Below are 61,107 nucleotides of genomic sequence, written 5' to 3'. Positions count from 1 at the left end.
GGAGTTGATGGAACTTTCTAGTTGCCCCATGGGATAGGAAGGTAACTGGGGCCTCTCTGCTCCGTCCTGTCAACCTTACCTTGTAAAAGAACTGGAGAATTAGATTCAAATAAAATTGGAATGTCAGCATTCTTCGTAGTTGGGCTGTCAGCCATGTATTCATGGTGGCATTCAGTCCGGAAAGTAGAAATCTTACTCTGCGCCATATTAATTTTGTTTTAGGACTGCATGTTCTGAGTTTTTTGTTTCAGTGCAAAATAATTTTTTGTTTTTCTTGAGTTCTTGAGTTATGTTACAATATGTGCCCAGTGAGAATACGGATTTCCCTCATGCGCGCAAGTGGAGTGTTCTTGTAAAAAAAAAAAACAAAAAACAAAACAAAAAAAACCTTTGCCTTAACAGAAATGGCCGGAAGGGAAGAGCATCCCCAGGTTTCCAAAAGTTCTAGTTTTTCCACTTTTCTTTCGCAAAGGCCTCCATTAGTGCCTGTTTTTGATGACCGAAAGAAATGTGAAGAGGTTATTTGCTGTTAGGAAAATAAGACCTTGCTGTGTTAACGTAGGGCTTTCATAAAAGCTAGGTGGTGTCGTGGGAATTTTGGGAAAGCAGGAGATACTTGTACAATACCCTTTTCATTCTTTTTATCTGTGGAGTGGTGTTAGAAAAATTGGAGTGTAATTTTTTGTGAGTAATCTGTTATCCAGAGTGTATATTAGAAGGATTTACCAAGATTGAAAGAGAAACCCCACCGAGGGATCTGATATGTACAGCAATCAGAAAGTTAAAAGTTCTTAATTGTTAAGTGTCCTAGTTTTCATGTTTGTAAAGATGAATCTAGACTGATTCTAAGGTGTCTAAACAGTTTTGTGTGTGTGTGTGTTTTCTCCCCCCTCCCATGTCCGGCTTCCTAAGGTCATAATTTAACTTTGATCCATGGTAGCCTATTTGGACAGTCCCCAAAGGAAGATACTCTTTTTCAGAGTTCAAGTTAATGAACAAGATCAATATTACCAACTGGGTGTTGACTTCCTTACATAAAACTGAAAGCTGTAGGTCAGAAAACTATAGAGTTCTGTGGTCCTTCCCTTTCTTTCATTCCCATATATCCAATAAACCACAAAGTCTTGATTTCTTTTTCTCTTTCTTTCTTTCTTTCTTTCTTTTTCTTTCATTTCTTTCTTTCACTCTTGCTTGCTTGCTTTTTTTAAAGAAAAACCTTCCTGTCTTTTTCCACCTCTACCTCTTCCGTTCTCAAGCACTTTCATTTGAATAATCCCCAGAGTTTGTTCACTGGTTATTAGCTTTCATTTTCATCTTCTCCATTTCATTCTTTGCACTGTCCTCTGATTGTCCTGCTCCTGAGTCACCATCGTCTTTGTTCATTAGCTTAGCATATAAAGCCTTTCATACTCTTGTCTCCTGCCTGCATTCTGGTCTCTTCTACCTTTGCACATGCTTTTCTCTCTACCTACAATGGTGGTTTTTTTTTTTTTTTTTTTTTTTGGATAGCAGGGAAAATCCTCTTTACTGTTGAAAACCAAGTATAGACCTCCACTGCACTACAGAATTAATTACTAATTTTTCTGTACTACACTTAGAAGTTTTAGGTACTATAACTCCCTTGTGGTTTGGGACTTTATGAAATAATTCTCATATTTGTGTTCCTTACCATCTGAATGATTATTGAGATTAGAGATTATTTTATACTTGGTTGGACATATTCAGAATATGTTTTTGCACGGAACTGATAAGGGTAGCAGTATGAGTTCAGAACTTTATTACAATGTAAGAGGAGCAGAAAAAGGAGAAATGAGTAAATTCAATCTTATGCTTTTTTTTTTCAAAGCTAGAATGGTGGTTGCTGAGATTACCTTGGTTTTAATGTGCTACATTACTCTTGTCATGAATTGGAGATTTTTTTTGTTTTTGTTTTTTTCCCCCCACTTCAGATAAAGAATAAAACATATTTTTAAAAACTTCCCACCAATATCACAATGTAAGTTTTTGGCTTAGCTATTTTATTTTATTTTATTTTATTTTATTTTATTTATTTTATTTATTTTAATATGGAATTTATTGTCAAATTGGTTTCCATACAACACCCAGGGCTCATCCCAACAGGTGCCCTCCTCAGTGCCCATCACCCACCCATCCCTCCCTCCCACCCCCATCAACGCTCAGTTTATTCTCAGTTTTTAAGAGTCTCTTATGGTTTGGCTCTCTCCCTCTCTGACTTTTTTTTTTTCCTTTCCCTTTCCCCTTGGTCTTCTGTTAAGTTTCTCAGGATCCACATGAGTGAAAACATATGGATCTTTCTGTGTATGACTTATTTCACTTAGCATAACACTCTCCAGTTCCATCCATGTTGCTACAAAAGGCCATATTTAATTCTTTCTCATTGCCAAGTAGTATTCCGTTGTGTATATAAACCATAATTTCTTTATCCATTCATCAGTTGATGGACATTTAAGCTCTTTCCATAATTTGGCTATTGTTGAAAGTGCTGCATAAACATTGGGGTACAAGTGCCCCTATGCATCAGCACTCCTGTATCCCTTGGGTAAATTCCTAGCAGTGCTATTGCTGGGTCATAGGGTAGATCTATTTTTAATTTTTTGAGGAACCTCCACACTGTTTTCCAGAGTGGCTGCACCAGTTTGCATTCCCACCAACAGTGCAAGAGGGTTCCTGTTCTCCACATCCTCTCCAGCATCTATAGTCTCCTGATTTGTTCATTTTGGCCACTCTGACTGGTGTGAGGTGATATCTCAGTGTGGTTTTGATGTGTATTTCCCTGATAAGGAGTGACATTGAGCATCTTTTCACGTGCCTGTTGGCCATCTGGATGTCTTCTTTAGAGAAGTGTCTATTCATGTTTTCTGCCCATTTCTTTTTTTAAAAAATTATTTTGAGTGTTTATTTATTTTTGAGAGAGAGTGAGAGACAGAGCATGAGTGGAGGAGGGGCAGAGAGAGAGGGAGACACAGAATCCAAAGCAGGCTCCAGGCTCTGAGCGGTCAGCACAGAGCCCGACCAGGGCTCGAACTCATGAGCCGTGAGATTATGACCTGAGCCGAAGTCAGACGCTCAACTGACTGAGCCCCCCAGGCGCCCCTCTGCCCATTTCTTCACTGGATTATTTGGTTTTTGGGTGTGGAGTTTGGTGAGTTCTTTATAGATTTTGGATGCTAGCCCTTTGTCTGATGTGTCATTTGCAAATATCTTTTTCCATTCTGTTGGTTGCCTTTTAGTTTTGTTGATTGTTTCCTTTGCAGTGCAGAAGCTTTTTATCTTCATGAGGTCGCAATAGTTCATTTTTGCTTTTAATTCCCTTGCCTTTGGAGATGTGTCAAGTAAGAAATTGCTGCGGCTGAGGTCAGAGAGGTTTTTTCCTGCTTTCTCTTCTAGGGTTTTGATGGTTTCCTGTCTCACATTCAGATCCTTTATCCATTTTGAGTTTATTTTTGTGAATGGTGTAAGAAATTGGATTAGTTTCATTCTTCTGCATGTTGCTGTCCCATTGTCCCAGCACCATTTGTTAAAGAGACTGTCTTTTTTCCATCGGATATTCTTTCCTGCTTTGTCAAAGATTAGCTGGCCATACTTTTGTGGGTCTAGTTCCGGGGTTTCTATTCTATTCCATTGGTCTATGTGTCTGTTTTTGTCTTGATGATTCTGTCTTGATGATTACAGCTTTGTAGTAGAGGCTAAAGTCTGGGCTTGTGATGCCTCCCGCTTTGGTCTTCTTCTTCAATATTACTTTGGCTATTCAGGGTCTTTTGTGGTTCCATACAAATTTTAGGATTGCTTCAAGAAGAATGCTGGTGCAATTTTGATTGGGATTGCATTGAATGTGTAGATAGCTTTGGGTAGTATTGACATTTTAACAATATTTATTCTTCCGATCCATGAGCACGGAATGTTTTTCCATTTCTTTGTATCTTCTTCAATTTCCTTCATAAGCTTTCTATAGTTTTCAGCACACACATCTTTTACTTCTTTGGTTAGGTTTATTCCTAGGTATTTTATGATTCTTGATGCAGTTGTGAATGGGATCAGTTTTTTTATTTGTCTTTCTGTTGCTTCATTATTAGTGTATAAGAATGCAACTGATTTCTGTACATTAATTTTGTATCCTGGGACTTTGCTGAATTCATGTATCAGTTCTAGCAGACTTTTGGTGGAGTCTGTCGGGTTTTCCGTGTATAATATCATGTCATCTGCAAAAAGTGAAAGCTTGAATTCATCTTTGCCAATTTTGATGCCTTTGATTTCCTTTTGTTGTCTGATTGCTGATGCTAGCACTTCCAACAGTATGTTAAACAACAGTGGTGAGAGTGGGCATCCCTGTCGTGTTCCTGATCTCAGGGAAAAAGCTCTCAGTTTTTCCCCATAGAGGATGATATTAGCTGTGGGCTTTTCTTAAATGGCTTTTATGATGTTTAAGTATGTTCCTTCTATCCCGACTTTCTCGAGGGTTTTATTAAGAAAGGATGCTGAATTTTGTCAAATGCTTTTTCTGCATCCATTGACAGGATCATATGGTTCTTTTCTTTTATTAATGTGATGTATTAAATTGATTGATTTGCGAGTGTTGAACCAGCCCTGTAGCTCAGGAATGAATCCCACTTGATCATGGTGAATAATTCTTTTTATATGCTGTTTAATTCAATTTGCTAGTATCTTATTGAGAATTTTTGCATCCATATTCATCAAGGATATTGGCCTGTAGTTCTCTTTTTTTGCTGGGTCTCTGTTTCGTTTAGGAATCAATGCCGCTTCATAGAATGAGTCTGAAAGTTTTCCTTCCCTTTCTATTTTTTGGAAAAGCTTGAGAAGGCTAGGTATTATCTCTGCTTTAAATGTCTGGTAGAATTCCCCAGGGAAGCCATCTGGTCCTGGACTCTTATTTGTTGGGAGATTTTTGATAACTGATTCAATTTCTTCGCTGGTTATGGGTCTGTTCAAGTTTTCTGTTTCTTCCTGTTTGAGTTTTGGAAGTGCGTGGGTGCTTAGGAATTTGTCCATTTCTTCCAGGTTGTCCAGTTTGTCGGCATATAATTTTTCATAGTATTCCCTAGTAATTGCTTGTATTTCTGAGGGATTGGTTGTAATAATTCCATTTTCACTCATGATTTTATCTATTTGGGTCATCTCCCTTTTATTTTTTCAGATTGGCTTAGCTATTTTAAAGAGCAGTTTATTATTAACTTAGTATTTATAGTGTGAATCGTGACTGACTGTGTATTGTAACACAGTAGTTCTCAGATACTTTTGGCCTAGGACCCTTTACATTCTCGTGGGTTGAATACTCCAAAAAGCTTTTGTTTATGTGGGTTTATATTATTAATTAAAAAAAAAATCAACACTTTTGGTTTCAGCTCTGACATGCAAAGAGTTTGGAATTCATCACAACTGTCTTTATCATAAGAGAATAGCTGTTTCAACTGAAAATCAATGACTTTTAAAAAATCTACCAGATAATTGAGGTCACAGGGCAAACAAAGAGCCACTCTGAAAACTGGAGAGGTAAATGCAGAAAATCACACTTGAGATTTGCTTATCAGGGACAGAATCTTCTGGAGGCAGTAACTTGTAGGAACACTTAAATGGTCATTAATAAATTGCTGGAAGCCAAGTGTGGACTAGCTAGCTAGGAGATGGAAACTCCTGAGAGCCCACATTTAGGAGGTCCCATACTTTTATGGGTTTTACTTCCAGGAACCCCACCATATTTACACAGTGAAGATTGGAGAAGAATCCCATCAGGCTTTCTGCAGTGGGGAGGGGAAAGTAACCATCTGGAAATACAGCCCACAGTATTCCTTAAAAAAAAAAAAAAAAAAAAAAAAAAAATTTATGTTTATTTATTTTTGAGAGAGAGAGACAGTACATAAGTGGGGGAGGGTCACAGAGAGAGGGAGACACAGAATCTGAAGCAGACTCCAGGCTCCAAGCTGTCAACACAGAGCCTGACTCAAACCTATGAACAGTGAGATTATGACCTGAGCTGAAGTCAGAGGCTTAACTGACCTAGTCACCCAGATGCTCCAGCCCACAGTGTTCTTAACAAAGGTGTACCCTCAGGGGAAACCACCAGAGTCTTTTGTGACCTGGGGATGAGCAATTAGACTACGCTGACCCCTTTAGCCTTCCAGTCAGCAAGTAGGGGCAGGGGGAAAAAAAAAAGACATTTTTGATGGTGACAGGCTAGGGACTCAGGTATGCTAAAAATAGATTTAGTCATAAGATTCTGGAATGCCTTCCTTCCCCAGTGCCTTACCAATATTAATAGGGCTTCAGTGTAAAAACAGATGACAGTTGAAAGAGTAGGATGCACACTATTTTAAAAGAGTTTCTAGGGAAACCAAAGACGGGGGTGGAGGAACAAAAGCAAGAATACTGGAGGAAATTGAAGCCTCCGACACCTATAGTTACAGCAAACGTTAAACATAGCCTAACTTAACCAGATTAACATAAAACTCCACACTAACAACCTGATTACTTCAGTTCCTATACATTTCTCCAGATACATTATGTCTGGTTTTCAGCAAAACATAATGCATGCTAAAAGGCAAGAAAAACTTAGGCTGAAAAGACAAAGCAAGCATTAGAACCAGACACAGACACAGATTTGGGAATTAATCAGGGAATTAACTGGCATAGTAGCATGTACTGCTAGAAGAGGATTTCAGTTTGGAAGATCCTTCCTATTTAGGGCAAAACCTGACTCTTTTCATGGCAGTTGCCAGAACCATAGCAAGGTCCTCAGCTGAGCAGGAGTCTGAGGGTAAAGATGAAGATCCTGGGAGCAGAGCAGGAGCTGTGGAAGAGGTCTGGAGATGCAACCTGGGCCAAGTAAGGGGGTGCTCACAGGCTTATCCCAGTAGCCTGGAACCTGGGCTGCTTTCTGCCACAGATGTGCAATTTACAAGTAGCAGGGCGTTTGCAACCACCTGCCCCAGGCGAGAGCCACAGGATGGGCACTTGGCAAAGTAAGGGGTCTAGGTGAAAGTCCTTGTGGGTGTGAATGATGAAGAATTTGCCAGGAAAACAAACCCTGTAACCTGGATCACATCACAAAGTTCAATTCCTGGATTCTGCATACAGCCACCGCCTACTTTTTGCCATCTGGAACACACGGCCCCTCCCACCACTCTGAGTACCTTTTTTTTTCTTTCTTTTATTAGGAGAGAGTGCACAGGCATGCTCACAAGAGGGGCAGAGGAAGAGGGAGAGAGCCTGCCATGGGGCTTGACACTGGGCTTGATCCCATGATCTTGAGATCATGACCTGAGCCAAAATCAAGAGCCAGACACTGAACTGACTGAGCCACCCACCTGCCCCACTCTCAGTACTCCTGACCGATCACTACATGTGAATTGCCAATGAGCACTTAGGATGAAAATATTAACAATAACCAGGCCCTTCCCTAAATGAAATGCAACCGGTTTGCATATCTTTCAGCTCCGAGCCAAAATCAAAGCCTCTGGGTGATAGGTTTAGTGGGCACTGTGAATGGGGCACACATCATTTCAGAGGGTTGCAGAAAGGTTGAGTGGGTAGAAGGGCATTGGACCTGGGAGGAGGGGGCTGGAGGGATAGATCACAGAACCAGGCCTTAGTTCCTGCCCTGCCAGTGACTTGCTAGGGGACCTAAGGGAGTCACTTCTGCTCTCTGTGCTTCAGTTTCCTCATCTGTCCAAGTCTTAGTCATTGTCTTCTGGCCATCTCCAGTGAAGATCAGAAAAATACTGCTAAAACATATTGGAAGTAATAAGGTCAGTAGCTTAATGTTGCTGACTAATAAGTAATGAGTAAAATATTATATTTTAATGTTTATTTATTTATTTTGAGAGAGTGGGAGAGGGACAGAGAGGGAAAGAGAATCCCAAGCAGACTCCACACTGTCAGTGCAGAGCCCAACATGGGGCTCGATCTCATGAAAGTGGGGTCATGACTTGAGCCAAAATCAAGAGTTGGACGCCCAATTGATTGAGCCACCCAGGAGCCCCTAAAATATTCTGAACAATAAATGAAATAATAATGCTCATGGTTTACTGTTTTGTCCGAATTTATTGCTCTGTCTGAATTTAGAGGTTTAGATCAGGCAAGTTGTTATCAGATTGACAAAATTCATATTTGGGTCATTGCCCATGAAATGTGTCAGCACCTAGTGGACTCGAAGCCCTCTGTTTGATATTGGGGATCCTGAGTTTCTGCCCGGTGAAACATACCTTGATACAAGGCAAATTTTCAATGTACAGACTCCTCAAACGGCAACCAAGTAACCACAGGAATAAAAGGAAACCAAGAAATGAAGTGGCCATCTCTGTAGGGAAGGTCTACATAACTTGTCTATTTAATCATGACTAAGCTCATTCGAGAACATGTCCCTCAGAATAGTTGCTGCTTCGATGGAGGGCATAGAAAAGAAGCTTGGAAAAAAACATTTTTGTGAGATAAAAATCAGAAAAACACCCCACAGTTAATTCAACTCCAGAGTATTGGGTTCAGTGAGAGTGAACATAGTAGGTTCCTGTACTCAAGACAAATGTCTGTTCAGAGTTAAAACAGGAACTGGAAATCCTTATGGCAAATGAAACTCAAATTAAAATTTTTATGTTTATTTTTGAGAGAGCATGAGCAGCGGAGGGGCAGACACACAATCCAAGCAGGCTCCAGGCTCTGAGTGGTCAGCACAGAGCCTGACGTGGGGCTCGAACTCACGAGCTATGAGCTCATGACCTAAACTGAAGTCGGATGCTTAACTGAGCCACCTAGCGCCCCTGGAATTCAAATTTTTAGAGAGGTACAAGCACGTGTCATGGATACAGAGGAAAACGAGCAATTAACATGGGAGACAGATGGGACGCAGTGAAGAATTTACCGAGGATGTTGCATCGAGTAAAGCCCTGCAGGGTTAGTATTACGGCAGATAGAGGAGGAAAGGGACTGGGAGAGCCATCTAGTCAAGGCTCAGTGGCATGAACATGCATGGCGTATGGGGAAATGCAGTGGGAGATGAAGCTGGAAAGATAGACTGTGTGGAAAGGTGGACAGGGCCCCATCTAAGATAACACGTGAAGTGCCTGGGACACAAGATTTAAGGAGGCATTCACTTTCAGAGGCAGACAAGTGCAGGATTGGCACAGTGACTATGGCCATTAAGTAGAGGATCGATTTCACCATCTCCCATATAAGCATTGCCAACAATAGCTAAACAGAGCACAAATGTCCATTGACTGATCAAAAGATAAAGAAGATATGGTGTGTGTAAAGAATGAAATCTTGCCATTTGCAGCAATGTGGCTGGAGGTAGAATGTGAAATAAGTCAACCAGAGAAAGACAAATAACATGATTTAGCTTGTGGAATTTAAGAAACAAAACAGGTGAATGTGTGGTTGGGTGGGATGGGGGGGGGCCCCCCAGAAGAAAGGGAAACAAACTACAAGAGACTCCTGATAATAGAGAACAAACAGGGTTGATGGAGGGAGGTGGGTGAGAGATAGACTAGATGGGTGATGGGTATTAAAGAGGGCACTTGTGATGAGCACTGGATGTTGTGTGTAAGTGATGAGTCACTGAATTCTACTTCTGAAACCAATATTGTACTGTATGTTAACTAACTAAAATACAAAAATAAAAACAACAAAACCCCAAATCTTCCATATGAGGGACTTCTGCTTCTGGGAAGATGGAGTAGGTGTACTTTTATGCTTTCTACCAAGTGTGACTAAAAATCCTGGACGTTATGTATAAAACAAACACAAGGCCTTGACAGGTGGAGAGAAGAAAACAGACAAGTTAGGAAACTTGAAATCCAAGGAACATGGTGGTGAGCTCTCTGGGTTTTGTTACTGCCTCATATTTCCAGACTTGGAGATGAAGAAGCAGCAACCTGGGAACACCAATGGGTGCAGACAAAAACAAACACAAAAAACAAAAAAAAAATACAAAAACAAACAACAAGCCAACAAACCAAAAAAGCAAAACCCTGTTGTCTCTAGCCAAAGGACCAAAAAAAAAAAAAAAAAGGGAGTGGGGGAGCCTGACAAGACAGGGAGCCTGTATTCCAGCCAGATATCCCAGAAAAAAACTGTGGCTCACCCCCACCCCCCCTCCCCAGTAAAGACTTAGGCTAGACTTTCACTCTCACCAGGCTATAAAGTATTGTCTCAAATCACCCCTTCCTGCCAGACTAGTGTCAGAGAACACTGGGTGATAACACCCCCATCGTGGAGATCTTGGGAAGTGTGAACTTTTCGTTTTGACCCAGTGATAATGAGGCACCATTCCGCTTAATTGCTGGGGTAGTATCAGAGAAGGCTTACTGGAAATTCCGGACTTTCACCTCCTGAATAAGACCACCTCCACTGCGGTATCAGTGGAGACCAAAACATGAGGGGATTTTTCTGTGGTCTTCACAGATCTAGTTGATCTCCTTGAGGTAAAATTCATGAAAGTGGCTCCCCTCCCAGATGAAACTTGGGACCCCAAGAATTTGTTTCTTCCATGCTGGTCCTCATTCAGCCTCCAGCAATTTATCAATTACCATTTAAAAATTCCTATCAGTTGCTGACTCTAGCAGTGGCTTCTGCTTCTGAGAAGCTGTGATTCTCTATATTCACCAGTCTCTTCAGTTTTGGGGTGTCTATTTGCCCTGTGACTTCAATTCACTGGTTGACCTAGGAAGACATTATGATTATCAATTTGTTCAGCTTTTTTCTTATTTTGAGGATGGCAACTCCCAAGCTTTTTACATGTTGTGGTGGAACAGGAATTTCTGTGTTGATTTTTATTCATCCTTTTTTTTTTTTTTTTCTGTTCCTCAGACTGGATATTCTCAATTGACCTATCTTTGAGCTCACTGATTATTTCTTCTGCCTCCTCAGATCTGCTGTTAAGCTCTTTTCATGAATTTTTCTCAGTTACACTTTCCAACTCCGAAATTTCTGTTTGACTCTTTACTAATTTCTCTCTTTGTTGATACTCTCCATCACAGTCATTATTGTCATACTTTAGTTCTTTAGACATGGATTCCTTTGAAAATATTTAAAATAGTTGATTTATTTATTTATTTAAAAAAATTTTTTTTTCAACGTTTATTTATTTTTGGGACAGAGAGAGACAGAGCATGAACGGGGGAGGGGCAGAGAGAGAGGGAGACACAGAATCGGAAACAGGCTGCAGGCTCTGAGCCATCAGCCCATAGCCTGACGCGGGGCTCAAACCCACGGACCGCGAGATCGTGACCTGGCTGAAGTCAGACGCTTAACCGACCGCGCCACCCAGGCGCCCCTAAAATAGTTGATTTAAAACCTGTGTCTAGTAGGGCCAATGTCTGGGCTTCCTAAGGAAAGTTTTTTATTAATTACTTCACTTTTATCAGCCATACTTTTGTTTTTTCTTTCCTTCCTTCCTCCCTTCCTTTTTCTTTCTTTTCTTTTTTTCTTCTATCTCTTTTTTTTTTTTTTTTGCATGTCTTGTAGTCTCAATGAAAACTAGACATTTAAAATAATATAACATGGCAACTCTGGAAATCTGATTCTCCCTGCTATCCAGAGTTTGTTTTTGTTTGGTGACTTCTCAACAAATTCTATAAAATCTGTAATCTTTGTTGTATGTGGACACTGAAGTCTCTGTTGATTAGCTTAGTGATCAGCTAATGATTGGACAAAGATTACCTTAAATGCCTGGAACCAATTAAATCCACTAGTCTTTCATGAGGGGCTCTGTGTGCATGTTGGGGCATGCCTTTGACAATCAGCCAAGCAATTGAAAACTCTGCCATAGCCTTCACTTTTTGCTTGGAAAAAGCCTCAAGGTCAGTCAGAGGTGAATGCTTAGGGCCATCTCATGTCTTTCTTGAGTATGCTCACAGCCTTAGACATGCACACAACCCTATACCTGTGCATGGCTTAGAGTCCCAGGAATATATCAGAGCTTTTCAAAACTCCTATGGACATCTAATTTACCAACTTTTCCTTTAAGCTGTTTGGCTACTCTGTGATTTGCCCCGGATGTTATCCACCTACCTCAGGCAGCCAGGAAATTAAAACTATTGTCTGTAATTGTTTTTGCCAAAATCCCCTTAGAAGAAGACTTTTTGCACTGGGTGAACTCTTACGTTATGTCAAATAACAGACAGATAGCTTTGAAAGTGAGGATTTTCAGGTAACCAGCACACAGGTCAAATAATGACAGTTCTTTGGGAATAAGGCTTTGATAGAGCTTTACCTCTATTTTCCCTTTGGTGGCTGCATTGGAGCCTGGGCAGTTATTTTCAAGGTTGCCATGGAGCTGGAGAGTGAAGGATGGAACAATGCCGTAAACCTTGCTGTTTATACTAAGATTCAGTTCTTCTTAAATAAATGTTTCCTGAGCTGCACCAAGCTTTTAATTTTCAGAGTCTGAAAAAGTCAGTTTTTCTGCTAGATTCCTCATTGCTTTCAGAGAGGAAAGAATTTTCAGAGGTCTTATGCCACTGCGTTTGTTGATAACTCCCCTGCTGTTTGTGATTCCACCCAGGGTTTGGACAAAGCAACAAGGAATAACCCTTCATAGTTAAAATAGTTTCCTCATTTAATTGAATGAGCTTTGTTAGGTGTGAGTACTTCAAAATAATAGAATCCTGATTTATAACAGGCATCCTATTCAAATTACTTTTTGAAATCTTTTTGCCTTAGCCAAGAAGTATAATGTCCCAAAGTCTGTTAACCTATATCTGAGTCCTGTAGAATGACTACAACTATTATTCTATTGTGTTGCCACAACATAAAGTCTACCCAGTCTTCTATAATTGAACTTTTAAATATATGAGTATTTTTAGATATTAGACTCTCCACACTACCACACTACTGTCATTTTACTTTATTGAAATCCCAGATTTGCTTTTGATTAATGGTCAAGCCCTAAAAGGTTCTCTGAGGGAAGAAAACTTAAAAAGGTGAGACTGAGAGTAAATTATTTAGAATAGGATTTGGTCATTCGTCTTGCTGTTGGTCCTAACATATATCTGAACATGGAATGGAATTCAGAACTCTCTGAAAGGGAGTTGGTGTCTGAAGTGTTGATGTCACACAGCCCATGTATGGCCTGACAGGCATAGAAGTTGGAGCTGGACATTGGCTGTGCATTCTGCCAGCTCTCGTGGAGACTATGCATCTAAAAATAAGCTCTTCAAACTTCGTATCTTAATTACTCCTAACGGGATAATTAGAACTTTCTTTCTCAAATTAAAAGTTTGAGAAATTCCTGATAAGATGTACTGTTCCCTAAAGTTTATATTAATTGTAATTTTGTTTTACTGCCGGTGTTCATCGAGCATGGAAGAGTTAGAAAATAGTAAGTATGGGGGCGCCTGGGTGGCTCAGTCGGTTAAGCATCCAACTTCGCTCAGGTCATGATCTCGTGGTCTGTGAGTTTGAGCCCCGAGTCGGGCTCTGTGCTGACAGCTCAGAGCCTGGAGCCTGCTTTGGATTCTGTGTCCCCGCCTCTCTCTGCCACTCCCCCACTCATGCTCTGTCTCATTCTGTCTCTCAAAAGTAAATAAATGTTTAAAAAAATTTTTTTTAAAGAAAAAAATAGTAAGTATGTTTTGGCAGTTGGATTGTTTATTCTTCAGTCCTTCTTCACTTTCCCCCAGTTTCAGGGAATAAGGTTAAACAAATTGCGTATTCCAGAAAAACTGGATTTCCTGGGAGGATTTAGAAGGAAAAATGGCAGTTGTCAGTGGAAGAATAGAAAACTGTTTTCCTGAAACATGTATCACTTACAAAATGGATTTGTATATGATCAGCATTGTTGAACATAACCTTTTTAAAAAGTCATCCCCTTAATCGTTCCCATAGATTTTTTAGCTTGATATTGAGTGAGGACTTAATTCTGAATCTGAAAATGAATATATCTCAGGAAATCCAGGTATTTGGGACTAAAACCATTTGTATAGCTGCGCATTACTTCCTGTGAAAGGAAGAATGGGACTCTTCCACGTTCTTCTTTCTTTCTGGATTTTGTATTTCAGTCTCCTCTCTTCAAACATAAACCCTTTCCCCCTCTCTGGGCCAGCGTAGGGTCCTAGGCTTTCTGGGAAGACTCATTTTGCATAAGGATCCATGGTTTGGGTTTCATTCTTTTTCCACTAGAGGAAGCTGCTGAGGTCGCTAGGTGGGTGTGTGGGGAGGGAGGCCACATTCACTGCTTGCCTTCACTTCTCTGCCTAGATAAGTCTACTAAAGTCAACACAATAATTATGTTCAGCATTGCTGGCGGTATCCTGGTGGCCATGCTTGTGCTGATGGCTGTTGTCATCTGTCTTTACTACAAAGTAGCCAACGCATTGAAGTGAGTGATGTGGGTAAGAATGAAAAATACCCCCTCAAATAGGATACCTGGGGCTCTCTGCTTGAGCAAGGTCATTCCTTGCCCTGTGGCCCCACCCTGGGTGGGGCCAGGAAGGGCAAGTGGGTTGGAAAAGGCAAAGGCAGGTGAGTGTAGAACCTTGGTTTTTTTCCCCTTCTGGCTTAGGGCTGTGAGCTCATAAGTAGAATGTTCTCGGCTGGGTGGCTGGGTGCTGCTTTGCTTCACCTACCCTCACTGAGTTCCCTCTTCCCGATCACGCTCTGCACTTGATGGGCCTGTAGCGGTCCGCTGGGGGATCCACGCTTGTAGTTCACTCTCCCTTATTTGCTGCAACCTGATTTTACATTTCTAACAATCCTAGGAGAGGAGGGGGTTAGACAGGAACTTGGGACAGGGCCAGAGAACTCTAGTTTGGGGCTGGTGTCATGTATTTAATTGGCTCCAGCCCTAAACTTCCCAGGTACCCCCGATAATTGTGACAAATGGATGGAAAAGAAAAATTCTAATCCTACACTTTACGTATGTCTTTTCTTAAGATGTTCAAAGGCACCTCTTTGTTTGGCCTTAAAAAATTCACCCCTGGACAAGGTCGCGGCCGCAGCCATCACTGCTGGGTCTTATCCCAACCTCCAGTGCTGTGACGAATGTAGCTTGTATGCCGACTTTGATTCCCTGCCACCATGCTTCTGTGATGTAAACGAGGGACTCTGACTTGGGTGGGCACAAAAATCTTCATGCGCAGTCTTTCTTTCTTAGTAGAATGTTTTATTATTCAAGTCAAGTTTTATAATGTTTACATTATGTATTATGTAACATATTTATGTAGTTTTGAATAAATGCAATATTGAAAATAATTCTTTGCCTCTGGTGTTTGTTGTTGTTTGTTATAAATGCACTTAGGGACCCCTGGGTGGCTCAGTTGGTTAAGGTCCGACTTCAGCTCAGGTCATGATCTCACACTTCCTGAGTTCGAGCCCTGCATTCAGCTCTGTGCTGACAGCTCAGAGCCTGGAGCCTGCTTCGGATTCCGTGTCTTTCTCTCCCTCTGCCCTCCCCTGCTTGTGCTATCTCTCAAAAGTAAATAAACATTAAAAAAAAATAATAATAAATGCACTTAAATTTGTGTACTAGCCACTTGGTGACTTGGGGCAACTATCTTGTAGTATTATATTGCAATATAAAGAGAAGTTATCTCCAATGCCCAGAAGAAAAATATATATTGATCTTAGAGCGTTTCCAGTTTCCGACTCAGCAGAAATTCCCAGCTGGAGGAGCTCATTTGGCTCTTCTCCTCCCGAGAGTTTCACCCACTCTCATCTTGCTCCTCTCCTGCACAGTTCTGTCACGCTGTCCTGAAGGAAGACAACTGTCATCTTGGAGAGAGTGGGAACAAAGCGATGGGACATGTCTGGGTTTAGGTTAGCTTATCTGTGTAATGATGGGGTGGAGCCCAATGGCACCTAAAAGACATTTCAGAAAACCCGAGATTCTCCCTCTGGCATTCTCCAAGCAAATCTTCAGAAGCAGATTCCCTCCCTTCCAGATCCCTTTAACACGGAGTCTTGCTAATTCAGCTGGCAGTGCCTGTAACTGCTGAGCGGAACCCCCAGCTGAGTTGGAGAGGCCAGGATTCTCTTGGTCTCAGCAGTAGGACATACTCCTCTCCACTCCTGTTCATCAGCTCCCCTCTGTTCCTGATCTTTCCCCTGTCTAGACCCCTTTTTACTCACAGACTGTCCATCTGAAACTACATTTTGTACTTGTTAACAAAACCCTGGCTTTGGGAGCAGAGCACTCTCTCCAGAGGGCTTGGCTGATGAGGCCATTTCCGCACTCCAGTGGCGGAGTGTTTGCCAGAAGGGATGTGGGAGCTGAGGCTGCTCTCATTGGAATGGCCATGAAAATCCCTGCAGGCTTCAGGATGAGTTTCAGGAGGCACATTCAAGGCTGCATCTTCCCTGTATCTTGCCCTGAGACTTCCCATCTGGAAATGACCTGTCCCTCTTGAGTTCCTGAAGCACTTTCTCTGCCTCTGTCTGGCGTCTCCTGTTCAGGCCTGGTGTTTGGTGTTCACTTGCACTTCGATTTTCTCGTCGCTGGCAAGCTCCTGAGCCCATCCCATTTCCTTCTGAACCTCACCCAACGGGCAGCGCAGTGCCCAGAACCCTGGAGGCCCTGTGCAAGCACGTTCTGTACAGGAATTCCTTGGGAATACATCTGAAGTTCAGGCATCTCAGGGTCCACGAAGGAGGCAGGATGGGGCAAGGGCTCCTGGGACACCCGTCTGGTAGGCAGTAGGGACAGAGCGTACCCTGTGGGCTTCAGAGCTAGATACACTCGGTTCAAATCCAACTCTGCCTTTCAATAGCCATGGGCCATTGGGGAAGTTTCTTAACCTCTCTGAGCCTCGGTTTCCGTGATGTCAATTGAGGGCTTGCAGAGGTGATAGTGAGGATTAAGCAAAATAAGGTATACCAACCCCACAGGCCCTGGAATCCTGGGATCTCATGGTATTGCCAGTGGCCTGAACTGCTCGTCTCCTGATTGCTGACCCAGGGCTCCTTCCCCTCTGTCAGCCCCCTCTCAGAAGAGTGACCATGGAGCTCTCACACCCAGTGGTGTTGGTTCAGGGAGCTAGGAGATCACGTCCATAGGAGACAGGGGGATGGTGTTAGTAAGAAAGTAGGGGTAGGAGTGGGGATCTGTGCACAGCAGAGGGTAAGGGGTCCTTAGTGATCAGAAAGGTACCTACCCTATACTGATGCCCCCTGCTCTCACATCAGGATATCCAGTCCCTACCTGGTATGTGGCTGGCCCCAGAATTCTCTGAGCTGACAGGAACTGAGTGGGGCTGTGCCAGGGACCTTGGTGAGTGTCCAAGCTCCTTACTGAGCACAACTTGGTAATGTCACAGGTGCTGGCCTTGCTGCTGTGGCACTGGTATGAAGCCAGATGCCTGGTCCAGGGGCCTAACTAGGAATGGAACCCCTGGGTCACAGTCTAGTCCTGTGCCCTGCCCAGGAACCCCAGTGTCCTAGAGCCAAGCAAGGGTCTCTGGGCTGCAGGACAGTGAGAACAACATGGAAAGTTGAGAGCACCTGGGAAGGGTTTCAAGCTATAAGTTCAGTCTGTATCCACCATAACCTCCACAGAACTGCTGGTCATCGTTTTCCTGCTCAAAAAAGTTTCATCTGAACTTAGAATCAAATCCAAATGCCTCATCTGACCTACACATCCTTCATTATTGGACCATTACCTGCCTCACCTTAACTTACATTCTACTCCCCTCCCCTTTACTCACCTCTGCCACACTGGCCTGCCTTCCCTATTATGTAGACATGCCCAACTGATTCCCGCCCCGGGGCCTTTGCACTTGCCCATTGTTTTGCCTAAAATGCATCCCTTAAGCCCACATGACACATAAGTGCCTCTGTCTTTCTGTGTTTGCTCACATTTCATCTTTCTCAATTGCACCCCAATATCGCATCCTCCCTGCACTCTATCCCATCACCCTGTTTCATTACGTTCATAGTACCTCTCACTATTTGTAATTTACTTTGTTTGTTGTCTGTCTCCTCCACTTAGAGAATAAGTTCCATGAGGGCAGGGACTGCGTTTCTCACGTTCAATTATGAATCCCCAGGTCCTAGAGCAGTAGCCAACAAATAATTGTTGAGTAAATGAATGAATGAAAACAGGGAAGACCCATATACAAGCTCCTTGTGAGCACAACTTCCTGATGTCACAGGCACTGGCCTTGCCACTGCAGCACCCATCTCACCTTGGACAACAGGATTCCTTTCTGTCATTTGTAAAACAGTGCCAAGGGGACTTTAATTCACCTGCTTCAGCCTCTCTGGACATAACGGTTTGAGTTCCTGAAGCCAAACCTGCACCTGTACTTTCTTTTTGCTCCCCACCCTGTACCAGCTCTTTCTCTCCCTCTGTGTCAGCACCCCGGCAGGTGTCAGAGTGACCTAGCTGGACCCACACTTTGCCCAGGTGCCACCCACCTCCCCCAGCTGATCCTTTGACTTCAATTGGAGGAGAAGAGTGGTGAAGGCTTACGATACCAGCAGTGCTACCTGCTTCATGATCTGAACAAATAACAGGGCGAAGGCTCAACTCTAACTCGGTGCCGTGATGAATTACTCAGTGCCTGCTGCGGGCCGGGGGCTGGAGATCCCCTGCGAGGAAGTTTTTAGCTGGGAACTTTCTGTAAGCTTTCCAGGAATGAGCCAGAGAGGGAACACTCAAGTTGGGGATTGCTGATAATACACCAGTCACACAGCTGCTCCATTCCCACATAAATTTAGTCCTTGGCTGGTCACACTGACACATTTCCCTGAAGGTGGCCAGAGGGCTCATGAAGCCAGCCGGTTATGAAACACCGAGAAGTATAAAAGCCTGCTAGCCCTCTGGGCTGTTTTTCCCCTGATAGAGATGGAGGCTGTGAGCAGGCTTGTCCCCTTGGCCCTTTTCATCGTGCCGTGTTTGGCAGAGTTCAACTGGACCCAGTCTGAAGGTAAGAAACTTGAACCAGTTCTTTTTTTCCCTAACAAAATAGGGAGACTTCCTTCCAAGAGGCCTCTGCCCAAAGTTTTGAAGTTTTAATTATCTAATGGCCGTGTTACAGAGAACACTTATTCATATGCTCTTGATGTGATTTCGAATTGGTACTAAGTTTTTTTTCAAGCCCATGTGACTATACGTAAAAATATTTTTTAAAAAATCACAAAGAATTTTACCAGGTAATTTTACTACTGAGAAGTAAATACCTCGGAAATAATTATAAAAGTGCACACACACACACACACAAACCACACGGCGCATTTACCCAATTGTAAAAAGCAATGTGAATGTCCCTCATTCATTCTGTAAGTTGTAGATCCACACAAAGGTACGTACTTCGGCAGTTTCTTACAAGTAAGACTGAGCTAGAAGAAAGGTGCCCAGGATCTACCTTAAGAGAGAGAGAGAGAGAGAAAAAAAACTACCTGAAATTTGTGTAATATGATGTTATGTTTAAAATACATACACTTGAGCATTTTTAAAATTTTTTTTTTCAACGTTTATTTATTTTTGGGACAGAGAGAGACAGAGCATGAACGGGGGAGGGGCAGAGAGAGAGGGAGACACAGAATCGGAAACAGGCTCCAGGCTCTGAGCCATCAGCCCAGAGCCCGACGCGGGGCTCGAACTCGCGGACCGTGACATTGTGACCTGGCTGACGTCGGACGCTTAACCGACTGCGCCACCCAGGCACCCCACTTGAGCATTTTTAAAGATCAGGAAGTAGGAAAGGAAAGGTTCTGAAGTATTTACAAGAAGTTTTTAATGGTCATTTTTTTCCTGGATGGGTGGGATTATACACTTTTTTTCTTGGCTTTCTGATTTTTTTTTACTAATAAACATAATAGTAGTTATTGTTGGGGGAAAAAGAAATAAGAGACTACTGTTATAAGGACATAGCTCATCGGTCATAGATAAAAAGAAAATGAGAAGCTCTTGGTTTCTGAGTGGAGTTTTGAACCCTTAGTTGGGTTCCATTCTGAAGTATTTGATTTTTTTATTCACATTCTGTTAGAGTTGCCGCTGCAGCTCCTCCCTTCCTTTCTCCTCTTCCTTCTCTTTAGTAACAGCTTTATTAGGATATAAGCCACATACCATAAAATCCACTCTTCTAAAATGTAAAATTTACCGATTTCTAGTATAGGCACAGAATTGTGCCACTATGACTACTTTCTAATTTGAGAACATTTTCATCACCTCAGAAAGAAACTCTGCACCCATTGGCTGTTTTTTCCAGTGCTCTCAGCCCAAGACAACCACCAGTCTACTTTCTGTCTCTATAATAGATTTCCCCAATCTGGACATTTCCTATCAATGAAACCCTACAATGTATGTGGTCTTTCACACAGCTTAATATATACGAGGTTCATCCACGCTGTACCGTGGGCCAGCGCTTCATCCTTTTTATTGCTGAGTGATCCTGCGTAGTATGGATGGACCAGATTTTATTTGTTCATCATTTGATGGACATTTGAGTTGTTTCCCCTTGTTGGTTATTTTGGCTAGCGCGGCTGTATGCATTAGTGTACGTATGTGTTCATTCCTTTTGGAGACATGCCTAGGAGTGGAATTGTTGCGTTATGGGAACTCCCTGTTTCATCTTTTGAGGACTTGTCGGGCCGTTTTCCCAGCAGCCATCCCATTAGCTTTGCAGGAGGTTCCAATTTTTCCATATCCTTGTCAAATTCTCGTTTTCTGTTTTCGACTCTAGTTTTGTTTCACATTCTAAACGGTGTGAAGTGGTATCTCACTGTGGTTTTCATTTGCATTTTCCCCGATGACTAATGATGTTGAGGATGCCTTCATGTGGTTATTGGCCTTTATGTCTTCTTTGGAGAAATATCTACTTTGGTCCTTTGTCTTTTATCGGGTTGTCTTTTAATGATTGAGTTGTAGGAGTTCTTTGTATATTGTAGATATAAAGCTTATTTTTAAAACCATCTTTCTGCATGCCCTAATATATTCTTTATTTTTTATGCACCACTTATAGAGGAATCATAAATATTTTCTCTCCAAGGACTCTAAGAGGGGGAAATCAGTTGCTGGTGGCTTACTTTGGAATGAGTTAAATACCATTCACAATCACTTGCATGCTTGTATGGATAGTACATGTGGGAGGTAGATTCCCAACCCCTCGAGGAGAAGGGCAGGGGCTGCTGACTTTTCTCAGTGCCAACTGTGGTCTCTACCAGGCAAATCTAGCTGCCGGGCCACCGTGGGAGGCACCAGCCAATCGGATGCCCATAGAGCCCTAATCCTGCAACTCAATCCCAATGAGGACTGCACCTGGACACTAGAAAAACCAGAAAACAAAAGCATCAGAATCATTTTTTCCCACTTCCAGTAAGTAGAGGCTTTGCTTTCTAATGAGGGTGGTTGAACTCTGGCCATACCAAGGAGTCTGTGTCGAAAAAAAATCAGCTGCTCTTAGAGGTAGTGGTAACTCCCATGACCATGGTGATGGTCATAGTGGCTGACAGTCACTGACTGATGACTGGGCCCCTGGCTGTGGTCACAGAGGTCCTGTGAGGTCAGTATGAGTATCCCAGGCACAGGGAGATTGAAAACTTGTCTCAGGTCACATAGTGAGTGGAATGACCATAGTTAGTATCCAGCTAGTCTAGTTCCAGGTTCCAGGTCCTGAAACACTAAACTCATGGTTTCAAAGTATGCATTATAATCAGCAGGGGAGCTTCCAGAAAGTCAGATTCCCAGGCTGCACCTCATATAAATCGGGGTGGGGGGGGAAGGGCAGGCAACCAGGCAGCAGTGTTTTTTTTATTTTAAATTTTTTATTTTGAAATAAATATACACCCACAAGTGTTTTCTAGAAGTGCCCAGGTTATGGCAGTGCGAGGCCAAGCTGAGGACGGGGCGCTGTCCTACCAGACTCTCTCAGGGCTTCGTGAGAACTTCCCCAGTTAATCAGTCGTCTCAACAGCCCTCTGGGATGGATGCGATCTAATCCCCACTCGGCGGGTAAGAAATCCCAGAGAAGTCACTTCACGTGGCCAGAGTCACGGACCGATACAGGCAGCAGAGGGACCGGATCCCGGCACCCTTGCTCCAGCGCCCCTACGCTCCCCCTCTGCCCGTGGTTCTAAACCGGAGAGTCTCAGAAGCGTGGGAGGGTTTTGCAAAAGCGCGGCTGTGGGACCCTGGGCCCAGATTCTGACCCGGACGGGGGTGGCCGGGGCCCGAGAACGTGCACGGGTAACAACTTCCCAGGTGCTGCTGGTGCGGTCAAGGTGCCACACTTTTGAGACTCGTGGCCCTTCACCAGGGAAGTTGGAATTCACTTCTGTTTGGCCCTGAAGGAAAAAAAGAAGGGGCGCTTCCGTATTTTCCAGAATTCAAGGGCTATTAATTAAGAATCACATACATTATCCCTGATGTGTCGAGAAAGAGGAGACGGCAGCAGGGCAAGAGGGAGGGAGGGGAGACGAACATTTCCCATCTTAGACACTTCTGTGTGCCGGGCCTGTGCCGGTGCTCCCTGTTCAGATGATTATAAACCTCCCACAGGATAAGACGAAGGCTGTGATATCCCCATTTGCAGAAGGGAGAGTGAGGTGAAATCCTGAATAGCTCAGCCAAAGTTTCGCAGCAGGGAAGGGGCTACGGTGGAAGAATTCAGGTTTGTCTACCCTCGCGGTGTTCCCTCTAAGCCATCTTGCAACTGTGTCAGGATTCGGGGGCCATCCGGAGAGACCCTGTCAGCATGGGCAGAGGACAACGAATCATCCGGGTCTGCCCTGTCCAGTGCAGGGCACGGACCGTCCTTATGGATGAAGACCGGGGGGTGTGAGGGAAGGAAGGGGCGTCTCGGGAGATGCTACATGTCCCTTAACGTGAGCGAGGCGGCCGTGGAGGAAGAGTCGCTTCCCGTTTCTACGGCCTTGGGTTCCAAATGTCAAAGGGGATGAATTCTAAATAAGAAGATCCCACCCCACGGTTCGCACCGGGGCACGAGGAACAGGAGAGATGGAGACGGGAAGGAAAGGAGTCCTGGACCCGAGTCCCACCTCCCCCCTGACTGTACAGGATCACTGGCAAAGCAGTTGTGCTTCCTGAGGCCTTTACAGACTGATGGTGTGCGGGTTGATGTTGGGGTGCGGGGAAAGGGAGCCGGTCCCGGTATGCAAACCGCCATGCCGAGGTGAATGACTGACTCCACGCCGAACCCCCTGGCCTGGTGGTTCGTCTCCAACCACACATGTGTTCTGTTCACAGGCTGGATCCCAGTGGAGGGTGTAAAAATGAAAACATTAAAGTTTTTGATGGAAACTCTACCAAGGGGTCTCTGCTCGGGAAAGTCTGCAGTAAACATGACTACGTTCCTGTTTTTGAGTCATCATCCGATATGTTAACGGTTCAAATAGTCACCGATTCTGTAAGAATGCAAAGAACTGTCTTCATCTTCTACTACTACTTCTCACCCGGCACCTGTAAGTAAGGACACGTATACGTCCTCTGCACCTGCGAGCACAGAAGGTCACACACTCTCCTGCGTGGGTTGTTGTAACCTTGAGTCTGAGTCTGTGCCCTGAGAGCTCGCTGTGTGCGAGAGCAGCGGTTCTCTAGCCTGTGTGCGAAAGAATCACCTGGAGAGCTTGTGAAATCAGATTCTGATTCGCTGGTTCTGGCATGGAGCCCATGACTTTGCCTTTCTAACCAGCTCCCACGCGAGGCAGATGGACGGGGCTGATCAGATGGCTACGTATTGAGGTGTACTGTGTGACAGACTGAAGCAGACTCTCCAAGTTCACCTGTTTTAAAAAAAAATTTTTAATGTTTGTTTATTTTTGAGAGAGAGAGAGAGAGAGAGAGAGAGACAGAGTGCGAGTGGGGGAGGGGCAGAGAGAAGGAGGCACAGAATCTGAAGCAGGCTCCAGGCTCTGAGCTGTCAGCACAGAGCTCGACGCAGGGCTCGAACCCACAAACTGTGTGATCATGATCTGAGCCAAAGTCGGATGGTCAACTGACTGAGCCACCCAGGTGCTCCCAGCCTGTTTTATAATAACCTGAGATCCTTTGAAATGCCTGTTCAGGGACTGCTTCTCCCTCTGGTCTGAACACAACATCTTTGGAGCTATAGAATCTACATGTTTAGCACGTCTTCCAGGTGATTCTTTTTTTTTAATTAAAAAAAATATTTATTTATTTATTTTTGAGAGAGTGCATGAGTGAGCAGGGGAGGAGCAGAGAGAAAGGGAGAGACAAAATCCCAGGCAGGCTCAATGTGGTCAGTGCAGAGCCCTACGTGGGGCCTGAACTCACAAATCGTGAGATCATGACCTAGGCTGAAATCAAGAGTCCGATGCTTCACCAACTGAGCCACCTAGGTGCCCCTTCCAGGTAATTCTTGATAAAGAAGGTCATCCAGGGAGCACATGCTGAGAATCTCTTATCTCACATCTGAATCTAAGACTGTCAGGCAGTCTGACGCTACAAATACATGGTTCTGCATTCACAGCACCCAGATTCCGCTGCAACCCAAAGCAGAATGCCAAGAAACTCTGCAAGTGGGTTCAGGAGCAAAGCTCCACTCTGGTTTGCTTTCCAAGGCCCAGAGTTGAGTATGTCACCCTCCTCTTAAACTGCTGAATCCTTGGTGTGGGCGGATCTCCAGAGTGGAGCAGTCAGGGCTCTCTGAAGCCAGACCGGGGCCACCTTTTCGGGCCTTACCTCTAGCCACTACCTGACCTGCATCCTAGGCTTCAGCTGGCCTACACCATTTTACACCCCCCTAGAAGGAGCCTTCGGTGTTGGCTGTCTGTGTTTCACTTGTCTGGCTGCTTGCTTACTGGGGAGGGGAGGGGAGGGGAGGGACCGAGGGTGTCTTCATGAAGGCTGCATCCGAGCTGAGCTGTGAACCACAGTGTAGGGTAGGGAGAGGCGGGTAGCGGGGGAGGAGGGCTCCCGTCTGCTGGCACCAACAGTCTGAGGAGCCACGGGAGGGAAGGACAGTGGGGAACAGTAGGTCAGGCGGAGGTGGCTGATGAGGCTGGAAAGCTAGGCTGGGGCCAAGTGAGGAAGAGCCTCAGATGTTAGTCCTGAGTGTGACATCATTTTCCGTGGCTAAGACCTTAGTGGAGGGTCTCTAAAGCTGGGACAGATCTTACAGTGTCACTCTGCCCTGCACCAGTGACCAGAAAATCCAGTGCAAAAGAAAGATGAAAATCTCAGTCTGCTGCCAATTCAAAAGAGGGCAATAGAATAAAATTCGGAGGGTCTGGGTGGGGATTGCTTATTGAGCTCAACGCACAGCACAGAAACTAAATGAAGTCTCTCAGTGAAGTCTCTCCCGTGATTTATACTCTTGGTCACCCTCACATCCCTTTCAGCTATTCCAAACTGTGGTGGTTACTTGGATGCCTCCGAAGGATCCTTTACCAGCCCCAATTACCCAAATCCACATCCTGCACTGGCTTACTGCGTGTGGCACATCCAAGTGGAGAAAGGTTACAAGATAAAATTACACTTCAAAGACATTTTGTAAGTACTGTGGTCCATTTCTCCTGTTGGAGAAAGGCAGCAAGCCCCCCCTGGCAAATGGGGAACCTGGGGAAGGGAAAAGATCATGTGGACCCCCTCCTAGATGAGCATTATTCAAAGAATGGGTATATAAAGAAAATACCAGTAAGCGTCTGACTTCAGCTCAAGTCATGATCTCATGGTTTGTGGTTTCAAGCCCCGCATTGGGCTCTGGGCTGACAGCTCAGAGCCTGGAGCCTGCTTCAGATTCTGTGTCTCCCTTTCCCTCTGTCCCTCCCCACTCGTGCTCTGTCTCTTGGTCTCAAAAATAAATAAAACATTAAAGACAATTAAAAAAAAGAAAGCACCAATATTATTGCATTGAAGTAAATGGACTCTTTTTCTGAAGATTCTGAGGTCACACCAGGGATGGGCAAAGCCCCAGGTTTGTCATCATAAGCCTGAGATCCCACCGTAAGGAAAACTCTTGAATCACTTAGGACTGAGACTGTTGAGAATTGAATTTTCACCAGAGGCCCTACTTCTCTAGCATAGAAGTGGACGAATACTGCAGATTTGACTTCATTGCCGTTTATGATGGCTCCTCAACCACCTCTGGCCTGCTTGGACAAGTGTGTGGCTACGTGAAGCCCACCTTTGAATCCTCGTCGAACTCGCTGACTGTTGTGCTATCTACAGATTACGCCAACTCCTACCGAGGCTTCACTGCTTCCTACACTTCAGTTTACGCGGGAAACGTCAACACTAGTAAGTCATACCCCTTAGCTGTTTTGAGCTCTCTGAGGACGGTGCCCGTAGAAACTGCCCTTTAATTCTTAGCCTACCTGTGGCTCCCCTGCTTGCAAGCCTGTCATACATACTTTGGAACATCTTCGTGATCGGAAGCTGGAGGATCAGTTCTGTGCATTGCCTCGTACAAGAGGAAGGGAATGATTTTATTAACTTGAGAAAGATTTCTGTAGAAAATAGCGACTGTTTTCCTTATTGCCTTCTGTAAAGGCACAATTAAAAATAATAGAGTCACAGATTCAAGTTGCAAAAAAGGTCACGGTGAACGTCATAAGAGGTGGGTCAACTACTCTGCTGTCTCAGGCTTCTGATTATGGTTTAGAGCAAAATGGCTTTGAGTTTTTATTTTTTAATTTAATTTAATTAATTAATTTATTCATTCATTTATTCATTCATTTATTCATTCATTCATAATTTTATTTATTTTATTATTCTATTTTTTATATGTAATTTATTGTCAAACTGGTTTCCATACAACACCCAGTGCTCATCCCAACAGGTGCCTTCCTCGATGCCCATCACCCACTTTCCCCTCTCCCCCGGCTTTGAGTTTTTTAATATACTTCTGTGCGCATAGCTTTTCAAGATCCAAAGTTCAAGGTTGACATAAACATAATCATCCCTGTTTTGTTTTTGTTTTTGTTTTTTCTGAACAGCATCCTTAACTTGCTCCTCAGACAAGATGAGAGTTATCATTAGTAAATCCTACCTGGGATTATTAAAATATAGCGAGAATAACTTACAACTAAATGACCCAACTTGCAGACCAAAGATATCAAATGTGGTGGAATTTTCTATTCCTCTGAATGGATGCGGTACAGTCAAAAAGGTAAAGCGAGACACTGAGCTGGCTTTTGTCACACGCCAGAGATGTGTTACATAACGCCGTGGTACTTGCTGGTGACTTTAACGAACAACTCCCAAACCTTAGCAGCTTCATGTGTGGTAAGCTTGTGGGGACATATAAGTGCACTCACTCATTTACACACCAATGCCAAATTGCCACATTCATTATCAGGGTAACTGGAGGGTGGTTATCTTTTCCAAAAGGTGAAGAACTCTGACGACTCGCTGCAGAAAGTTCGAGCATCTAGATACTGCAGGTGTAAGAGTCTACCAATAATACTTGTACAGAAAATGTCTACATCTCATATTCAGCAAACACCTAGCTGTATTTTTATGATCTTCTTCTTTCCTCTGTAAAGAGAGAAGATAAAAATATTATGCTTTGTTTTAAACATGAAGGACACAAGTTTTGTTCTACCTTTTCTAGAACTTGAAGATCTCAAACATTTGCAACCTGTAGGTCCCTTTAGGATGTACTCCCTAAACTTTTCACTCAGGTCATGAAACAACGATGCCATTGAAAAGAATGGGAGCTACTCCGGGGAATCAATAAGGATGGAAGTAAATCGTTATTTTTTGCTCCACGTGAACAGCTGGACAATTATCTGCGCATCCCTAGGGAAAGCAGTCCGGGGAAACCCTACTGCAGGACTTCTGTCCGCATACACTTGGGAAACCGCCCAGGGAGCCGCACTAACTTAATGCTACTTACGAAAGGCAATACATTATAGGGTCTCGAGTCTTTCTAGGGCTGGAAATTTGTGTTCAAAATTGTTTTTAACGTAAAAAGTTTTGTCTGATTCCATATTCCGGTCTCTCTAAGCCAAGCTCTGTCTCTCGTCTCACGTGTTTTCTTCCTACCCAGCATGTTTCTTAAAGAAAGCACATTTGAGCCTTAGGGTATTCCAACATGCAAGCTGCTGACTTGCAATTTAAGATGATTGTGTGCCTACCCACACATGCCATGCATATCTATGTTCTAAAATATTATTGGACTTAAAATACAACATTTGAATTCCATCTTGGTCTGCAGGTAGAAGATCATTCAATTACTTACACCAACATAATCACTCTCATTCCGTCCTCCGCATCGGAAGTGATCACCCGCCAGAAACATCTCCAGATTGTTCTGAAGTGTGAAATGGAACGTAATTCTACTGTGGAGATGATGTACATAACAGAAGATGACATAATACAAAATCAAATTGTGCTGGGCAAATATAACACAAGCATGGCTCTTTTTGAATCCAATTCATTTGAAAAGCCTCTGCTGGAGTCACCATATTATGTGGATTTGAACCAAACTCTTTTTGTTCAAGTCAGCGTCCACACCTCGGATCCAGATTTGGTGGTTTTTCTTGATACCTGTATTGCCTCTCCCACGTCTGACTTTGCATCCCCAACCTATGACCTCATCAAGAGTGGGTATGTACTGATGGGTGATATGCTTTTCTGAGGATTAATAATGACTCGAATGAAGTAGTATTTTTTGTGTATGGTTGTACAATTCCTGTATGCCTGCTGTATAATTGTTTTCTATACTGCTGCCATGGAGTTTAGTAAATTTAATTGTTTTACAAAATACAGTTAGTGTATACTAGTGACAAATACTTTAAGTTAGAGCATTTCTACAGCCACAGCCCATATCCACTAGAATTTTAAGTATGTTTCCCAAATATTTGCTGGTAGAAACATATATTTTTTGTCAAGATGCTTTGTGGTTTTGTTTTTGCTTCCCCCCCAACCCCCCATGTTGATTATTTTCAACAAAACACCAAAGGATTATTTCATTTGTTCCAGATTTAGAACACAGACCTAATACAATTAGTAAAGTATATGCGGCATTCTCTAAAAAAAAAAAAAAGGGAAGTTTTCCTCTTTTTCTGTAAGCTGATGGACTTTATATCAACCCTATTGGCACGTTCAAAGCAAGTGTGTAGAGTAAGGCATTTGAGTTCTAATATATCTGAATTGGTTTTCTAATTAATTCACATAGACTAGGAATTTTATTGCTGGAGGGAACTTTGTCTTACCCAGGAATCAGATCTATAGCCTTAGCTCACTATGGTCTGAGCTAAAGACATTGTCTTTCTAGAGCAATTTTTGGACCCACAAATTAGTTCAAACAAAACTCTGTATCATTTCTTTTCAATATCAAAAAGACTGAACTGTAAATTTTCTAAATGTGCCATAAATTCTGTTCCAGATGTAGTCGAGATGAGACTTGTGAGGTGTATCCGTTTTCTGGACACTATGGAAGATTCCAATTTAATGCCTTTAAATTCTTGAGAAATCTGGGCTCCGTGTATCTACAGTGTAAGATTTTGATATGTGACAGTAGTGACCATCAGTCTCGCTGCAACCAAGGCTGTGTCTCTAGAAGGAAACGGGACATTTCTTCATACAAATGGAAGGCAGATTCTGTCATAGGACCTATTCGTCTGAAAAGGGATCAAAGTGCAAGTGGAAATTCAGGTAAAGAACAAGCTATTTCCTGATCTAAGAACACCTCATGGTTCATTAAATTCTGCTCAATTGTGTTCCTGCTTAAGCATGCACAGTATAGAGATTTATGATATCAGCAGCTAAGTCCTAATAAGCACACAAGATTAATTTTTCTATTAGTTGAAAAAATGTAAACCAGGTACATTTTAAGCATATTATACACTGATAATGTACCATGATCCCTGTGGCTTTTGAGTATAAATATAACTTTCCCACTTCTAAAACCAACACTTTCTCTTAGCTTCCTGACTCCTTGTTATAGACAGCATGGCAGATAACAGAATTAAAGCAATGTATTTTAACTCCTATATGAGAAAATCCGATGAACCTGCATCCCACACAACCACCTTTTTGGGAAAAAAAAGCTATTTTTTTCTAAGAGAAAATACTCTATTTTTAAGATGGACCTACTTCTTTTTTTTAAATGTTTATTTTATTTTAAAAAAAAAAATTTTTTTTTTCAACGTTTATTTATTTTTGGGACAGAGAGAGACAGAGCATGAATGGGGGAGGGGCAGAGAGAGAGGGAGACACAGAATCAGAAACAGGCTCCAGGCTCTGAGCCATCAGCGCAGAGCCTGACGCGGGGCTCGAACTCACGGACCGCGAGATCGTGACCTGGCTGAAGTCGGACGCTTAACCGACTGCGCCACCCAGGCGCCCCTGTTTATTTTATTTTTGAGAGAGAGAGAAAGAGAGAGAGAGAGCAGGTGCACATACGTGAGCATGGAGTCGGGGGTGGGCAGAGAGAGGGAGACAGAGGATCCGAAGCTTGATGCTTGAAGTCACGAACTGTGAGATCGTGACCTGAGCAGAAGTCTGATGCTTAAGCGCTTACCTGACTGAGCCACCCAGGTGCCCCCAGCCCTGCTTCTTTTTAGAGGATTGAAACATGACCCCTGCCAGGTCACAGGAGAATGAGGTGGTGGTGGCCACTCATGGACAAGCCACAACTAAATGGCTTTGGACGGACCACAGTTAAATAAAAACTGCTTATGAGTTTATCTCATGTGAAAATTATCCTGGCATAAAAGAATCTTGTGACCTCTATGTTAATTGTTATTTGAATGGACTATGAAGGAGTAGGATTCTAGTTTGTAGCAAAACATTTCTAAGATAAATGCAAAAGAACACAAAAATTAAATCCAGTAACTTTATAAACACATTCACTAAAGATGATGCATCTGTGGATATTAGTCTGAAATTAGTTGAAAATCTGTGAATGAAAGTTACAGAAATATCTTCCATATTAGAAAGTACCCTTTTCTAGGGAGCCTGGGTGGCTCAGTCGGTTAAGTGTTCTACTCTCGGTTTTGGCTCAGGTCATGATCTCACGGTTTCATGAGTTTGAACCCCCAGTTGGGCTCTGTGCTGACAGTGTGGAGCCTGCTTGGGATTCTCTCTCTCTCTCCCTCTCTCTCTCCCTCTCTCTCTCTCTCTCTCTCTCTCTCTCTCTCTCCCCCTCCCTCTCCCTCTCTCTGTCCCTCCCCTGCTCAGGCTGTCTCTGTCTCTCTCAAAATAAATAAATAAAAACTTTAAAAAAAGTACCCTTTTCCTGTTTCAAGAGGAGAAACCAGTTGTTTCTCTATCGATCACATATATTTTGACAACTATGGGAAATAGTGAGAATCCATAAATGGACCCGCGCTTCTGTTTGACCGAGATGCTTGATTGTCACAAGTTTTACACTTTATGTCAAGGAAACAAATTAACTATTTAAACAAACGAATGTAAGGGCATCTTGTCCTTTCTAAACAGAAACATAAACTGATTAAAATATTTGCTCACTGTCACTGTATGTTGTGTTGGCATTATATACCATGCATTAATTGGTGCATAAGATTCTTATTTGCGAGGAGGTACACAATTCATGAACATTTTGTAATGCCAAGTAATACCTTTCTTTAAATGATGTTTATCTTCTTTCCAATTACAGGATTTCAGTATCAAATACATGGAGAAGAAACTCAGAATCAACCTTTCAACAGTCTGCAACTATTTTTATTCATGGCCCTTGCTCTGAATGTAGTGATTGTGGCTACGATCATAGCAAGGCATTTTGTGAAGCAGAGAACAGACTACAAGTACCAGAAGCTGCAGAATATGAACTAACGGGTCCAGCCTTAAGTGAGACACGTTCCTCCTGAACACCAAAGGAAATGCTACCCATTATGAATAAATTAGGGAGAGCCTCATAAGAGTGATGCACAGGTCTTGCTGTCATTGTGGTCAGTGTGCTGCCTTGCAGGGTGGTTGAAACGAGCGAACATTATGTAAGTTAGGTCTCATGATAAAGACCTGAAGCCACCAAAATATTAAATGAATTAAAAGCATCCTTTTTCACAAAGCATTTTCAGTAAATAATTAGGTGAAAGGAAAAAAAAAGACATAAGTCTTCAGCATTAGATGTATTTATTTTCTAGATGCAAATGTGTTACCTTTTGAAACATATATGAACGTTATAATTTCTGAAACGAAGTGTGACAAAGAGAATGACCATCTTTTTTATTCATACGCCTCACTATTTCAATGCGGAGTCTCAGCATCTTACAGCTTAAACACATCTCAGAAAAGGGCTTTGGAAAGAAGACCCTGATTATCATAGGCGAGACTTCTGTGTAGTTTCCTGGTTAATGAAGTAAAACAACAGTTCTCGCATTTCCCATCAAACACCAAAGCCAAACATACCTGTAGCAAGGTGGAGTCAGTTCTGACTTAATACATTCCTCTCTGCTGTGGCTGAACAAATATTAAAGACCTCAGTGTGAACTGACTTTACACATACCGAACATCATATTGAATTCTTTGTCTTAGATGCACATTACAACTCTACCTCATCACTCAGTACCACCGTGGTTTGGGTTCTGATCAACATCTAAAGAGGCAACCACATTTCTGAATGCCCAAAGACTTTCCTCCCGTACACATGTATTGGGCACACAGTAATGCCCGGGGAATATACCACGAGTAAGACGCCCTCTCTATTCTCATCGAACAAGTTTTTAGGAGCCTGCTGGGTTTCCAGATCCAAATCGAAATGCATCTTCCCCATTTTCTCTTTAATATGTCCACGTGGATCTTCTAAGCACTTCCCCCAAGTGGCCATGCTGTTGGGTGCCCTCCGCATTCCATCAGTATGGCAACACAGAGCTACTGCAGAAGTTCTCTTCCAACCTAATGTGAAAACACTCAGAACATAATCAGAACAGGCAAATCGAATTCAGAAAAACAGAACTTACAACCTGTCTGGGTGCTGGCCCGTCCACCATCTTTCTGTCAGGAACCGATTGATTTTATGCTGGTGGCCAGGCCTGGGGGCTGCTCAGGGCCACACCAGGCACATAGTGTAAGACTAAGACAATTGTCAAATGCCGTGACTCAGTAGACACTGTAAAATTGTATTACCATGCGTCAAGAAACCTTTTGCAGAGCTATTGAGCTATACCAAGGCATTATAGGTATAAAATAATATATATCAGCAAGTGTTTTTCTTCAGGGGAAACTGCAGTAAAGTAATTAAGGGTCCTCGATCTGGAGTTGGTGGCCTGGGTCTGGGTGTTAGCTCTTCCTCTTACCTGGTGGGTTACCTTCGCCGGGTTCACCTTCAGCCTTGATCTCCACAATTTAAAACAGAGAAGGTAAAACTGCCCCCCCCCACCCCCCACCCCGGAGTGTTGCAAGGATTAAACGAGAAAATGAGTTGCAGTCAGGGGCTATCTGTGTTCCACGTGCCACCAGTGGTGATTACCCATGGCCGACCCCCCAAGTCCTGTCTTAGTACCTGCTTCCTCAGACCCCACCCGGTATTGACTGTCATGGCTCGGATCCCGGGAAACCACTTCTGATAGAGAGTATTGCACACAGAAGGATTCCTGGGGAATGTGCTTGCGATCAAGCCCTGAAAGGGGTGAGGGAAGGAGAACCCGGCAGGGGAGTTGGTGAGCGGAGAAGCGGTCGCAGCAGAAAGCCCCGTCAACCCCCCCAGGAATCCTGGGCTGGGCCGGCTCTTCAGAGAGGCCCCAGGCTGAGGCTTGGTGCTCCGGCCATTACATGCCTCCCTTGACCACTCGTGGTTGAAGCCAACGAATGGGGCTGAGGCAGCTGCCTTGAGCCGAGGGAATTCCTGCAGAGCAGTGGGGCCGAGAGCCATCAGCCACCAACACTCCCGGCAGCTTGAAGAATGAGTGATCCCATCTGAGGGAGATGTGGGTGTCACACCAGAGCGGTCACTAGACTCACTTCCTAAAAGAGGATTTTCAGAATGTCTCACAGCGCTAAATTCTGACTCCATTATGCTGTATCCAAGACGCGTGCCTAACAAGGTATGTCAGCAAGGCTAAGAGCAAATTGGGCAATGGAATATCAGCACGTGCAAACAAGATGGGGAGGGTCACCTCATTACCACTGAGCGGGGTGGAACCCAGGCTGTCCATGTGACCTTGCTGCCCCCCCCCTCCCCCCGGAAGGTGGAGTTGCCTTGTTACCTCTGGATGAGGGTTGAGGTCCTGGCTCTACCCAGAGTGATGTTAAAGGGTGGGGTTGGAAGTCTAGGCTCCCCACCTGGTCTCCGCCTGACCTGGGGGGTGTTGGGGAGGCTCTGGTTACTGCCCACAGGTAACACCACCCTGCGCAGGGGAGGGGAGATGTAAGGATCCTGAGGGCAGGTGAAAGTCTAGGCTCCCCGCTTCACCTTTGTTGGCTAGGCTGGGGGTAGGGCCACAGTTTTACCCATGGTGCGTGGAGCCAGGTGGCTATTGTGTAAAAGTTTTCTGTCTTGCCTGGCTGCTCCTTTACCCGTCCTTTAGCTGGAGACAGCAGACTTCTCTTGGGGCCTTTTTGTCTGTACCCATTGGTGTTTCTGGGTTGCAGTTTTCTGTGAAGTGCATTTTGATCCAGAAAGCACAGGATGCTTAGCAGTGGCCATGGCTTTTACACTTCAGCGTCCCTAAGAATCACCTGGAATAGTTGTGGAAAGGGCCACTTCCTGGCTTCTGTTAGCTGAGCCACAGCCAGAGAGCCTGGCTGGGAAGTTCAGTGGCCCCTTATTTATTTATTCTGAAAAGTTCAGTCCTTTCAATGTCGATACTTTTCACGTTAGGCACCTGTTAAAAGTCCTAAGATGCTGAGTTTGGAAGCTGTTAGCCTCTCACTTCCTCAACACATTTGGATAGCTGCAGTTACTGGGCAGATAAGCTTTGGAAAGTAGAAACTCCAGCAGCTCACAGCTTACCTGGAAAACCCCTTAATTCATCTGAAGCCCTTGGGTGAAATCGATGCCCGATGCTAAAATCATGCGACCGAAGATGAAGCCACTGGGTGACAAATGATTAACTTCTGATTTAAAGATACAGGCTTCACCAGACTGACCAGTAATTATGTTTCATCAACTTCTACTAGGTATAAGCAGGGAACATCATCAAAGTAAACGTCAGTAACCTATTTTTAGCAAGATGGTTGTCGATGAAGGGCACGTTTGAAATGAAACTGAGATGTTCCCCTTTGGAGGCAATGTCCGCCCTTGGGTCACTCGTCAGATTTTAATCTCTTGGGACTTCAGGGTTAGCTCCCAGGCTCCCCCTAACCCTGCCCTCCTCCCCGGGGGACTTGGCCATATTCATCCTATCTCATACTGCTATTTAATGACAATGAAAGGAAAAATCTCTTGGCCTTAAGGACTCATATTTCAAACATTGCTGTTGAATATTTCTTGACAAGCAAAGAAAAAAACAATGGCCTCATCCAAAACTGTCTCTTTAAAGACTGAGCCTAGTGCAGACCTCTTTCTGTGATGATACAAAGAGAGCAAGCTCCTTTCTCAGGAGGGTGTGGGATATACAAGCCTTTCTTTCTGTACTCTTCAGATTTCCTGTGTACTTTTTAGCTTTCCTATAAAGCTTTGAGGATCTGGGACACAGACTGAGTACATGGTAGCTCAGCCAGCAGTCACGGGTGGTTCGTGTGATTGGGTCTCAGACTCCCATTTGCTGTCAATGTCAAAGCTGTCGCCCAAACCCAACAAAGCTGAGGTGCAATCTGTTCCCTTTGAAATGGGCAAAATGAGCTTGTTTTGAGTAAGTGATAACAAGTAAATGAGCAAATGACCTGTTTGATTCAACTGATCAGTTATTAGGGTTAGTGATTTCCTGACACTTAGTTTATTTTTCCTAAGACTCTTAGTGAGCTCTGAAAAGAAATTCTCACATCACTCAAGGGACAGAAACAAAAAGATCCACCTACCAGCATCTGAAAGTTAAGGAGTCAATTAAAAAAAATGCCTTAAATTGGCAATTTGATACAGAGAGAGAGAACTCTGTTCTTGATAACATTTTGTGCAGTTAAGACAATGATCACGTGCTTGGTAGTGAAGAATTAGAAAACGCAGCATCTCCGGCTGGCAAAGAGAGGGACTGCCTGGAAGTTTAGTAATCAGAGAAGGTTTATTTAGCAACAAACTTCAGAGAGAACTTCTTTAGCAGTTTCACCTGTCGCTGTGTGGACAACTTCTGATTTCTCAAACTTATTACATTGCGGAAGGGAAATAGACTTTGCTTTCTAATAACAGAATCATGTGAAAAGTGGAGAAATCAAACAAGGGTCTTGTTCCGACCCGTCCCTCTGTGGACTTCCAGTGGCCCCACCACTTGGAAATGCTCAGTCCGCTCTTCTGTGGTCTCTGTGGGGCCCACATCCCTCTTACTCCGCTCTGCACAGCCCTGGGAGCAGCGGGAGGAATGGTCCCCCACTTTGCACACGGCGACCTCACACTGCAGATACACCACATCATAGCTGCTGAGAAAGTTGAAGGCGTTGAACTTGAACTGGGCCGTGTTCTTCTGGTGGGAGTGGAGGTTGACATAGCTTTTGTCTTTGATGCACCTGATAGAAGAAACCACCCCCAGCCACAAGGATTAACTTAAAGGATGGTGTGAATGCACCCCAACTCAAATAATCAGGCTTAGACTCAGACATATGAAGTCCAAACACACCTCTTCCCACTACCCACTCTTTCTTTTATGAAGAAACTTAAAATACTATTGTGAGTAGAAAAACCACTGTTCCTGACAGGTAACTGTGAGAGAAATACAACAAAAACCAAACAAGGTAATTAAATTCCAGCTAGAGCTGTTGCCTTCTGAAGCTCTGCTCTATTTTGCCCAAAGGGGAAGTTAAAGGTGGTGGTTGTCTTATTTGCAGGTGAATTTTGAGTATTTTAAAATGTGGGGTTTTTGTAGTTTCAGGTTTTTATTTAAATCCAAGTTAGTTACATACAGTGTAATATCAGTTTCATTGCTCATCACAAGTGCCCTCCTTAATCGCTACCACCCATCTAGCCCATCCCCCGCCCACCTCCCTCCATCAACTTTCAGTTTGTTCTCTATCATTAAGAGTCTGTTTTATGGTTTACCTCTCTGTCCCCCGTCCATCCTATGTTCATCTGTTTCATTTCTTAGATTCCACATGTGAGTGAAATCATATGGCACTTGTCTTTGACTGACTTATTTCACTTAGCCTTATACCCTCTAGCTCTGTCCTTGTCATTGCAAATGGCAGGATTTCATTCCTTTTGATGAATCTTCTTTATCCATTTATCAGTCAATGGACATTTGGGCTCTTTCCAGAATTAGAATGTGCTTTGTAAACCCTAGTACAACCATGGAAAAAGTTAAGGAAAGAAGTATAAATGATACATCAAGAGAGGAGATAAAATGGAGTAATATAAAATGCTCCACTGAAACCAGAGAAGACAGCAAAAGGAGAATAGGGGTAGAAACAGAGAATAAATGCACCAAATAGAAAATAGTTACCAAGATGGTAGATTTTCATCCAGTTATATCAGTAATCACTTTAAATGTGAGTGTTCTAAGTATGACCATTTAAAGATGCAGACTGCCAGAGCAGATAAAACAAAAGCAACAATAACAAAAAACCCCAAGTTCCAACTAATAACTGTCTATGACACCCATCTTAAAGATAAAGGCATAGAAAAATTGAAAGCAAAGGAATGGAGAAAGATTTAGCATGCTAATACTAACCAAAAGAAAGCTGGAGTAGCTATATTAATTTGAAACAAAACAGAGTTCAGAGCCAGGACAATGATCAGAGATGAAGAGGAATACTGCATAATGATAAAGAGACCAGCCCTCCAAAAAGACACAACAACCCTTAATGAGTATACATGTAGCAACGGAGCATCAAAATGCGTGAGACAAAAACTAATAGAACTGCAAAGAGAAATCTACAAATCCACGGTGATGGCTGGACACTAACAGCCCTCTGTCTGAAATTGACAGAACCAGCAGGCAGAAAATCAGGAAGGATTTAGATGACCTAAAAAGCCCCATCAATCAGCTAGACTAACAGCCATCTCCAGACCACTACATCCAACACCAGCAGAACACAACTCTTCTCAAGCCTGCATGGAATATTCACCGAGATAGACCACATTCTGGACCATAACCCACACCTTAGCAAATTTAAAGAAAAGAAATCACACAAAATGTATCTTCAGGTCACAATGGAACGGAACTAGAAATCAAAAACAGAAAGGTTGCTGGAGAACTCCTATTTGGAAATCAAACAACAGACTTCAAAGTAACCCGGAGGTAAAAGAAAAAGTCTCCAGAGAAATGTAAAGAATATTTCGAACTAAGTGAAAATGAATATACAATTCACCAAAATCAAATAAATCAAATGCACGTGTTGGAAATGAAGAAAGATGTAGAATCCACCTTAGGAAATTAGAAACAGAAGAGCATCTTAAACCTAAACAAGCAGAATTGGGAGAATGTCGGCTGTTAAAATTCTGGCACCAAACTGTGTCTCTCTCCTTGGTCTATTTGTAAAGAGAATGGAAAGGGAAGAGCTTTCTCACTCCCGAGACCCAGTGCGGTTCAATGCCACACCTGTGCACCTCCCATGCTATAGGTCATGCCACCCGTGCACAGTGCTACGTCTTGCCCCTCCCCCTGTCTTTTGGAAACAGGTACCACGATGATGCGTCCCATGTGGCTCTCACCACTTTGAAGCTGCCACCAGTAAGTGATGGGGTTTTGTTGTCTTGCACCGGTCACCAATGGCCCATCTCTAAGTGTTTGCTCCTGTTAGGGGGCAAGGGAGCTATGAAGGCAAACAACATACCCAAGTTCTAACTTGGCAATTTGTTGCTTAATCAAAACAGCCATAGTGAATCTCACCACTATAAGAGTTTAGGCTGAGAAGACGTGCCAGCCCATCAGGGTAGATCAGATGCCTGAGAGCCTGAACCACAAATAGGGAGTGTAACAAAGTCATAAAACACAGAGGGAAGGGAGGCACAGGTATGAAAGGGTGAGATGGGACAGCAGAGTCCAGGACAGCAGGGCCTTTGCCCAAGACTCTTTGGGGATTCAAGGGACGTTGTCCAGGCTTCCTATAACTATTTGTCTCCAGCTGAGATCAGAGGGACAGTAGGGGCCCGACTCTACCTCTGGGGCATAACGAGGACTATCTTGCACCATGTCACGACTTAGATCTACCAGAGAAGCCACAGGAATGCCACCTGAATATAACAGTCAACCCTAGAAGGCCTTCTATGTTCCTTACCCGTGCCGGATCAAATCGTACTTGACAGTCGTAAAATCACGGGGATCTGGAGAAGCCACACAGGTATCCACAAAGAGCCTCAGGCTGGGGTCGGGGCTCTGGAGTGTGACCTGGAGGAAGACCGCTTTCCTCTGGCTGGCATAGTGTGGCCCCAGGCTGATGGGCGACTCGAGGAAGGATATGGACACATCATAGCCGACGCTCTCCCTTGGGACGTCAGCCCCGGGACTGATGTCAACTGCAGATGGGCCATCCGCCCTGCAGGTGAACTTCAGCTGAGGCATCTTGTGCCGCACGATGACTCGGCCAGGGTGGCCCCGTGTTCGGCTTCTGATGGAGTTGGAGTAGCTGAGGGAGCCAAGACTTTCCTGGGAGGACGAGAGGGGAGGTTCTGGCCAGTGCTCCTGGCTCCCTGACAAGCACCTTCCTACACCGGCAGAGGCCTCTCCACACACCTGCTGGGTGCCAGTCGGCCGGCGAGCTGGAGGCAGGGGGCCTCGGGGCTGCCTCCTGTGGTACCTAGTGCCACGGCGGAGTGACATAGCACTTCAGGGAGCACGCAAGGAGCCCCGGTGTGTGAGCCTGCCCTCCCTTCTTCCCTCTTGTGAGGGCCGAGCTGTGCTGGTATGAGGCGGGGCAGGGGGTCCACGCTGGCTGCCCGGCGCTCTCTCCACCCAATTCCTGCACACGTGCCCCCACCTCAGCCTGGGTATTCTCAGCCAGGCACGGACCATAGCCCACTGTGCTTTTCTCCTCTCTTCCAACCCCTCTCTTCTCTTGGCCCCAGAGGGGTTCTGGCTCCCTATGAGCTGGGGGCCTGGCCCTGCTCGCCTTGAGTCTCAGCCTTGTCCTTCAAATCCAGCAGGACTCGAAGGGCTAAGGGGGTGCTGAAGACTACTGTGTGAGGTGCCGTCGCCTCCGGCAGCCTCCTCCCCACAGCCCTGTGTGCTGTCCAGAGACTCAGCCCGCCCAGCGACGTGGATTGCAGGAAGCCTCTGCGTGTGTGACTCAGACCCTTGACGTCCGCCTGGGAACCCTCCAAGGACCACCCCGTCAGCTCAGACCAGGTCTGCCTTTCTATTTATTTATTTAAAAAAAAATTTTTTTTTAACGTTTATTCATTTTTTAAGAGACAGAGCGTGAGTGAGGGAGGGGCAGAGAGAGAGGGAGTCACAGAACCCGAGGTAGGCTCCAGGCTCTGAGCTGTCAGCACAGAGCCCTACGTGGGGCTCGAACTCACAAACCGTGAGATGGTGACCTGAGCCAAAGTCAGACGCTCAACCGACTGAGCCACCCAGGTGCCCCCCACCTTTTTAGACCTTTCCTTTCCTACTGATCCCCCTGCCCCTTCCCAGCCTCCATTATGACATTTTAATACAACAAAGACACTCTTCACGTTCTGCACACTTTATCCATAAAAATAGACATTTTTTTCTTTGTGCCCCAAAGAAACAGCGTCTCCCTTGTCCCTTGACCTGATGCACATGCACAGCTTAGAGGAAAAGCTAAACTCCATTACTGCATGGTCCTGCCCCTTCCAACCTGACCTTGGGCTTCCCGGTGCTGACTCCTCAAGTCTCTTCCTCAAGCCCTCCAAGTTTGCTGCTGCCCAGGGGGCCTCATCACTAGCCCCCCTGCACGGAGCACGCCCCCTGTTCCTTTACCTGGCTCCGTCTCCTTATTCAGGCCTCGGCTCCTTGGCCACCCTATTCGAAGTGGCCTTCCTTCCACCCCACATCATCTCCTATTCTCTTCCTTGCCATCTTAAGGTCTGTGAAATGATTCTCATATGTGCGTTTGTGCAGTGCCTCCTTCTCGAATGTGAGAGCTGTGGAGCCCGGCCCCCGTCTCGTTGGCCGCTGTGTCCTCAGCACCTAGAAGGTTTGCTTATTCCCTGACTCTGCAGTCACACACAGGACCTTCCTGTGGCAGTGTTTTCGCCGTGGGTGGTCTGGGACTGGCCATCACCCCAAGTGGTTCCTGACCTGCGGTGTCCTCTGGCCCCAGTGCTGTAGGAGCTAGGCCAGCCGGGGCCACAGAGGACACTGCCAGGGTTCTCCCTGATGGCCTAGAAGCTTCCGGGGTGCCTGCCGCGCAGACACTGGGGGGCTTCCGGCACGGCCCCTGGGGCAGAAACCTCTGAGGTAAAAACTAGAAGGTTCAGAGCAAAAAGGATAAGGACGACCATGGGTCTGCACAACCAACTAGACAAAATGTGAAGTATGGAGTGAAGCGGTCACTTGGCGTCATGCAGGCTATTGGATGAATCAAACCTCCAACAATGCCAAATGTTTGCTGTTCTGTGTGTCTAAATACTGATACAAAGGAAGAGAGGAATAGCATGGAGACCATGCTGTGTAACGTGGTACATTGATGGTACATTGTTAGGTATGCTGAGAAAAGTGCGATTTTGTAGTTACGCACTCTTCGCTTGTTTCCTTAACTTCAGTGACATTGTCTCGTGAAATAAGCTGGTGGTTAAGGAAAATGAGACAGACATACACATTTCATTATACCCAAATGTCTATGCTTTCTTTTTTTTTTTTTTTTAATTTTTTCTTTCAACGTTTTTATTTTATTTTTGGGACAGAGAGAGACAGAGCATGAACGGGGGAGGGGCAGAGAGAGAGGGAGACACAGAATCGGAAACAGGCTCCAGGCTCTGAGCCATCAGCCCAGAGCCCGACGCGGGGCTCGAACTCACGGACCGCGAGATCGTGACCTGGCTGAAGCCGGACGCTTAACCGACTGCGCCACCCAGGCGCCCCTGTCTATGCTTTCTTGATTGCGGAATACAGCTAGCTGTCTGGTTAGAACGCAGCTGTCAGATCATTTGTCCTCTCCCATGCCCAGCGCCATAGCGTGCACATAGTAGGTGTGCACTAACGGTGAATAAAGAAGCAAGTTGTGGAAAATGCTCAGCTTTGGAGCTAAAAGAACAGCACCCATCATCCATCCATCTATCCATTCATCCATCTGTCTATTTACCCACCCATCAGTCCATCAGCACTCAGCACTTATTACTGTGTATTCCAAATTCAGTACGTACTCTAAATTCCCAAAAGGAAGGAAAATTTCAGACAAATTAGTGAGTGCTCCAGGTCTCACTGAATTCAGAAACAAAATCATGGCCGTGCCTTCTGGCCCTGCCAGGTTTTTAACAGGTGGTTGAACTTTCCAAATCTCTCTCCTTGGCCTCCATCCACAGAAGGGTACCACCACCCCGTCAGTTTCTTACCTGTCTGACGGTGCCACAGTGACCATAGGGAATGTTGAAGATCAGATAGCGCCCTGTGACGTGGGGACGACACAGCTCATCATTTAAGTGGATGTCCCAGGAGGAGTAGCCCAGCCTCCGGAGATAACCTCGGTCAATGGTGACTTGGAAGAGGTGAGGCAAGCAGGAGAGCCAGGCTGCAGGAGGAGGAGCATGGGGAGAAGCTCACAAAGACGATTTGGTACACTGGGCGCGTCGGTCCGGGACATGGGTGCGTGCTTACTTTATAAAGCATGGACAGTACTTTGCGCCCGGGGGGTGCCTCAGCTCCCATCACCCCCCACCCTTGACTTGACTTCCGCTGATTTTATTTATATGCTCTCTTTTCCAAAAAGTCACACCATATCATGGGAGTCTTATACACACAGCACACGTCCCACGCGCCGGGAGTCAGAGCCTCGTCTATAGATTTAGAGAACGGCCCCTTTCCCGTGTTGAGGACACCCGAGGCTGAATGTACATCTATTTGAGGCAAGGGCGTGGGAGCAAAGAGGGAGGGAGCATAGGTGTTAAGAGGCTTCTTCCCCAGCCTCCTGAAGCCCGGCGAGTAGATAGACATGTGAGAGATCTCGGTGGAGACAGAAGCTGGTGCCCCCTCAAAACCCGTTCTGTCTCCCGGGGACAACTGCCTGTCTTAGTTCCGCCTTCCCGCAGTTTAGAGGGGAGAGCTTACCGTTGTCTTTGGGTACAGCAGAGGCAGCCAGGCCTGGTGAGAAGCAAACGTCAGCCGTGCAATATGGAGGAGGAGGGTATAGGCAGCAGTAGAACATGCAGTGCTAGGAAATGGGCTCATTCTGTTGAGCTACGGAAGCTGGAGCACCATGGCTTGAGAGTACTCCAAGCAATGGGAAGGGAAAGAGGGCCCAGAACCTCCCGATGGAGCAGGAGGGAGGGATCCCGGTGTGCGTGAAGAAGCGTTGAGAGTACGGGTGTCATCAACACCAAGAGAATAGTAAATACAGGGCTTTGCAGATTATAAACACCATCACATGAGTGAATTCGGGCTGGTGTCCCTTCCTATGCACAGGACATGCTCGGAATCTCAGGCCGGGAAGTAGGCAGTTCATAGCCATCGAAGGCCTCCCCAGCACAGAAGCAAGGCGGGACAGTCACCTGTGGCTAGGGTCCTGGCCAGGAAGCATGGCTGGCCAGATTCACTCAACCCCTTCTGATACTTTTGGCCCCAGACCTTTGATCCTTCGGTAGCTGTACCCAATCAACCCTGGTGTATGATCCAAGAATGGAAAGCGAATTACCCTTGCCAGTGGGTCCGCCGACAGCAGGAGGCATGGCTGGAACTGTGAGCAGACACAATGAAAGTGAGGGTCTGGAAGATAGGATCCCAAGACCCCAGGGGACTCATACTCTATGGCTCTCTGCGGGACTGTTAGTCTCAGGGGGACTCTGATAGTTTTTCTATTTGTGATCCATTTCTGTGCAAGACAAGAGTAACTCCCACGTAAAGCTAAGAGCAATAGAGTGATTCTTTGGTTTGCCTGTTAAAAAACTTAAGGATGGAACAGACAAAGGGGGCTCGGACTTGTTCACCAAATCTGAGAATTCCGTAACTCTCTGAGATTTCCCCGGGTAAATGTAGGACAAATGTAAGAAACTACTACTCCACCCCAAACAGGGTCCAGCTATGGAGGCCAGAATGCCAAGAGGGGTATCGGGCGGTAATAAAAAGTACTACAGGAAAGGCAGAGGCCAAATCTTGGGTGAGAGGGACATGCCGGCCGACATTCTGACTTCCGACGGCCAGGTCAGGGTGAAGAAGGGTGTCCACCTACGACTGTGCCCTCACATGCGCCCTTGCTATCCCAGCAGCCAGGGCCTTGGCCTTAGGAACGCAGGCGGAGGAAGAGGGACGGAGCCCCGGGGACAGCCCCGATCGCCGACGCGCTGCGGCACCTGCGCAGACCACGCCCGCGTCCTCCCGGTGGCGACAGTTGTGGCGCGTCCAGCCCGAGTGGCCGCAGCGGCCCAGCGTGTCCTCGGTGCCCGTGCAGCGCACGTCGTCCAGCAGGATGGGCCCCGAGCCCGGGCCGAAGCGGCCGCGCCCCGGGGCGGCGAGCGCGGGGCCGCAGCGCAGCAGGCGACACACGACGCGGGCGTCCCTGATGTCCCAGTGGTCGTCGCACACCGTGCCCCACGCGCCCTGGTGGCGGACCTCGACCCGGCCCTCGCAGCGGCTGCGCCCGCCCGCCAGGCGCAGGGGAGGGTCTGCGGGAGGAGAGAGAGAGAGCGAAACAGGGGGTCGCGGGGGTGACAGGTGTGACAGCTGCCCTCCGTTGCTCCGTGCATGTCATTTGCAGTGGAAGAGATGACACTGCGGGGAGCTTCACCACGCCAGGCGGTGCTGCCTTCTGTCTCTCGCTCCCTCCTTCCCGTCCCCCCACCCCCTGCACTCTCTCATAGAAAAGTCAAACCTGAATTAACTGAAGGCCGCAGACAATGGCGGATATTGTCAGCCTAGTTGCCCAGACACGTGATGAGAATGTAATCGTCACACAAAAGTACCAAGACCCCAAAGAAAACAAAATGGCAAACCCCTCAAATCTTTGGAGTAAAATTATTGAGGCACTGCTGTGGCTTAGCAAACAACATCTGTCCAGTGAAATTCCTTTTACTCTGGATGAATAAAAGCCAACCCTTGAACTGCACAAAGTGTATTGTGTGGCCTGGCTGTTCCACTCGCAGGTGTTTGCTCAAGATAAAGGAAACAGATGTGCGTCGGAAGATTTGTGCGTAGCAGAATTCTCCACCATCCACACATGTCCACCAGCGGGAGAGGGGAATGAATAAATTGCTGACTACCCACACAGTGGAATATTACTAAGCAATAAAAAAGAACGAAATGCCAATGTAAGGAACCATAGAGACAAATCTCAAAAACAATTTGTTAAGCAAAAGAAAGCAGACGCAGAAGAGCACGTATTATTTGATCCCATTGATATGCGATTCTAGAAAAACAAATCTGACCTACAGTGGCAGAAAGGAGACCAGTGGTCGGTCGCCTGGGGGATTTGCTGCAAAGGGACATGAAGGAACTTTTGGGGGTGATGGGAATGTTCTAGATCTTGATTCCGGTGGTGGTGGTGGTGGTGGTGGTGGTGGTGGTGGTGGTTACATAGTTGTATACGTTAGAAAAACCTCATAGATGTTTGCAACTTACTGTGTATCATTATAGGTCAAAAAAAGGTGGCTTAAAGAAGTAAAAGTAATTTTAAAAATCTAGAGTGTTAGTGGTTCCATACCCATAGATGTGTGTAAAATGATTTGTCTTCATATAAGAGGGGTTGCTAGCAACTGTTTTCCAACTTCCTGCTCTGTTTGGCCCATAGAAGATGCTTAGTGAATGCTAATAAATACCACTGGCTGTGGTTTCTCTGTGACTGCAGTGTCCTAGTTTAGGATAGTTGCTCTCTCCTTATGCAATTGGTTGCTGTGATACTGGAGCAAGATAACCATGCTTGGCTGAACTATGAATAAAGGCAAGTATCTTTTGGGTCAGGCCTCAGGAGGTGAATTTGGGGCTCCTGCCGCACAAAGGTATGTGTAGACATAGACATAGACATAGACATTTGCATATATACTTACATATGCATATATATTTACATACACATATATGTCTATGACTCATAAAAGGTTTCTGTAAGGAGCAGGAACTTTGAAAAAAAAAAATAAATAATTACGATCCTAACAGTACTGATAATGATTTGATAATTTAAGTGCTTAGGAACAAACAAAAATTACCAGGCAAAGGGATCATGTCTTCACCAGTTGAAATTGTAACTGTAAAAAAAGAAAACCTGAGCTTAAAAAAAACACATATCCTCAAAGTCACATATTTATATTCAAAGCTGAAAAAGACCCACACATTTTCTGGAGGTTCAGAGACTAATAGTTTTGTTTGAGTTTCTGCTTAGGTTTAGGTGCAGAAATACCATCCACCAAGTTTTATTTTTTTTTATCAAAATGTAACAAGTGGTGCTTATTCTCCAAAAGGAAAATAATTTGCTGAATGGTCACAAAAGAAGCCTTATAAATATACTAAATTTTTATAGGAAAAATATAAAAGTATTAGATTTTGTAGGAAAAATGTTTATAGGGGCTGAAAATGAAATGGAGAAAACCCATCAGATTTCTCAGAAATGTTTTTTGATAAGAGAAAGATCAGGGCTCCTGGGTGGCTCAGTCAGTTAAGTGGCTCAGGTTATGATCTCACAGTTCATGATTTTGAACCCCATGCTTCATTCACATCAGGCTCTCCGCTGTCAATGTGGGGCCCGCTTCAGATGCTCTGTCCCCCTCTCTCTCTGCCCCTGCTCCTCTCACTCTCTCTCTCTCTCACAAAAATAAATAAACTTAAAAAATATTAAAAAACCAGAAAAATAATATTTGAGAGGTGTAATTCCATATGAAAATATACAGAGGGAAGCAAGGTAGGAAAAGTAACAATGGATTTTATGATAGAATATGGTTGTATAAATAATTATGAGACGAAGAGTTAATCTAGCAACAGGCATATGAGCTTTACCAGGTGATGATGTCGCTTTTGTTGAAATCAGATGTATGGCTGCCGACACAAAAAAGAGAGATTTTTTTCCGGTGAAAAGAAAGCATTAAGATTGGATGTCGTTGAAATTTTATGCAGTGGACTGCAAGCTTATGAAAATAAGCCTGATCCATAAGCTGTATATAATACAATCCACCTGCTTATTTATCTCGTGGACTCACACATCCGGGAGTGAAATGATATATGAGCGGTTGGCATTTTGCAGGACAGATGAATAAATCCCATTTAGAGCTTCCAGGATGTGTCGTATAATTCACACCTCAAATCCCTACAGCAGCTGCTCCAGGGAAGTATCATCAGTGTGTCAGAGATGAGGAAGTTGAGACCCAGAGGGCTTGTATGACATGACCGGGGCATCCTCAGTTCTGACCTGGGAGGCCCCGAAGCATAACCCTTTCCGCAGCACTCTGCCTTCCGGGAGCATGAAATGTGGGAGTCGCATTCACTCTGCCTGCTCTGGGGTGAAGGGGGATGAGGGGGAAGGAAGGGAATGGTCTGATGGTTACCACATCTGCCCTCACACTCCCAGGGGCAGGAAGTGATTGTGCTGTCACGCTTTTGTAAAGATGTGTGATGCCACTTAATCTGCATGAAAAGCAGCCCAGTTCCCGTGAAACCGGGTCTGCAAAGAAAAACTCATCTCATGTGAGGTCAAGAGTCAGTGAGAAGTATGAGTGAAGGACTCTTCTGCCAAAAGTGAGGTCATGATGAGGGCAGGGAAAGGAGGAAGGGAGGAAGGGAGGGATGGAAGGAGGCAGGGAGAACTCTCCCTAAGTGGAAGCGAGAGGGAAGTCCTAAGCTTGGCTTCACTGCCTTTTGCACCATTATGCCTTCAAAGTAACCAGGACTTGAAAAGAAAGGAAATAGAACAAAAGAAAGCGATAGGCCTTGCTACTCAGGAGGTCAGCGTCAAACGGATCGAATGGAGTCACACAGGCAGATTCATCGGCAAAGACTGGGAGCAGAAAGGACCTTGGCTGGGAGCTGGGATCCCCAGCTTGCTCAGTGACTGCTGTGGACTCAGTTATGTCCCCTCAAAATTCATATGTCAAAGCCCTAACCCCCAGTGTAGCTGTATTTGGAGATGGGGCCACTGAGGAAGTAGTCAAGGTTAAGTGAGGTCATAAGGGGAGGCCCTGATCTGATAGGATTAGCGTCCTTATAAGAAGACACATCAGAGCTCCCATCCTCTCCCTCTCTCTCTGTCTCTCTCCCCCTCAGGGAGCACACACTGGGGAAGGGAAGGCCCTGTGAGCGCACAGCGAGAAGGTGGCCATCTTCAACCCAAGGGAAGACCCTCACCAGACGCCGACCCTGCCGGCACCTTGATCTAGGACTTCTAGAACTGTGGGAAGTAAGTCTTTGCTGTTTAACGCGCACAGTCTGTGGTATTCAGTTTTGGCTGCCTGAGCTAGGACAGTGGCAAGTGTCCTCCTTCTCAGGGCCTCCTTTTCCTCCAAAGCGAGAGTAGTGGTTTAGCATTTTACTCCTCGAGGGCGGTTGCTGACCGACCGGCAGCATCGGCAGCATCGTCTGGGAGCCCCTGAGAAATGCAGAATCCAGACTCCACCCTGGAGCCACTGTGAATCCGAATCTGCGTTTTAACAAGTTCTTCAGGCCACTCACGTGCACGTCAACATTTGAGGTTTGCTGCCGTGGGTCATCTCTAAGGTATCCTCCAGGGTTGACCCTTGACGCCCTTTTATCCTAGTCATCCCGTCCTCACATCTGCCTTCACCGTGTTCGGAATCAGAGCCACTTTTGAGGTAGCGGTCTGGAGCTTCCCTACCACCCCCATCCCCCCATCTCCCCTGACCTCTCCTGGGAAAAACAGGAAGTGTTTCCTCTGGGTGTGTAAGTCCTGCTGGGCTGGGGTTTCTCAGGAAGTCATTCACTAGGGCTGCCGCAAAGAGCAGAGAGCGTACCTGGTGAAGAGGTCTCCTCTTCCCGAGTGGGACTTGTGTCTGCAACCAAAGAAGAGTGAAAAGAAAATAGAATGTTTTGGTTGGAACAACAGTGTGGTAGAAAGTGTAATTGTGTACGGGGAGAGCCAACACGATCACAGTCCAGTTGTCTCGCATTTGCGTGTGCCGGGTGGGTCAAAGCCTCACCTGTAACACAACACACACCACCGAGCAAGTGGAGTGTGGAGCCCCCGCCCTCGCCTCCCATGGGCCAGGGCGACAATGAGAGGGTGTTCCCCAGTGTAGGGACCACTCTGTGTCTACGGATGTATGAACCGAACACGAAGCTGGGACTTGGGGGCTTATACCACGGGCAAAATATTCAGTACACAGGTTCATTTGTCCAACAGAAAGAAGGAGAGTTGGTCACATTTAACTTAAGAAATGTGACAGGCAGAAAACATTACCAGAGGGCGGGTCCACTTCTGTGGAGGCTGAAGATATATCTGTATATGGACAGAGAGAATAGGACACTTGAAACCGGGAGAAAAAGGACACTTCAGTGTGTCTTTTCATTCAGTTTACTTTGTGGTCAAAGTGGTCATGACGTGAGCTCGTTTTCTAAACAGAACAAGGCAAGTCAGAATTTAAACAGCACAACGAGAGAGACTTTACCAGGTGGAGAGGTCACTTCCACTGAGGTTGAAGAGGTATCTGTAGAAAAAGAGAAGAAACCTAAAACCAGTGTCCTAAATTTCCATGGAACAACCTAGTCCAATGAACGGAACCCCAAGAAGAGGCACTTAGTGGGGCAGGAGACAGTGTTTTACCTGGTGTGGAGGTCACGGTGGTTGCGACTGAAGCTGCAAGTCAACAAAAATAACAAACAATATGACAGCCGTATCAGGCATATGTGTTCCTAAGACACAGCACACATAAAGAAGGCTGTTGTAATCAGTATGACTGGCCTGACTTGTCTTCCTGCTTTTCAGACAGAGGCAATGGCAGGGCATTTCTAGATCCGCCATTGCCTCTAGGCCCCCTTCTACTCATTGGATCTCCATTCCTTTGGCCCACCCTTTACTCCTCCCCTTGGAGAAGGTGGACGTTACCTGCTCAGGGGACAACAACCATTGGTCCAAATTTCTCCCGATATGGGCTAATCTAACAAAGGTTCTTCAAATGGAGGGCTTTCTTTGCCCGGTCCTCCGTCCTCTCCTCAAATGGTTGGAAGGTAGTGACACAGGAAAGGGGGACCTCTATAGACCGGAACTTTCTCCAGGGGGGCTGTCCCAAGACCTAGACTTCAGTCTAAGTCCATTTGCCTCTTGTATTAAGAGTTGCCCTCAGTAAAAAAGGCCATTTTTGGTGTTAACTCTGGTGTTTTATTTAATTGCTTTAGCACCTAGAGTAGAGGAGAGCACCCTCTTTATTGTGCCCCCCACAAATAAACCTTTAACACTCTATATGTAAAATTGTTAAACCCAAAGTCACACCAGGAGCTCCTCAGATAATTGCAACCAGCATCACTCAAGATCTATTGCACAAGGGGGGGGGTGTTACTTGTTACCTTGGTCAACTCTCTATCCCTTAGGACCTTGGCACAGAGCCTGACACAAGTTTACCCTCCCTGAATGTTGGATGAATGTCTGAGGGGGATCAGTCAAAGCCATGGCTGAACTCCCCACCATTCTTGCAATACCCACTTTGCGGTTGGTCTCCAGGAGAAACTCTCGCCATGGACAGTTGACATTAGACCGCCAGTCAGTCCAGTGCATGACTTATTTTGGAGTTTGGCTGAATTGGCTGAACTAATCTATCCGTTGGTCCATGCAGTTAGCTGGGCTGCCCAGAATTCATTCACCATCAGGGAATATAGAGGTGGCCTATGTGAGTCAGATCAATATAAACGTACTTAAAAACTAAAGAATGAGGGATGCCTGGGCGGCTCAGTCAGTTAAGCATCTGACTTCAGCTTAGGTCATGATCTCGTGGTCTGTGAGTTCAAGCCCCGCATCAGGCTCTGTGCTGACAGCTCAGAGCCTGGAGCCTGCTTCAGATTCTGTGTCCCCCTCTCTCTCCACCCCACCCCTGCTTGTGCTCTGTCTCTTGCTGTCTTTCAAAAATGAATAAACATAAAAAAATTAAAAAAAAAAGGAACTCACTGAATTCCCAGTGTGTGAATCTAAAGAGGCTCAATTCACTATAACTTGACCTCAGAGACCTGCCGTTATACCAAGAGCCAAGGGAACAAACCAGGCATACGGCATCCCACATACCTATGAAAGGTACGTAAGCACCGTCTGCCTAGTTTACTAAGCATTCGGTGAATATGTGAGCACCTTATGGCAGTGTGATAGGAACTTGATATTTCGTTTCTGGTGATGCATAAACTTTAACCCTAACGGTATGTGAGGCCATCTAGCCATCTATGAGGTTCATAAGGCAAGCAAGAAAAGAAAATTACCAGGTGAAGTGGTCATTTCTGTGGCTGATGCTGAAACTGTAAAACAAAAACAGAACACAATGAGGTAAAACCTGAACAAAGATCCCACCCACAAACAGAACATTTAGAAGACATCTTTTTCCCAAAAACATTTATGCCTCGGATAGACTGAAATTAGATACAAAAACGGCTTCTGAAATGTGAAACTGAAGACGAGAAAAGCCTCTTGGTAAGACTGAAGTGGAGGTGGGCTGCAGGAAGGTCGAGGTGAGAACCATCCGTTGGCTGCGAGGACAGTAGAACCTCCCCGCGTGGGTCAGAAAGGTTGTTTCTCCGATGTCGTGAAGAGCGAATATTTCCTAGGGCTGCAAAGTAGTAAGAGCCTTCCTAATTCTGACCTCAGGTTCTTAACATGGATTTGCTCATTTTCACTAAACTCACTCGTTGAAAACACAGGGCCAAGATCTGAATATGAAAAGACAGTGGCCCCTTAACATAATTAAACATGTTAGGACCCCTGAGTCAATGTTCATTTATTGTCGTTAATGACCTATCGGGGTTGAAACACGGAAGTGATCCTGAACCCTTGCACTGGAACAGACGCCCGACAAGGGCAGGTTGTTGTCTGCTTCCCTCACCACCACGTGTTCATGTAGAGTTTTGCCTGGCTCCAGCAACGTGCCCAACAAATATTTGTAAAATAAATGGATGCGTCCACTGAATCCTATTATTCTTGTCTTTGCTCTAAAGCAGTGGGTATTTTCATTTCATCCAATTGGCTTTTGGAATTCTACTTGTTTGGCAGCCTAAGATAATATATGTGTGGGCTGAATTAAAAAAAATAGAAAAGGAGACCATCTCAAGCCCCTGAGACCAAAAACAAATAGTGTTGATGCTTTCACAAGGGGTACAGGTGAGAGGGACTGGGTTTTGCTCACAGAACTCCCCAAAGCGGTACTACAAAGTCAGCTTTAAGGCTCAAAACATAAGACATAGACTAGAAAAAGCAATGACCCCAGTGGGTGAATAACAGCGAATCTGGCAAGTCCTTGAAGAGGGCAGAGACCAGGGGCTCTAAAGTGAACTGGTGAATGTAGCTTCAAGCACTGGGTAGGTCAGCAGGTTAAGAGAGGCCAAGAATGGCCCAGAGGCCTCCCCAAACCAATGTTGAGAACAGACCCTAAGTGTGTGTTTGGAGGACGCCGAGGGGACCCGAGCTTCTTCACATGCACTTCCAAGTCCCTCTCTCCCACCCCAACAGCTGTGGCTCCAGCAGCGTCAGGAGAGAGTCAGGAGTGAGTACCTGAGCAGATGACCCCGGCGTCCTCATGGTGGCCACAGTTGTGGATGGACAAACCCAGGTGCCGGCACTGGCCTAGTGTGGTCTCATTGCCCCGGCACTGCACGTCGTCCAGGAGGATGCTCCCCACACCTTCCCCAAAGTGGCCGTTCCCCAGGGCTCTGACGCCCTCCCCGCAGTCCAGCTGCCGGCACACAACGCGGGCTGCGCCGATGCTCCAGAGGTCATCACACACGGTCCCCCACGTGCCGTTGTGGTACACCTCGATGCGACCTTCACAGCGGTTGCTCCCATCCGCCAGCCTGATGATGGGCAGGTCTGGGGAAGACTCGGGGTTGTTACTGGAACGGGATTAACTCTTCCGGCAAGTAATTTCTCATAGGACTTTCCTGTAGTTTTTACTGTAGCGAACCCCGAAGTCCTATACTCTGTAATCTCTTATTCCTGTCTCCAAGCCCCATAGGAAAAAGTCAAATTAGTACTTATCAATGCAGTGACTAGCTTTTCCAGGCGAGCTCTGATTTCAGATATTTTGTTCCCTCATTTCCATCTTTGCATTTGAAATATAATTGCAAAGATAAGGACAGATATCTATTTCAGAATGGAGTCATTAAATTGCTAAGCAACAGCATGGAAATAGGTCAGACTCAACTTCTCATTATTTTCGTAGAGCCAAACTTGCACACTGGCCCAGATTCGCAGATTTTATTTAAAAAAATTTTTTAATGCTTATTTCTATTTGAGAGAGGGAGAGTGCATGCAAGAGGTGGGGGGCACCGAGAGAGAGAGGGAGACACAGAATCCAAAGCAGGCTCCGGGCTCTGAGCTGTCAGCACGGAGCCCGACGTGGGGCTCGAACCCATGAACTGCGAGATCATGAACCGAGCCGAAGTTGGACGCTTAACCAGCTGAGCCACCCAGGCGCCCCAACAGCTAGACAGATTGTAGAAGCAGAGACTAGACAAGTGGCGGGCCCTGCATGCCACATCTCCCTCCATGGCAGGGCCGAATCCACCCCAGCCCTGACATGCCCAGCTGTAACCTCAGGGAGTCTGCTAGAAAGACTCAATAGCTAGGAAGGGGTGAAGGAAGCAGTCAAAGGATTACCAACTGCAGGAGCTGTTTCCGCTGATTCTGGGGCAGCTTCGACAGCTGAAAGAGAAAGCGCAAGGCATTCATGTCAGCAGGTGCGCACTTGCAGAAACGCTCGTGGACACACCAGCCAATGGGCACGTGAACCCACATCTGTCCCCGTGTGCCGGTTCGGGAAATCCTGGCAAAGGCAACTGCACTTCTGAGACCTCCTTTCCCTCAGCCGGTGAGACCGAGGCTTACGGAGGCTAATTGGAAGCATCTATCTGAGCTTTTCCAGGGGGAGCCATCCAGAGCCACTCGGAGCTGAGACTACAAAATAGGACAGATGAGCCTCTCATGACATTTTAATTCAGAGTTCTCATCGAGGGATGCCAAGACTTCTTTGTAGCACCAAATGCTCACTCTACAGATGAAATGGAACAAAACAGAACAAAACTACCCAACAGGGGCGCCTGGGTGGCTCAGTCTGTTAAGCATCTGACTTCAGCTCAGGTCATGATTGCACAGTTGGTGAGTTGGAGCCCTGCATCAGGCTCTGCGCTGACAGCTGGATCTTCTGTCCCCCTCGCTCTCTGCCCCTCCCCCGCTTGCACTCTCTCACTCAGAAATTTAAAAAAACATTGAAAAAACTAAAAAACAAAAAACCCCACACTACCCAACAACAAGGTGGGATAGAAATATTCCCACCTTGTCTGTATCTTCCCCCATTTGGGAACCTTGTTTCCCCTCCGCAAACTGTGAGACAGGAGTAGCTCTGGGCCGTGATGGTGCGGGGGAGGGGGGGAACGTGGGGGGTGGAGGGGCTGGGGAGGTGGGTCACAGATGTTTGTTGCGCGCATTATTTAGTAACAAAAGGTAACAAAGCAGGGTTTTTCAACATTCAATCAGCTTTTTTGAATGGTTGCATATAATTGTCCCTAATAGCAAGAAAATCGCGAGCTGGGCAATCAGCAGCTCAGGAGAGGTTTCCCATCTAGCTCTTTCTGAGAAATACCTTCATGAGAAATTTATGATGTTGATGCACATCGAAAAATCATTCCTGGCAATGAAAAACCATCCTGAGCAGGGGTATAACTTCCTGCTTTACAGGCATGTTTTTTGTTTGTTTGCTTGTTTGTTTTTTGCTCATAGGATCTCCCTTCTTCTTAGGGCCAGGGGAGTGGGCTGTGATATCAGGTACACTTCAGACAAGTGTGACCACCCTCCTGGGTTAGCGGAATCTGAGGGGGTTCCTGAGACACGGGTCTCTCTGTGCTCCAAATGGGAAAACTCCAGGCAAACCGGGACAAGCCATTTTCATGACCTGGAACCCCAAGCCTTTAGGGTCGGCCTGCCTGGCAGAGGAGGGAACCCAGTCTAGGGGGAGTTCAGGTACCTGAGCAGACGGCTCCGGCATCCTCGTGGTGACCACAGTTATGGACCGACAGGCCACGATGGATGCACTGCCCCAGGCTGGTCTCATCGCCCGTGCAGCGCACATCGTCCAGGAAGATGGGGCCCGAGCCATCGCCAAACAGACTGCTCCTCGGGGCCGCCAGTGCCATTCCGCAGCCCAGCTGCCGGCACACCACCCGTGCGGCCGGCAGGTCCCAGAGGTCGTCGCACACGGTCCCCCAGGTGCCGTTGTAGAGGATCTCCACGCGGCCCTCGCACCTGCTGCTCCCCGCCGCCAGCCTCACCACCGGCAGATCTGCAGGAACCAAAGGTCAGAGAGGCTTGAAAAGGTTCCCCGGACTCTCAAACGAGACAGCATTTCCAGTTGGAGAATTCTAGCCCCGTCTGTAGTCTGTGTCCCCCGGGAAAGCAAATCATATATGCAGAGGAGACCATGTGATGGCTTCTTGTTTCTGAGATTCAGCACAAACTCCATAGTGTTTTGCTGTCAGTGGGCCATTTCTTATGGAAATATGGGCCGCATGGTGGCTTTGCAGATGACCACTTAAAAACAACTGTCTTGGGGCGCCTGGGTGGCTCAGTCAGTTAAACGTCTGACTTCAGCTCCAGTCATGATCTCGTGGTCCACGATTTCGAGCCCCGTGTCGGGCTCCGTGCTGACAACTCGGAGCTTGGAGCCTGCTTCAGATTGTGTCTCCCTGTCTCTCTGTCCCTCCCCTGCTCGTGCTCTGTCTCTTTCTCTCTCTCTCAAAAATAAATAAAAATATTTTTAAAAATTAAAGAAAAAACACCCCAACTGTCTGCTTTTATTCTCTTTTGGGTGTCGTTTGTCATGTGGTTTCTCTAAAAATTCAAAACAGTTCAGCTGGATGCTTGGGGTTCAGACTTCACATTTTTTACCCAGGTCTCTTAAAGAATGTTTGGAATGTTCAGAACAAAATTAATTTCACTTTACTTGAATTTTAAAAAGGATGAGGTGTTTATCGGAGGATGATGGAGAAGGTTGGGGCTGGAAAATTGCACAGCAGAAGAGGGGCGTCGCTCCTACAAGAAGGTCAGATACTCACTGAGTGAAACTTACCCCCAAACCAAAAGCAGATGAGCCTGGTTCTCAGATTCTGAGCCCCAGAGATGGGGCTGGTTCATGGGGTCCCCCTGGAGAAGGGCCCACAAGAGCACTGTGTGGCTCAGGACCTTCCTACGGGCCTTTCAGTGATGCCACTGAGGGTGGGTGGGTGACTGGCTCGGCTTGAAAAGGTCCCCACAGGGGGAGAACCCACCATACCACCAGCTTGTCTCTGATGAGCACAGCTTTTATTCCGTACGGCACCGGGGCCATGAAAATTATGTTGGCTACATTTCTGTGGGCCACAAATGCCAGCCTAAGAAAAGAAGTCGCAAAATGTAAGGACGGAAAAAATACCTATTGGTTGGAAAACATGTGGCTGTTCCCCAGGAGTTGCAGCAACTGTACATGTGAAAAAGAAAGTAGTCATTGTAAGTATCTTCTAAGCCAACAATGCAATTTCATAATCTCCTCAGTACCGTCTATATCACATGCGTGAGTTTGCCTTTAAACAACCCCATCCAATCTCTGATCAGATAGTTAGCATTTATTTTTTTTAAAAAATGTTTATGTATTTTTGAGAGAGAGAGAGAGAGAGAGAGAGAGTGCGCGCACATGCACTCCAGCGCAAGCGGGGGAGGGGCAGACAGAGGGAGCCACAGAGCCTGAAGCAGGCTCCAGCATAGCCCGACATAGGGCTCGAACTCATGAATTGTGTGATCCTGACCTGAGCCAAAGTTGGAGGCTTAACCAACTGAGCCAACCAGGTGCCCGTAGGTAGTTGGCATTTAAAATGTGATGGTAGCTCATACAGGTGATACAGGTGTATGTATTATTCTGGTTAAGTGTAAGAAAATAAGAGAAATAACGTGGATGTCGGGATTGTGAAGGCGTGGCCCCACAGGCCCAGCACCTTCTCAGAACCACAGAGCTTTGGGTCAAGGAACCGGTGTCTCCGTCCTGCTGAAATGCAGACCTCATGTACAGGAAGGAGGGCATCAAGCCTGTTAACACCCAGAATGGCTTCTCCTCTGGGTGCAGAGTAGGGCCCCAGGGGAATGGAAAACAGTTCTGGGACTTTGCCTTCTGGGGAGGGTCTGGAGCTCAGAGCCACTGTCAAGGCAAGCTAAGGTTGGTGAGAGAGACCCAGCATGGGGACCCTGCACTAGATGGCTTGTCACCAAATAGCAAATAAGATGGATGTGAACGCTCAGATGCCTGTATGTCCAGCAGGTGTAGAATCTACAAAGACAAAGGAGACGCAGGGGTGGTTTCATAACAGAAACCAGGGCAGTGGAGTGGTTCGAAGGTCACTGTCTCAGTTTACACGTCACTCAACAAGCCTGTGTAAACAGTTTTTCTTATGCGTCTAGGGCTGTCCCCTCTGGGTTTTTACAGCCAGGTGTGGATTGTGTCACCAGGCCAAAAACTCTGGGGTAGTCATTCTGAAAGAATTTGCGTTCATAACGAAAATGCCACCACCAGCAATAGAGTTAACATTCTGCGCATCTATAGAGTGCCATATGCCTGAGTAGGTGTTGAATGCCTTGTGTAATCCTCCCGACAATTTTTATGAGACAAGCGCCATTGCTTTCTGTATTGTCCAATGGATTAACCTTGACGGTCACTGCAGTGGAAGGGGGCCCTCCCGTACATTAAAGAGCTCGCAACTTTTTCAGAGTTCGAACAGAAATCTGTCCCAGACGTGGGGAAGGTTTAAAGCGTGGGAACATTTCTAGACTCCATCTGCTAACTTCAAGCTTGGCGTGGCAGCTCCATGACTGGCCCAGAAGGGACCTGCGCTCATCTGAGCAGATGACACCAGCGTCCTGGTGGTGCCCACAGTTGTGTGTGAGCCAGCCGCTGAGAGGGCAGTGCCCCAGTGAGGACTCACTTCCTGTGCACTTGACGTCATCCAGGAGGATGCTGCCTGACCCGGGGCTGAAACTGGCCCCAGAGAGGGCGGACACAGCCGGGCCACAGCCAAGCTGTCTGCAGACCACATGGGCATCCTCTATGGACCAGCTGTCAACACACACCGTGCCCCAGGTGTCCGCGTGGTGGACTTCCACTCGGCCTTCGCACCTGCTTGACCCATTCACCAGCCGCAGACCCAGACCCTGGGGGACAATTTCAAGCAATGACTTCCATCAAGGCTCATCCGAAAGGCCACAGAAGAGCCAGCAGCTCTTGGAAATTGTGCACGGGTGATGGATGGCGATAGATTTACTCCCCCTTTCACTCTGCTTCACTCATTTAATTTTTGCCTTGAGTATTACCTCCTGTGTTTCCTGAGGTGACAGTTGGTTGGGAAATGGTTTTGCTCCTTAGCCCGCTGGCCCAGAGACCCGCCTCATCATGGAGCCATTTCTTCTCTTCACTGTGTGTCCTGAAGTCTTGGCTTCTGGCACTCACAGGGTTTGCTGGGTTTTTTCATGAGATGCTAACATGCACACACCAATTGGTGTGTGTGCATGCGCGCGTGTGTGTGCATGCACACGCACAATGTTCTCTGCCTGCCCTTGCACACACACCGATCAAGTGATGATCACAAGGCTCCATCTATGTTGGTTCGGGATCAGGTGCTGTCACATGTGCATAGATGCTCCTGGGAGCTCATAGGGCAGTTATTCCAGACCGCCCTTCGTGTTCAGAGGACAGCGTCGCAGAAGGGAGCAGAGATGGGATGTGCTCAGGACACAGCCAAGAATAGCTCATGGGGACACAGCCAAAGACAGCTCAAGGTGGGGTTGGGGGGAGATTTGAGGTCAGTGGGCCACTCTCAGCCCTCGGGCACCCACCTGAGGCTGAGGAGCAGTGTTTCCAGTGGGGACACTTTCTCCCACGGTAGTAACATTGGGGTAATTCTGAGCTAAAACTCGAATGAGGGAAGGCCATGGAGGAGAGAGGAACAGCTTACCTGCTGATGTGGGCACTTCTGCCGGCTTTGGGAAAGATGCTAAGGACAGAGAGAAACACAACAGGATACAACATCTTAGGTGACAAGCACGTTTAACTCTCAGTTAACTGTCGGTGGGCCCTCAGCCTTGTGGATTATCTACGGTTTCTATTCTAGATGGATTCCCTTCTCAGGTCATTGCTCTTTGGGGGAGTCTTCCATCACCCTGCTGCCACATGCACCAGGAAGACAAGCAGCTAAAGCACACTCAAGAAAATCAGAGCGTGGCAGGTATGTTTTAAAGAAAGCATTCTTTGGGCATCACTGCTGTCCAGTATAACCTACCCTGGTGCTTTCTTTGAGGTTTGGGGTCACTTCTTTTTCCTAACCCCTCTGCATATTGCATTTTACTCTTAAAGATTGTGCCGCAGACAAGCAGCTGACCTAATTTAAAATGTGAGCTGGTCAACTGTTGAGCCGGTCCGAGTCAGGGAAAGACCAAGTGATGCTTTCAGTCCCTTCATTCTTTTTATTTTTAAATTTTTTAATGTTTTTATTCACTTTTGAAAGAGAGAGAAAGAGAGTGGAGGAGGGGCAGAGAGACAGAGAGAGAGAGAGAGAGGGAGGGAGGCACAGAATCTGAAGCAGGCTCCAGGCTCTGAGCTATGAGTACAGAGCCTGATGCAGGGCTTGAACCCATGAACTGTGAGATCATGACTCGAGCTGAAGTTGGACGCTCAACAAATGAGCCACCTGGGTGCCCCTTAGCTCCTTCATTCTTTACAACTCTGTCAGGGAGAAATGTAGAGAGCAGTATAGACAGAGCTAAACCCCTGCAGTGCTTGGAAGGAGCTGGCTGGCATCTGACTAGTGCGCCCCACATGGCAAGCACTGCTCCACCTGCTCTACACAGAGAGAGCACTGAGTTCCAGAATGGCTTTAGGAGGCAAATATTATTATCCTCCTCCTTATCCTTGTCTAGAGGAGGACACCGAGGCATGGGGCGGGGGGGGGGGGGTGTTCAGAGATTTGTTCAAGATCCCACAGCTCATGAATGATGAAGCCAGGGTGATAGATCCAGGACATTTGGATCTATCCACAGCCTTACTGCCCAGGGTGACTTTGCCAATACAAGTTACAGTTAATCAATCAATATAATTGAAGGGGTGCCTAGGTGGCTCAGTCATGATCTCGGGGTTGTGGGATTGAGCCTTGCATCTGGCTCCAGGCTGAGTGTGGAGCCTGCTTGTGAATCTCTCTCTCTCTCTCTCTCTCTCTCTCTCTCTCCCTCCCTCCCTCCCTCCGTCTTCCCCCACTCTCTCTCTCTCTCTACCTCTGCCCCTCCCCTGTTCATGCTCTCTCTTTCTGTCAAATTAAAAAAAAAGAACAATTGAAATTACCTGAAGTTGGGTAACTCCCAGCAGCTGATGGTGTTGAGTAAGGCAGAGAGGCTGTGAGAGACATAAATCAAACTCATTTTTCTCAAACCCAAGAGGTTGTTCTGCGTATTTGGAACAGAAAGGTCCATGTCTGGCTCTAGGGAGAAATGGCACCCAATCTGGGCATGTGAGCCCCGAGTTGCCATGGTAACAACCAGCAGATGTTCTGGGTCACTGGGCTCATTTCTGTCCAGCTACGGGACATCACAATGTCTTTAATTTGTTTTTAAACTCTGCCCCCAGTGATGGTTGCGTTATGCGGAATGCCTAGCTTGCCATTTGCTTTGGTTTTGTGATTCTTCCTGGGTGTGTGGGTCTTGCCTCCCAGAGCAAATGTCAGTTTGCAAAGTGTGGGACTACATTTGTCTCAAGGATGTGCACTGGCCGCTTGAGCACCTAGAGGGAGCCGAGGGCCAGGGTGGAGACCTCTGAGCAGCCGTTATATGACATTTCCCCTTCACCTCTGACCCACCTTGAGTAGCTCTGCCAGGGGTCCTGGTTCCACACCTCCCTGCTCTTGAAGCCCCAGCCCTGTCCTTGGATGTCACAG

At 45.9% G+C, this 61,107-nt stretch overlaps 4 protein-coding genes and 1 long non-coding RNA gene across 7 annotated transcripts; 3 read left to right on the top strand and 2 right to left on the bottom strand.

Moving 5' to 3' along the window:
- Positions 1-11,309: 11,309 nt before the first annotated feature.
- Positions 11,310-15,219, top strand: LOC121037334 (protein FAM24B-like). Its single transcript, XM_040486676.1, has 3 exons — positions 11,310-13,348; positions 14,227-14,347; positions 14,902-15,219. Exons 1-3 carry the CDS (start codon positions 13,267-13,269, stop codon positions 15,074-15,076), a joined length of 378 nt encoding a protein of 125 aa, XP_040342610.1. The 5' UTR covers positions 11,310-13,266; the 3' UTR covers positions 15,077-15,219.
- Positions 15,220-18,763: 3,544 nt separating this feature from the next.
- Positions 18,764-32,359, top strand: CUZD1 (CUB and zona pellucida like domains 1). The gene is made up of 9 exons (XM_040486675.1): positions 18,764-18,890; positions 21,130-21,280; positions 23,171-23,385; positions 25,285-25,435; positions 25,965-26,182; positions 26,881-27,053; positions 28,104-28,495; positions 29,277-29,545; positions 31,512-32,359. The coding sequence occupies exons 1-9, from the start codon at positions 18,809-18,811 to the stop codon at positions 31,685-31,687; spliced, it is 1,827 nt and encodes a 608-aa protein (XP_040342609.1). The 5' UTR covers positions 18,764-18,808; the 3' UTR covers positions 31,688-32,359.
- A 3,630-nt stretch (positions 32,360-35,989) lies between these two features.
- Positions 35,990-53,926, bottom strand: LOC121037326 (deleted in malignant brain tumors 1 protein-like). Of its 3 annotated transcripts, XM_040486670.1 has the most exons (13): positions 53,771-53,926; positions 49,748-49,780; positions 49,593-49,631; positions 49,385-49,423; positions 48,939-48,977; positions 46,975-47,013; positions 46,191-46,229; positions 44,346-44,657; positions 43,691-43,732; positions 43,108-43,140; positions 42,396-42,571; positions 39,158-39,525; positions 35,990-36,451 (listed from the first exon to the last, which is right to left on the bottom strand). In XM_040486670.1, the coding sequence occupies exons 7-13, from the start codon at positions 46,204-46,206 to the stop codon at positions 36,160-36,162; spliced, it is 1,239 nt and encodes a 412-aa protein (XP_040342604.1). In that variant the 5' UTR covers positions 46,207-46,229; positions 46,975-47,013; positions 48,939-48,977; positions 49,385-49,423; positions 49,593-49,631; positions 49,748-49,780; positions 53,771-53,926; the 3' UTR covers positions 35,990-36,159. The 3 variants fall into 3 exon arrangements, with proteins under 3 accessions (XP_040342604.1, XP_040342606.1, XP_040342605.1); XM_040486672.1 differs by lacking the exons at positions 43,108-43,140; positions 53,771-53,926 and having other exon boundaries at positions 49,748-49,858; XM_040486671.1 differs by lacking the exons at positions 49,748-49,780; positions 53,771-53,926 and having other exon boundaries at positions 49,593-49,632.
- LOC121037331 (uncharacterized) lies at positions 39,508-49,024 on the top strand. Its single transcript, XR_005793720.1, has 2 exons — positions 39,508-40,224; positions 48,235-49,024. It is a non-coding gene; the product is annotated as an uncharacterized LOC121037331 (long non-coding RNA).
- LOC121037484 (putative DMBT1-like protein) lies at positions 51,356-53,908 on the bottom strand. The gene is made up of 3 exons (XM_040486930.1): positions 53,775-53,908; positions 52,667-53,004; positions 51,356-51,420 (listed from the first exon to the last, which is right to left on the bottom strand). The coding sequence occupies exons 1-3, from the start codon at positions 53,906-53,908 to the stop codon at positions 51,356-51,358; spliced, it is 537 nt and encodes a 178-aa protein (XP_040342864.1).
- Positions 53,927-61,107: the final 7,181 nt, after the last annotated feature.

This window comes from Herpailurus yagouaroundi, unplaced genomic scaffold (assembly GCF_014898765.1).
Source record: "Herpailurus yagouaroundi ecotype Mexico unplaced genomic scaffold, PumYag 163, whole genome shotgun sequence".
Lineage (NCBI taxonomy): Eukaryota > Metazoa > Chordata > Mammalia > Carnivora > Felidae > Herpailurus > Herpailurus yagouaroundi.
This window is presented reverse-complemented; position numbering and strand designations above follow the sequence as displayed.

What these genes read in the sequence shown, in the direction of transcription:
- LOC121037334 (XM_040486676.1), top strand. Translation starts at nt 13,267, where the DNA reads ATGTACTGTTCCCTAAAGTTTATATTAATTGTAATTTTGTTTTACTGC. An exon ending in CATGGAAGAGTTAGAAAATA is followed by an intron (nt 13,349 to 14,226) that starts GTAAGTATGGGG and finishes TTCTCTGCCTAG; the next exon opens with ATAAGTCTACTAAAGTCAAC. An exon ending in AAAGTAGCCAACGCATTGAA is followed by an intron (nt 14,348 to 14,901) that starts GTGAGTGATGTG and finishes TCTTTTCTTAAG; the next exon opens with ATGTTCAAAGGCACCTCTTT.
- CUZD1 (XM_040486675.1), top strand. Translation starts at nt 18,809, where the DNA reads ATGGAGGCTGTGAGCAGGCTTGTCCCCTTGGCCCTTTTCATCGTGCCG. An exon ending in CTACTTCTCACCCGGCACCT is followed by an intron (nt 23,386 to 25,284) that starts GTAAGTAAGGAC and finishes CATCCCTTTCAG; the next exon opens with CTATTCCAAACTGTGGTGGT. An exon ending in TATGACCTCATCAAGAGTGG is followed by an intron (nt 28,496 to 29,276) that starts GTATGTACTGAT and finishes ATTCTGTTCCAG; the next exon opens with ATGTAGTCGAGATGAGACTT.
- LOC121037326 (XM_040486670.1), bottom strand. An exon ending in CGGCGGACCCACTGGCAAGG is followed by an intron (nt 43,141 to 43,690) that starts GTAATTCGCTTT and finishes GCTTCTCACCAG; the next exon opens with GCCTGGCTGCCTCTGCTGTA. An exon ending in TGCTGTACCCAAAGACAACG is followed by an intron (nt 42,572 to 43,107) that starts GTAAGCTCTCCC and finishes CTCCTCCTGCAG; the next exon opens with CCTGGCTCTCCTGCTTGCCT.
- LOC121037484 (XM_040486930.1), bottom strand. Translation starts at nt 53,908, where the DNA reads ATGTGGGTTCACGTGCCCATTGGCTGGTGTGTCCACGAGCGTTTCTGC. An exon ending in CAGCGGAAACAGCTCCTGCA is followed by an intron (nt 53,005 to 53,774) that starts GTTGGTAATCCT and finishes ATCCCGTTCCAG; the next exon opens with TAACAACCCCGAGTCTTCCC. An exon ending in CGCCGGGGTCATCTGCTCAG is followed by an intron (nt 51,421 to 52,666) that starts GTACTCACTCCT and finishes TTTGTTTTACAG; the next exon opens with TTTCAGCATCAGCCACAGAA.